Genomic DNA, 72,089 nt, shown 5'->3' with positions numbered 1-72,089 from the left:
TAAGCCCGGCTTTAGAAAAAAGATTACTCAGAATGCAACCCGAGGAGTTTCTTGTTAGGAACAAAATTTACGGTTTCAACGATTTCAGCAAAAATAATCTGAGGTAGGTTTATTTTAATACTGTTTTGGAAACAATGTAACCACCAAAGATCTAAAGCACGAAGAGTAGAGTAACGACCTTCGGATGGTCGAAACCACCAAGAAATCATTAGATGAAGAAAACGATCATGAAGGTCTAAGACACTCGCACTATCCCTTTTTTTATAACGAGAACCTAAAACCTGTTTTTCATTTGATATACCAACATTATCTAATCCTAATGCTTTGGCTATGTAAGCCGAGTCAATATGTAAGAATTTTCCTAGGAGGTAGGAACGAACTCCTATGGTTTCAGTTTGAGCACGGTTTTTGACACAAACAGTATTAGAGTAAAAGATTCGAACAAGTTGATGGTAAACTATATGTTCAAGGTCACAAAGTTTATCAAATTTCCACTCTTGTAAAAGAGGAAGATATCTAAAATTGATATCTACAATAGCTTGACGAGAAGGGATACGTTCTTCTCTAATTTTGTAAGAGTCAAAATATTGATAATACCAAAAACGATGATTTCTAGGACCAGGATAATTGAAGCACGAGTTTTGGATAGTCATATTAGGATCAATAGGATTAGGATTAGGAATTGGAATTTCAGGAATAGGAGGAGGATTTGGAGGTGGATTTGGTTGACGGTGTGAGCGACTAGATGATGACCTAGCACGTTTAGGATTGGACATGGTTTAGGAAGTCGGAATAGAATGGATAACCTGCAATTTAGAAAACACATGTATGCAATTCAATCAATCCCAAAACTCAATTGAGTCCTCAATATTTCAAGGTTCTCTAAACCAATACTAATGGGTAAAGTTTTCAAAAAAACTTATTGAAAAATAAGGTTTTGAAAATCAATATATGTATAGTTTTTATAATAACAACGTAATTCAATCAAAACACAATATTTTTTTATTTCAAAAATTTCAAAAATTTTGGAAAAATCTTGTGTTTTTGATGAAATTAGTTGTAAAAATTTAGTTTCTAAACACTAATAAGCAATGCCCGATCACTATTTCTATTTTGAAATAGTCCTATGTTTAAAATTAATGAAATAGAGAGTTTAGAAAAATTTACCTTGAAAGATGAGATTGAGTGGATTTTGATGTTGTTTGCACGATTTTAATGATGCTAGCAGGTTTAGAAGATGATATTTGAAGTGAATTCCGATTAAAAACATTGATTTGAGGCAAGAATGGAGATAGGGAGAGTAGAGAGGGGAAATGGTGGCAAGGAAGAAGAAGAGGGTTTAGGATTTTTGGGTGTTCTGCCCGTGTTAAAATCCAGAACCCCAGGGGGAATCGGTTCCCCTTCAAAGGGGGAATCGGTTCCCTCATGGGGATATCGATTCCCTCTGTACCAAAATGCTAAAATTCGATTTTAAACACACAAAATGCTAAATTAATTTTCTCTAGTGGTATTGGCAACTCATATATTGAAAATTAATCACGTTCAAACAACCAAATTAATCTTTAAACTATATTTGAACATAAAGTTAATTTTCATCAAGAATCATAAACTCCCCCTAACTAATAGCAATGAATGCAATCAAAAATTACTATTCTAAGCATTTTTCATTTAGTCTTAAAAGTGCTAAAATTATTTTAAACACTAAGTGAAGATAGGTTGGTTAAACCTAATTCTCTCCTAAGTGTCCAAAATCTTTCCTTGTCTAAAGGTTTTGTAAAGATATCCGCTAATTGGTGCAAAATATCAACAAATTCTAGAACTACATATTCCTTAGTGGCATGGTCTCTAATGAAGTGATGTATTATTTCAATGTTCTTAGTTCTAGAGTGTTGGATGGGATTTTTAGTGAGACAAATAGCACTAGTATTGTCACACTTGATAGGAATGGTACCTACTTCAATTCCATAATCAAAAAGTTGTTGTTTCATCCATAAAACTTGTGCACAACAACTACCAGCTGAAATGTATTCGGCTTCAGTGGTAGATAATGCAACACAATTTTGTTTCTTTGAAAACCAAGAAATCAGCATATTTCCAAGGAATTGGCAAGTACCGGAGGTGATTCTCCTATCTAATTTGCATCATCCATAATCCGCATCAGAAAAGGCATGCAAGCTAAAGCTAGAGTCTCTAGGATACCAAAGTCCTAAGCTAGGAGTGTCCTTAAGGTATCTAAAGATTCTCTTAACAGCTAGTAAATGTGATTCCTTAGGACATGATTGAAATATAGCACATAAGCAAACACTAAACATAATGTCCGGTCTACTTGCAATTAGATAAAGCAAAGAGCCAATCATTGACCTATATAATTTAACATCTACACATTTACCTTCTTCATCTAAGTCAAGCTTTGTTGAAGAGCTCATTGGAGTGTCATGAGGTTTGCCATTTAACAGTCCAAACTTCTTGAGCATATCTTTGATGCACTTAGCTTGATTGATGAAGATGCCATCTTTTCTTTGCTTGATTTGGAGTACTAAGAAAAATGAGAGCTCCCCCATCATGCTCATCTCAAACTCACTTTGCATTAGCTTAGAAAATTCTTGGCAAAGAACATCATTAGTAGAACCAAATATTATATCATCAACATAAATTTGAACAACTAATAAATCTTTACCTTTATGCTTTAAAAATAATGTAGTGTCAACCTTCCCTTTTGAAAAACCTTTTTCAATTAAAAAATTTGACAATCTTTCATACCAAGCTCTAGGAGCTTGTTTTAAACCATAAAGCGCTTTTGTCAACTTAAGAACATGATCCGGAAATTTTGAATCTTCAAAACATGGAGGTTGTTCCACATACATTTCTTCCTTTATAAAACCATTTAAAAATGCACTTTTAACACCCATTTGATATAATTTAAATTCATGAAAACATGCAAATGCTAATAACATTCTAATTGCTTTCATCCTAGCTACGGGAGCGTATGTTTCATCAAAGTCTATGCCCTCTTCTTGAGTATACCCTTGAGCAACAAGTCTAGCCTTGTTTCTCACTATATTACCACTTTCATCAAGCTTATTCCTAAATACCCATCTAGTACCTATAGTAGATTTATTACTAGGCCTTTCAACTAATGTCCATACTTTACTTCTCTCAAATTGATTTAATTCTTCTTGCATAGCCATAATCAAATGTTCATCTTTTAATGCTTCTTTAATATTATTAGGCTCTATGCATGAAATAAATGCAACATAATTACAAATATTTCTAAGAGAAGATCGAGTTATTACCCCTTTGGATGGATCACCTATAATCTCACCATCCTTGACATAGTTATACTCTCTTGGATAAGATACTTCCCTTTCTTCAATGGTTGGATTCTCAAGAGGATCATGAGTTACCTCATCTTTTGTTTCTTCCTTCGATGATGGTTCTTCAACGTCATGTCTAACTTCATTTGTATTTATAATACCTACATCATCATTCACACAAGAATCCTTCCTCGGAAGGGGATTATCATCGAAAACAACATGTATAGACTCTTCTACAACTAAAGTTCTTTTATTAAATATTCGATAAGCTTTAGAATTTAAGGAATAACCCAGAAAAATTCCTTCATCACTTTTAGTATCAAATTTGCCAAGGTTTTCTTTACCGTTATTTAAAACAAAACATTTACATCCAAAATGATGAAAATAGCTAATGTTAGGCTTTTTATTTTTGAAAATTTCATATGGAGTTTTCTTTAAAATTGGCCTAATCATTACTCGATTTACAACATAACAAGCGGTATTTGTGGCTTCCGCCCAAAAATATTTTGGCAAATTATTTTCACAAAGCATGATTCTAGCCATTTCTTCTAAAGTTTGATTTTTCCTCTCAAAAACTCCATTTTGTTGAGGGGTTCTAGGTGTTGAAAAATTATGGCTAATACCATTAGAATTACAAAACTCATTAAATCCAAGATTTTTAAATTCAGTGTCATGATCACTTCTAACACTAGTGATAGAGTAACCTTTTTCGTTTTTGATTACTTTTGAAAATGTGATGAAATTTTCTAATGCTTCATCTTTAGTACTTAAGAATAGAACCCAAGTATATCTAGAATAGTCATCTACCAAGACAAATGCATATTGTTTTCCACCCAAGCTAGTAGTTCTACTTGGCCTAAAAAGATCTATATGGATATGGATCAATTGTAATACTCTACTAGTTGATACGTCATTAATGGATTTAAAAGAAACACGCTTTTGTTTTCCTTTAGCACAAGCATCACAGATTTTATCATTATCAAATTTAAGCTTAGGCAACCCTCGAACTAAATCACCTTGAATTAGCCGTTGCAAAACACTCATACTAGCATGTCCTAGTCTCCTATGCCATAACCAACTATCATGTTCATCCTTAGCAACTAGGCGCAAATTAGTCATAAAAGAATCTAAATGCACCATGTATATGTTTCCTATTCTATGACCAACAAGCATAATCTGATTAGATGCAATGTCAATGACTTTACAACCATTAATATCAAACATGACATTGAATCTCTAATCACAAAATTGACTAATACTCAATAGATTATGTTTTAATCCATTCACATATAAAACATTCTTAATTTGTATGGAAGAGGTCTAACTAATAGTACCAATACCTTCAATGTGACCTTTTAAATCATCACCAAAAGTCACTTCTCCTCTATTTTTGGCGTTAAGCTCAATGAACCGGTTTTTGTCTCTGGTCATGTGTCTTGAGCATCCACTATCAAGGTACCATGAATTTGGATTTGTTTCCCGTGCCTTGTAGCAATGCTCCTTTTCCTACAAACATAGATTAATTTCTAATTTTTGGTACCCAAATTCTTTTGGGTTCATATTCATTACTTTCCAAAATCCTAATCCCCTTAGGTATCCATTTGTGTAGGATATCCTTATCTTTAGTATTAATGAGCTCTTTAGGAACCCATATACTTTTAACGATTTTTCCATTAGAGGTTATTTGGGGACCTCTATAATTGTAGTTTTTAAAACTTTTTCTAACAAAGTTGGATTTTGAATTTTCTCCATTTTCAAAACCTTTTCCAACTTTATCAAAAGAGGCTTTAAGATCATCAATTTTCTTTTGATGATCATCATTGACCTTTGAAAGTAAATTTTGCAAATCCAAATTTTTCTTTTCAAACTCTTCTAGTTTGATTTGCAAATCTTTGATTTTACTTTCAAGATCATTGTTGGTTTTGGATATGAGTTTATTTTCAATTTTCAATTTTGAAACATCATTTTTATATTTTAAAAACAATTTCTCATAATCTGAAGCCAACCCATTATATTCCACTAATAACTCATCATAGGATAAATCATCAAAATCAGATGAGTTAGAGGTTACCTTAGAATCTTCCCCGAATGCCATCAAGAACAAGTTTGCTACTTCTTGTTCCTCTTCATCGGAACCTTCTTCATCGCTCCAATGTAGCCACATGAGCCTTGTGCTTATTCTTTGATTGATCATTTATCTTCAATTGTGGGCAATCATATTTGACATGCCCCGACTTTTTACATTCATAGCAAATGATTGGGTCATTCTCTTTTAGTTCATTTTTTAGGCCTTCATTTCGTTTGAATTTTCTTCCTCGGTAAGGTCTCATCATTTTTCTGAACCGTTTGGCGAACAATGCCATTTCCTCGTCATCGTCATCTTCATTCGAATCACTCTAATCTTTTGTTGATTTGAGAACAACTCCAATGTTTTTCTTCTTCTCCTTTGGTGTCTCTTCAATCTTATCGAGGTCCACCTCATCTTCAAGCACCATTTCATGAGTGAGGAGTGAACCGATTAACTCTTCAAGAGTTAAGGACGTTAGATCCTTAGACTTGATGATTAACGTCTTCTTTGATTGCCACGATTTTGGAAGGGAGTAAACTAGCTTCCTCACAAGCTTTTCATTTGAAATGATCTCTCCATATGATTTGAGACCATTGACAATCGTTGAGAATCTATCCGTCATAGCTTTGATATCTTCATTTGGTTTCATCCTGAAATTTTCATAGCTATGCGTTAGAATACTAATTTTAGATTTCTTTACCTCATCGGTACCTTCATGAGTGACTTGAAGTTTGTCTCATATTTCTTTGGTTGTTGTACAAGATGAAACTCTTTCGTATTCATCTGGTCCAAGAGCACAAAATATAATATGGATGGCTTTGGAGTTGAGCTGGAACATTTTTGTCTCTCCTTCACTCCATAATCTTGGATGAGTGAGAGGCTTGAAGTATCCTTCTTCTACGACATTCCATGCTCCCATGTCACTTGCTTGAATGAAGTACATCATTCTATTTTTCCAATAGGCATAGTTAGCCCCATTGAAGAAAGGAGGCTTGTTGACAGGCATCGAATCGAGACCGGAGTCGAAGTTTGAAGTAGAGGTCATTGATGACTTTGATTATTGATGTAACTCTTCCCGAATCGACTCAAGAGGCGATTAAACATTCAAATGAATTAGACTCTGATTCTAATTGTTAGGATTTTCGGAAGCTCGAATCGACAACCAGAACGATTTGCAAAGAGGGGTCGGAACGGTTTTGTGTTTAGGGAGTAAGGAGATTGAAAGATAGAGAATTGCACAGCGATTTATAGTGGTTCGACTTTCTCAACCAAAGTCTACGTCCTCTACCTTAGCTATCCACACTAAGGATTTTCCACAAATTCACTAATTTGTCTTTCTTTTGAGGACAACGAGTAACCTTACAAACCCTCAAGAATTATACCCCAAATTCTTGAGAACACTCTCTCCCAAAGAGAACAATACAAATTTGCAAACTTACAAGGAAATCCTCACAAGGTAGATTGTTTGCACAATTCTAGAACAAAGAAAAGAACACTCAAGAATGAATACAATTGAGCACAATAAGTGTTCTTGAAAGCAAAATGAATATTGAATGAAAAATATGCTTGAAATGCTTAAACTTGAGGTTTGATGCTTTCTCTTTGATTCTCTCTTGATTCTAGTTGTTTGATGTTTCTTGTTTTTGATCAATGGCTTCTAAGCTTGCTTAAATACACCTTGAATCACTTCTGAACGTTGGGGATCATTAATGAAGTTTTTGGAGCCGTTTAAGTGTGAAAATAATTAATATTTCTGCTTGGAGTGTGGGGGGAATCGGTTCCCTAAGTGTAAAATTCAAATATTTTGACCGTTGAACAGTGGGGGGAATCGGTACCCCCTGGGGGGAATCGGTTCCCTCCGAGCATACTAGAATTCTCAGAGCCAAACCATTCAGGGGGAATTGGTACCCCCTTGGGGGGGAAATCGGTTCCCTCTGAGCAATCTGGAATTTTTGGCTTTGAAATGGTTCGAAATATTTTGTAAAATCGTTTTGAAATTATTTTAAGATTAAAACTTAATTTTACACTTGAATAAGGATTTAAAATGAACTTTGAAATACTTTGAGTAATATTTTGATATTCGATTTAATATATCGAATATGCTTAGAAAAAATCTTTTTCAAAATTAAAATTCTTTTAATTTAATTTGTTATATCGAAACATCAAAATGTTTTCAACATTATTGTTGATGCTCGATAAATCTCACAACCAAGTTCATTGTATGTGGTTGTGTCACCTCACCGATTTTGGAGTTGTTGGGACTCTACAGTTTTGGCATCTCTGTATAGAGAAATGTGCCGAGAAACTGATTATCGAAAATATGTTATCAGCAGATGTCTCCTACTTCTGCAGTCATGGGCGTGGTATCACATGCCCTTTTTATATCCAGTGATGAAGAACATGTTAGTCTTCCCGTTATTGTTGAGGTAATTTCAATGCTGAGTTCGTATATAAATAATTTTTTGAGTATATAATGAATATTTTTTACACTGAATAGGTGGTCATGTGTAAGGAAAGATCATTGTGATATACTAGACGAATTATAAGAAATTTGACTACTCATTGATCAAAAAGTTAATACATGGGTATGTATTTAAATTTTATTATATATATTTAATTATCGTTATATAATTAAAATATTATTTTGAAAAGAATTATATATATTTGTTGTAGCTTCAATGGACTCCTTATGCTACTGACACAATGAGACATTGTATCTCACCTAATATGAGTAGCCCACTATATGTATGTATGGCAGTGGTCCCTTTGATATTCTATGCTATTGTCGAGAGGCATTCGACTGTCGTGTGCTCCGACAATTTGGTTTTGTACAATCTATTGCAGAAGTACATATGAATCTCGACAATTGCATAACATCGATATACGAAAAAAAGAGAAGTCAACTAGCTGATGAAACACATCGAGTGTATGATGATGTGGAAGGATCGACGTGGACGCATTCCCCGTAGGGAGCCGATTTATGTGGATCAGTAGTCAGTTCCAGATGACTACTACCAGTGGTTTAACAAGAACGGTAAGTCGTTCTTGCTTTCCGAGGAAGCACGAGCCCGGAGTATTCATCATCATCGAGAAAGGCGTCCACTGTCACATTCGCATCGTTTCCCGACTCATGGAATGAGAGCAGGCACTTTCGGTTCGCCTTCAGCTGTAGCATTGGAACCATCACAACAACCACCGTCTACATGAGTTACATTATGTAGCCATTTCAGATGGGGATGCAATTATTTCAGATGGCTCCACAGCTGTTTCAGACGCCATCGCCTCTATTTTAAATGTTACCACAACAGGTTTCGATACCATCGCCGCAAGGTTTTATGACCCCTCTAGGCGGATATTACAATTTCATGCTTGTAGATCCAACGTAGGCATCATATGCTGCTTATTTGGTGGGTGATGCGCCACCACAGACTCAGGTACCTCTGACTCAGTTTTCGCATTCATCGATATCTTATTTTCACAGTTTTCTATGAGCGGTGAGATAGTTAGTCATACACCTCTAGGGTCTTACTCTATAGAGGTGGTACATCATCATCGTCATTTGTCCATGATCAACAAAATGTACCTGCCACCGCTGTTGTTGATGATGATGAGAGTGAGGAGGAATAATAACTTATACGAAGAAACCCTCATCGAAATAGACAGTCATCACCCTGTGGAACACATTCGAGACACATACATCAATATACTTGTTTAGTTTTTAATGTTTTTATTTAGTTTTCTTTATTTAACAACAAATGTAATATTTTTATATAATAACAACTTTTTTTATTTATTTTTTGTCTATTAATTAATTTGTTGAATTGTTTTTATTATTTAGTTTGTCCAATTTTTGTATTTAGTCTTCACTTGAGTAGCCCATTACTTGAACGTAAACGAAAATGAAATAACACAAACTGATGTTTAAAAAAAAACAATTTCATCGACACAACATCAATTGTCACGTGATAATAAAAGAGATGAAATTTTTTTTCTATTATGGCCTAGGTTTCTACAATGCCCACTTCTTTTGTTTTCTTTAGACGTCTCTCGAATATCCACATAACAGTGAATTCGAGTGGATTTTGGACGAATTGGTTCCCTTAATAAGGACAGATATGGTACAATCGAAGCCAATTTTGAACCTCATCTGGGTCTTTCTCATTACCTATGGGGGGAACTCAAATTCATATACCTTAAATACTTCTGAAAATTGGTATACGGGATCCACAAAATGGTTAAAGTCTTTATGCGTATAAGAGCAAGCTGCTATGATACGAGAGCATGAAAAAACCCACATTCACACCACCTGTCTTGTAGATTAACTCTGAAGAGTTAGCTTCAATCCCTTGAAGAGTTTGTGGCATTTCTATGACACAAAATAATCCATAGGTTCTAAAGAAACTAGTTACAGACATTCCATTTGAGGCATTAATTCTTTTTTGTAGATTTACAGCTAATCTTAGGTGATAAACATGATTGTTTTGCATCCAAGTTTGAGCTTGTCCACTGAGCTTGGAAAAAGGTGATCATAAATGAAACTAAGTCTTTTTAACCAAAGTTGTAACTGGTAAATGGCGCGCGCCCTTTAAGGTCGAATTGATAGCTTCAGCCAAGTTGGTCGTCATGTGTCCATATCAATATCCACCATCATATGCATTTGTCCACATTTCTTTGTTGATGAGGCTGATATAATTGTATCATTGATCGTTTTTCCCTCGTAATTCTTGAAGCGTGGACTTAAACGTCTGAGGTAATAGTTCGTAACTTGAGCGATTTATGTAGTACTTACTGTTAAGTTCCCATAAAAAATTCTACATAAATAAAATTATGAAATCTGACATACTCATTCGCACAAGTAATTGGCGTTAATCATTCTTCTTGAATCTAAACAACTATATAATACACTAATTGAGTATGTATACTTTAATTCTGCCAACGATCAACCCATAATATTTGAATCTAAACAACTATATAATACACTAAGAAACTAAAACTCAACACAAATACAATGATCCAATGCAATAAATGAAAGAAAAACTAATAGTGTAATATGGTATATTAATATTACATATATTTGTATATTCACCCATAAAAAAAAATCAACACCCAGGCTTTACAAACCTTTATTTTACCTACATATATCAAGTCAAAAAATATTTTTATTTTATTTCTCTAAAAAAATTAATAGTCTTTTAAGAAATATTGGAAAAGATATATATGTAATCATATCAAACCTATATGTAGATTTTGATAAATTAGATATTATAATTTTATCAAAATTATAATATAAATTTATATAAATTAAAATATAAAAATTATAATATATAATTTACTAAATTTTATATAAATTAAATTATTATATTTATAATATAAATATATTATGATATAGATTTTTATGTCTTTTTAAGAAATATAATCATAAACTTATTATTATGGTTTATTTATAAAGGAATTTGAAGTGTTTTAATTTTTTTTATTAATCTGGGTAAGTATAATGAATTATTTGTTTAAAGATAACTCTCAATTATTTAATATTGAATGTTCATACTGTTGACATTTCTGGTGCTCGAATTCAGGACCTCAAGAAATAACAATAATTCACTAATTTGTAGTAAACTTTGAGGATAAAGTGTAACCTTACAAATCCCTTAAAAAATATACCCCAAATTCTTGAGATACTCTCTCAAAGAGAAGAATACAAATTGTAAACTTATATAAACCTTACTAGGAATGTGTTTGTACAATTATAGAACAATAAGAATGCTTAAAACAATAAATACAAAGATCGTACACAGGTGTCCATGAAAGCAAAAAAGAATATTTGAGAATGTTAACTTTGATTTTGGCTCTATGTGATTACTTTAGCTTTCTTAGTGATCTCTTATCTTCACATATGACTTATTTTTATACATTCTTTAGTCAATTCTAGTTGTTTGAGTTGTTGTGGGAGTTAATAGATCTATTGGGAGAAGTTTTCTCACAATAAATGTTACTCATTCGCTTGGAGTATTGGTACTTAGTCTTGGAGTATCGATACTAGTATCTGTACTACCTACACTAATTACAAAAATATAGTCGTTGGGGAAAGAAGTGTATCGGTACTAATGTTATAAGTAGTATCAATACCAAAATGATATATTGGAATTTACAAAATATAAGGAGCACAGGTACTGCCATGATCAATTTCAGTATTATTGTTGTAACACCCATTTCCCGTATACTACGTACACGAGGTACATATGTCACATGACTTTTAAAACATTTCCGTATTTAAAAACCAGTAAATTTTTTGTTTCTATAAATAAAATATTTTAATATAATAATAATAAAAATGTTCATTAACTATTAATATGTAAAATAATCTTAAAGTTCTAACATAGTAAATACTACAACATCATAAGTCAAATGCATTCCAGAGCATTATCATAAATCTATTACATGTCATCTAGTAATATCAAAAGTAGACATAGATGTCATACAGTTACTGATGAGGCAACATTTGATTTACGATGTCGGTTGCACTCCTTACTCCGCTCGTATGCTATTACCTACTCGTGAAACCATCACACGCTAAGTATTCACTTAGTAAGGCATAATAAAGTAAGGCATTAGAAAAACATGAGTAAACCATTATAATATCAAATACAATTTATCGTATAAAATGCATAAAAGCATAAAAATTGACTTGATAAGCCAAAATTCCGTCAAGTAACCGACTAAACAATATTTCGTATGCCTAGCATACTTATAAATCAGTATATTCCAAAACATCTATTCATATCCCAACGTATGACAAATGAAAAAGCAAGGTACACAATAGCATGAAACTAACCAATTTTGGAATAGTAATCTCGTAAGACTACCATCCTTGTACACAAAGTGTCATAGTACACAAAGTGTCATAGTACACAAAGTGCTACTCCAAGTACACAAAGTACTCTTATGAAAATGCAATAAACATTTTCTAAATCGATAGATATCCATCTCACACCAAGTATGCCAATTACATACATAGTGCTAAAGTACACAAAGTACTATTACAATACCATATTCTAAAGAATTTCATGCTAATTTAATCTTATTTAAGCTTAAAATGAATAAAATATTCATTTAATGACAAATGTCTATTTTGCCATTAATGAAACTTGATAATTACCTTAATACCAAACCACATAACCTTATCATCTTTCCAAAGTCAAAGATGAACAAATTATTTTACCCTTTTTCCAATTTTACCAATAAATTTTCCAAAAACTATAATCTTTCTACTTTAATCCAATAGTCCAAATTTAACATGGAAATAAATCTTTAAATCCAATTATACATATTACTTTTCATCATTTTAACATGTGGAAATAATATTTTTAAGCCTAATTTATTATCCTTCAATTTTCCCCGAAATTTTTATTCGATCTGATTTACCGATTTCTTAACAGACTTTAACCTTTTCTAGTTTTCAACATAAATTCCGGATCAAAGAATCTAATTTCAATAAAAACCTCACTCTCAAGAATAAACTATATATTTATGGAAAAAAAATTATTTTTTGGAAAATTACCACTTAGGTCCCTAGATTCTTTCCACTTTTATACTTTGGTCACTAAACTTTCAAAACGTATATTTTAGTCACTAGCCAAAATTTGAGGTATTACAGTTTTGTATTTTTAAGCTTTTAGCATCGATGTTGTATTGATATCACATGAACAATAACGATATTGTTCTTGCAATATGACTATTGGGCTTAAAAATAATTTTTAACTCGATTAAAGTTTCAAACTCTTAGAAAAATTATTTCAAAAATTATATACAGTATAAAGCTCAATTTTTCAAAAAGTTAAGGAGAAAAATAGATTTTTTGACTTTAAAAAGAATTTATATATTCGAATGACTAAATCGAATATAATTTAAAAATCTATTATAAATATTAATTATTTTTGGTATATCAAAATATGTACAACAATTTCCACTTTTTGATATGATAAAATATTTGAAACTTTTAAGATTCTTTTTTAAAAAATATTGAAAAATTACTCGCCTTTAACATTTCTTCCCTTTTTGTTAAATCAAAAAGTTAAAGACCAAACAAAATAAACATATAGGCTGTGAAGATCAAATTTTCCAAATAAGATCAGTCTACATTAAAAATATCCTTAAACAATAAACATGGTCATAATAAAAAAATAAACATGTCTCAAATATCCATAAAATCCATAACAAGCATCCAAATAACATAAATATCTAAATAGCAACCATCTAAAATCCACAATCATCCAGAACATAAATAATCTAATTAAAGTATGTGAAACAAACATCTGGAAATAAAAATATGCAAAACATCCAAATGCAAGACCAAAACACGAGCAATCAACAGAGTGTAAATACGATCAGACATCCGATGTAGGAGGATGACAAAGATCCGAAGACGAAGCACAAAAAGAGGTAAATTTATGAGAAATAGCGTCTATCTTATCCGTCATCGAGTTGAATCGAGCGAAGATATCATGTTGGGAGTCCACATGCATCGCCTATAGTGTTAATTGCTGTGAAACCTAAGTCTCCAGTACAGTGAAATGAGACTCCATGGTCGCAAACCATCCTCACCACCGACAAAAAATATTTTATTATTTTAATAAAATTTTAACTTAATTGTGGTTGTTTAGAGATGAAAATTACCTATAATGCATATTGCATCTTATACAACATCAGTGATTGTGAAAACATCATGTAACATAGAAAATATCTATGGCATCTGATTGTCATAGCATTTTCAACAAGCATACTTAATTGAGATCTAGAAATATAGATATGTTTTGTATGTAGTGATGAGCACTTTGAGAAAGGAACGATCTGCTTAAATAATGTTTGACACACTAATTTGATTGCTATATTATAGTTGAAGTTGCATGCGATCGTTTAATAGCATTATCCTGTGTTCCATCAATCCAATGCTCCAATTCTTACCTTCTTTATCTTGTTTTTAGTATCTTTGCCACAACTTTGTTACCACAAGAGTTACACATTTCTAAATACTTTGTTATAAACTATTCTATCAATTGTTCTATGTGGGTTCGACATCCGACACATTCATTTGTGTCTACTTTACTACTTAATAACAATACATGCACTTGCTTTCATTGCTATAAGAATATTCGTAGCATTGGCACTTAATCGTGTTGTGTCATTTTGTAGTAAAATCTAAAGTTTAGTATTTAAAAATGTCATTTTAATATAATTTAGTGACTATTTACGAATTTTACTCTATAAAATTAACGGTGAATATCAAATGTATGACATTTATTTTATAATTTTCCTATGGACATGTCTCTTTCCGTAAAACCAACAGGGAATTTTTTATTAAAGTTGATCAAGCAATTTCTTAAGGAGTAAAGTGACTCATTTGTGACCCTGAAGTGCTTCAAAAATCTTTGTGAAAGGATATTAGTGCTGTGTTAGCGATATGAACGTATTTCTTTCCGTAAAATTAACAAGGAAATTGCATGAACCGACTTATTATTGCCTACTCAAATTTTCATTAAGGGGTTAACAGAAATTAACGATCAAGAGACAAAATTTGAACAAGCCGCTAACGTATGGGATCAAAATCACTTTTTTTTAACTGGTGACCAAAATATAACAAACCACCCGTGTAGTTTACCCTAAAAAAATTGTAACTTAGTAACACATCTCAATCTAAAGCTCCGAAGGGGATTTCAACGATTAACTGGGACCTTAGAAACCCTTTTTCTATGATCATGAATATAAACTTTTTTGGAACAACAGAATAGAGGCCAAATATGGCTTCCCAACCTGTTCTACTCAAACATATCATCAATGTAGCAATACAGATCCATTCAACCATGAAAGTATGCAGAACCAAGCAAAGCAAAAAAAATGACTAATCCCTTTATTAATCACAAAAGTTTTATGGCAAAATTACCAATAGAACATGGATTATTTGATACTAATCTAGAGTCGTTGAACGAGGAAAAATATGAGTGAGATTAACTTATTATTATTTTTATTGTGAATATATTCTCATTTTCTATTTCCACTCGACCTACTGTCCTAAATCTGTGTAAAATTTGTAATTATAATTGGATGTTATCCCTATATATAATCATACAAAATGCAAAATTCAAAGCTATAGATAAAAGAATAAAAGTTGCAAGGAATCTCATAAACGCCAATTTCAATAACAAAGACAGAGATATTGTACTAAATAATTCTGTGATAGAAACAAGGATTAGGACCTACAATCTTTAATTTATCCAACACCACCGAAATTTAGCTTGCTTTATTTCCTAAAATCTCCACAAACCAACTTGGCAACTACAACATCAGAGGTGCATGGCAACTCAGTTAATAATCAAAATAAAACCAGTTAGACATTTCAGCAAACACATGGTACTCCCCCCACAAAGTTCAACAATGCAAAAGCAATCAAAGTAACCCGTACATCCAGACCCAATTCAGACCCCATACCACAAAATCAATACTTCATATTTCAACTATAACCCGAAATTCCAAACGCCTAAATGAAAACGAGAAATGGAAATGAAAACCAAACCCATCATTTAACTTCTCTAACAATTCCGTCATCAGACTCTGGTGGGACGTCAAGTATAAGTGAATCGGGACTAACAACTTGTTGCTGCTGTTGTTGAGCGTTCATTGCTTTCTCCATGTCTCCAAGTCTAGTCCTCATTACATTTGTAACCAAAACTGCAACACAAAAAAGGGTTTATAAACCTTTGAAGAGAGAAAGATAATATGTTTTCGAGAGAGAGGGAGAGTTAACTGGCAGCGGTGCCGATGGTCCAGACCCAGAGGATCTTTAAACCAGGGCTCATTTTCTCTCTGCCCATCTTTCTCTTTGTGTTTCTGATTTCTCGAATGCCCTTTTAGTTTTCACCGTCTCCCACAAAATCAAGCAAATAAAATAGGCTTTATTATTAAAAAAAGCCCCTCAAGTATGACATTTATTTAATTTAAGTACCTAAACTATATTTGACATATTTCATAGTGCAAGGGAACGGCATAGTGACAATACCACATCGTAACACCAAAAAGTGTCGAGCAATGAAAAATATATAGACGTGCAGAAAATATAAAATGTTATAAGAGTAATATTTATTTATGTGAATGTTTATTGTGATTAAAACATTATGCGTTAATTATGATTTTTAATGTATTTTATTATTATAATTTTAATATTATTAAAAAAGATGAGTATGTATGAGAATACCTATTTCTTTCTTTACGCAATTGAAATGAGTACAAATATAAAAGATAACAAAAAGCTCATAATATTTTAGTAACATCGAAAATCTAAATCGAGAAAAACCGTAGGACCTTAGTCCAATGCAAATTTGCTTTCCACTATTATATGAACATAGATAGAAAATGTCTCGACCAATTAAGATTGTTTACATTAAATACTCACTCAAAAGTAGCTCACTCTAATTTTTTCTCTTTTTTTTTTTTTTTGGAGAAACTCTATCTTGTAAAAGTGTTTTCTACAATTCACTCTCTTGTTTTTACTTGTTTGTTTCGTCTATGTTAGCTTTCCCAAAACCTTATATTTATAGTAGAGTAATAAAGTAACTAAAAGATTCATTCATAGTTTCTAGATGAATCATAAATTGATGAACCTTTGAAATGCTAACTTACATGAATGTAGATTATTTATCTCCTTAAGTCATGTGATACATCTCCCTTGATGAAGATGGTATATCTCCCTTGAAAATAGATGACCCATCTCTCAGACCAATCAAGGAGGGATGCACCCAATATATCTCTCTCTTCTTGACTTAATTGGAGATAACAAGAAAACTTGATCATTGACAATAATCTTCGAACTTTTTGGTTGAAATCACCTTTGTTATCACATCATACCAATTGTAATTTGTGTGAATTATATGTAGTTTAAGTAGTTTTTCTTCCAACGCATCTCATATCCAATGGTACAGACATCAATGTGTTTAGTCCGATAGTGATATGCTAATTTTTTAGCTAAATGAATATTGCTTTGATTATTATATTTAAGGGCATATTTCTCTTGCTTGTGACTTAATTCTTATAGAAAATTTTCAAGCATAACATTTCTTTGCATGCTTCAATCTCTGCGATGCACTCTGCTTCTATTGTTGATAATGCCACGTATTTTTGGAGTTTTGATTGTCAAGAAATAACTCTACCTAAAAAAGTAGTCACATAACCAAACGTAGACTTTCTTGAATCAAAATCTCCAGTCATATCTACATTTGTATACCCTATCAATTCTGGTTTGGTTTTTCCAAAACACAAACACAACTTTGATTTGACACGAATATATCGAAAAATCCATTTTACAGCCTTCAAACATACTTTACCTAGATTGAATAGGAATCAACTAATCATTCCTACAACATAGGCTATGTTGGATCTTGTACCAATCATGGCATACATGGGGCTTTAAATTACAGATGAATATGAAACATCTTTAATTTTTTTTCTCTTTTCCATTTGTGGAAATTACCTTTTGCTTAGCTTGAAATGCTGGGACTTTGCCTTTTGTTTATCTTGAAATGCCCAACAAGTGATACACTAACCGGTTTTGACTTGTATATGTTGAATCTCCGAAGAACTCACTAAATATGTTGTGCTTGGCATATCCATAGCAACTTCTTGGAATGATATCATTGACATAAAATAATAGTATGATGAAATCTCTACTATCATACTTTCTTATAAACACACAATAATTAGTTTGGGTCTTCTTAAATTGATGTTGGGTCATAAGGGAATCAAATTTCTTGTACAATCATTGTGGTGCCTGTTTAAGACCATAAAGGCTCTTTTCGAGTCGGCACACTAAGTTTTTTTTTCTTGGCACGATGGACCCTCTATTTGTTCCATGTATATCTCATCTTCTGAACCATCATAGAGAAAATGTTGTTTTCACATTATGTTGCTCAACTTCCAAATCTAGACTGGCAGACAGACTAGGTACAGCTCGGATCAATAACATCTTGACCACAGGTGAAAAGATTTCTCGAAATTAATTCCCTCATTCTGATTGCATCATTTGACAATAATTCTAGTCTTATGACCTTGGCTTCCTATTGTTCTCAACAGTTTTGAGTTTGTATGCACATTTGTTTTTCAAAGCACGTCTTTCTTTGGATAACCCCACAAGATTACAAGTCTTATTCTCATGTAAAGATTGCATTTTTTTTACATGAGTTTTAACTATATTCTTTTTTTTTACTCATTTTTCACTGCTTCATCAAAACTCTGAGGCTCTCCCTCATTGACGAATGTCACATTCTCACTTGGAAAATACTTATTTGAGGGTATCCTTTCACGCACTAATTTTAATACTAAAAAATTTAGTTAGTGACTAAAATGTAAGTTTTGAAAGTTTAATGGCTATAATATAAACTTTATAAAAGTATGGGGACTAAAAATGTAATTTTTAAAATGTACATATTTTAGCCTGTAGATAAATAGTTTGACCTAAGATAAGAATTTTTGTGGTAATCTGATTTTCGGTACGAGATTTGTGCTAAAAGCTATAAAGCGATATAGTTCGGTATAGAAATCAGATAGTCGGATAGAACCGAAATTTCACGAAAAAATTGAAGGATGCTAGATAAAGGTTAGAAATATTATTTCCATAATTTAGAATAGTGAAATTTAACATGGATCCGTGGAATTAAGGTCGATTTTTCATGTTATTTCAAAATTGTGAATTTTAGTGACTAAATTGTAATTTTTTTTTAAAAAAAAATGCAAGGGCAAAGGTGGAAAGTAAATTTTTATTAGTTCATCTTTGACTTTGGAATATTAAAATGGAAGATATTCTAATGGCAAGTTGAAATTATCTTGTTTCATTAAGGGCAAAATGATAATTTTACATTAATTGAATTTAAAATTCATTTATATTAAATAAAGCGAAGTGTAATATGATATTAATTGAAGAAAAAAATCAGAAATTTACGGCATCTTTCAGCCCAAAACGTGAACCACCGTAGCTTCGGTTTGGACAATGTCTATTACTAATTATATCGTCTCTTCTGTCAATTAGATTCTCGCCCCGCAGCCTGCATTGCAATTGTATTCTGTAGAAGACCAATTTACTTGTTTTTACTATTTGGAAAAGTAAGACTCTTACTGCAATTGTACTCTCTGGTATATATGTCAGGAATGCACATCATTTGTCTGTGACATGGATAATAGATCTATCTGGTGCAATATTTGCAGTTTCTGATATTCCAAATGTTATATTCGCCCCTAGATTTACTTTATTTTGAATATTTCATGTTCATATATTATTGCTACCACATATAAATATTTTTCTTCAATGATGCTTATGTTTTATAAGGATTTATTCTGATTTTATCCAGTCTTATATCTCATGTTATATACAATTCCAAGTAGAGGTGTTATTCCTTAAATATTAACAATACAGAATGTGCATTTGACCAAGGATACAGCTATAATAAATAAATAAATAAATAAATTGTGAATGGTGTCTTGTGTAAGACTGCATTTTCTAAGAGAAAGTTGTCAGATGAGAACACTTGTTTATTGCATATTTTTCTTTATTTTGAACCAGAATGACTAGAAAGTTTTATTCTAACTTGGAATCTCTATGGACTTCGAGAAGTATTGCAAAATGTAATCATGGATGATTATAGTTTTCATCCTACTCTAGTCAAAAAAATATACATGTTTTGGACTTGTCAAGAACATGTTTTTAGTTCACAGTTGTTTCTTTTTTTCTGTCTAAACTGTTGCTGTCTCTTGCTTCGGAGAAATCTTATGAGGAATTTGTAATATATTGCTTCTTCTGGTGCTTAAACATCAGCTTCGTTATTGATAATCTAGTAAAAATGGGACATGGAGAAGTCTTGATTTAAATTTCATTTGTCAATTAGGGGTAATTTTGGCCCCTAACGTTTCATTTTGAGCCAAAAAGTCCCCTCCATGGATGGAAACCATTAGTTAACGCACGGATAACGTTCCAAACCCTTGCCTTGTATTTTTAAAAATGTACTATTTAGCCTAATGTTCCATGATGCTCTTATTGCAGCTGATAAGTTTTGATGCATAGAGTTTTATTTTCGATAAATACTGTTGGTCGCCATTTTCATTTCTTCTAGATTCAAACAAATCAACAAGCTAACAACATGTGTGTTCCTTCTGTAATTGTGATTACCATCACCATCATCATCATCATCATATAATTACTAGCTGAGCAGTCAAATTTCACTTTTGTTTAGATAATTTATTTCATCATCTGTTTAGTGTCAATTGAAAAAAAAAATCTTTTTTATAATTGTGGGTTTTGCATTAAGATATCAATTAATGGCTTTTGCAGGAAGATATTTGGTGTTTTGGTTGGAAGAACAGTGGGATGCAATCTAAAGATGGCCAAAGATATAATTCTTTCGAGAGGTATACCCTTAAATTCCTTGTTTTGAACTCGTTTGTGGTTTTGCTTGCAAAATATAGAGCGGAATGACTTTGTGCACTTTAAAAGGGGTTTTAGCATGTACTCTGTAACAGTCTTAACATGAGCTCACCTTGGGATTGGCATTTGTTAGACTGGAAAAATAATCTGAACATAAAAAGCCTGCCTGAAAAAGCCCTAATTTGACACTTAACCAATTCAAGTTGAACACAAAAGCAAAACTCTGAGCACTAAGAAACTTGAACCTGAAACATTATGAATATAACCAGATTCCAAATGGCTCAAAACCCAAAATCATAAGGACCTTCATTTGAACACTGAATGACCTTAATTTTTTTTGAATAGTTTAAGGTGATTATAATATAATATCTAGTATCTGTTCAGAATCTTTTTTAGTCATTGACAACGCACATACTCAAAGGCGTAGCTGCTTGAACTCAAGATCTTTAAGGAAAACAACACCCCTTTAACCATTGACACCACTTGGTGGGTTCACCGAATGACCTTAATCTGACCCATATTCAGGATGAATTGCACCTGTGGACAACAGACCCAAACCCACACAATTTCCACTTCCAGCAATCTTCTATTATCCCTTTTTTTCAGTTGGTCATATTCCTGCTATAGAAACATTATTTGACTTTCACTACCAAAGACTACAAGAAAATGAGTTTTACATTGCATAATTCTCTTTTCTTCTCAAGTGTGTTTTATAATTTTGGTTTTGTGCATATTTGGCTCCTATAATATCTTCACATCTCAACCTATAATATTATTAACGTTTCTGCTTCAACCAAAAGCCTGTGATGTGAATTTTAGTTGTCCCTCATACTGATTCCAAGTCACTGGTGATAGATGTTTCTGAAGAAAAAAAACTGACAAAAAGTACAAGTTCAATTCAACAATCATTGCAGTTTATTTTATCTAATCTATTTTTCTACTACATCATGAAGAAGGGGACGATCTAATAACCTCGACATTGCAGATTTGGTGCTTTCGAATAAGTTGGTTGTATGTGATATAGAAAACCATACCATTGGATGGACTGAATACAACTGAGTACCCTCTTGAAGAACTTCACCTGTTTTTAGGTTGAAACTATTATTATTATTTCTGTTGTGGTAGTTTGCTTATCATTGTTCATTTTCTATGTTCAGACGTGTTGACTTCATAATTCTGCGCTCAGTATTTTGTGGTAGGATTGTATGAAGTACTAGAGATGGGCCTGGGTCGGGTTTCCGGTCAATCTGACCCAACCCGATAAAAATACACCCGAAACTTGACCCGACGTAGGTTTAGGGTGACTTTACCTGACCCGAAACTCAACTCACCTTTTGAGATAAAATCCACATCCGACTTGACCTGACTCGACACACACATATATATAATTCTTAATTTTATTTGATAAATAGGGATTGAATTGAAAAAAATAATATAAAGGGGTATTATTGCAATAATCTCTAAATATATAAGGTAAAATTATATTATTTTTTTGGACAGATTCTGTTTGATATTTTCACCCCGACCCGACCCGAACTCGTTTTTTATAAAAAAAAAACCGACCCAATAAGATCAGTTGAAACTAGTCGGGTTTAAGTCATGTGTCCATCCCTTATTGTATCTCCTCTAGGTCTTTTGGATAGGTCTACTTTTGCTCTCTTTTTTTGGTTTAATAATTATTAATTAGAAACAATACCAAAAGTTCTTATATTTCTATATTTCTTACCATTTTAATGTGAATTTTCAAAAGGAAAAAAGTTGGCATTAAGACTTAAGGAACACCTATATTATTAAAGAAATATATGAAATTGTGTTTGGTAACTTGAATTTCAAAACAAAGCTTTTGGATCTTAAATTAAATTGTGTTATCGTGCACTTATATATACATACACACACAACTTAATGATTTTTCCTTAAATATATGAATTTGTTTTATCATTATTTAGCTATTGGTGTATTTAAAATTAATGTTCTTACATTCTCATTGTTTATGCTAAACTGTGTCAAATTGAAAATGGACATTCAATTGTCGGTCCTCATAAGCGTGTATCAGCTTCCTTATAAATTCTTGGGTAAACTACATGTTTAGTATCTAAACTATCACCTTTGTTCCGTTTTGGTCACCCAACTATTACTCATACCTAACGTTATGTTTTTGTTTTATTTTGGCACTAATTTGAGCTTGCAAATTAGTCTTGTAACAACCCGAAATTTAATATATATATATATAATTGGAATTTGAGAATTTAATTAAGTAATTAGGCGAAATTAGAGACTAAATTAAAAGTTCTCAAAACTTGTAACATGTTTTAGACATGAAGGAAATTTAGGAATCAAACCCTGAATTTTCCCAAAAAGTATCTGAAAACCATGTTATATACGTGATTTTCTGTTTAAAAACAAAAAGTCATTCCTAAATTTTGCTCTCCAAACCCTCTCCTTTGAAACCAGATTCCGACGTCGTCCGACTTCCGATCGTCGATTTGAAAACACCACCGTATTCATCATCGAGCGAGGAACAAATCCCTTAAATTAATTGAAGTGAAACGCTGCCAAACGTCGTGAATTTCAAGTCAAAGTCTTGATGTTTTTTTAGCTCCATCGCCGAAAAAATCTTAAATTTATCGCCGATTGTTACTCCGTTTACGACACCTCCCGCACCATCGTGTTCCTTGTGCCGTTACGAGTCCGCCGGTGTCATCCTTGGTCTCCGTCGACGGTGGCGCGTGGGGAGGTAAAGCGCTCAAAATTTCTGATTTATTGAAATCGAGCTCTCCGCCGTTCAAAAATTTGAACAGAGCTTTGCAAGTATCTCGAAATCGCTCAAAATAATTTTTAGAAATTTTTCTGTGAATTTTACGCTGCCAGAAGTGGTCTCACGCGCCGCCACTGCGCGTGGGGAAGACTAAAATAACCGGTTTGACCGGTTTCCAACCCGACCTGTTAACCCGACCCGTTGACCGTTCACTGAGTGCTATTTCGGTAATTATTTGGAAAATGGTGCTATTCTGGTAAATATTTTGAAAAAGGTGCTATTTTTGTAATTTTTTTTTTAAAAAAAAGTGCCAAGTTAAATTTTAAAAAAAGTGATATTTTAGTAATTATGTTAAAAATGATGCTATTTTGGTAATTAATTTTAAATTGGTGCTATTTTCCTAAGAAAATGTTAATTTCTTAAAATGGTTGACCACCTTTGACTATAACTTTGACCGGCTTTGACCGGTCATTTAACGACCTTTAATCTTTTTTGAATATATCTATCCTGACATTTTTCGACGTTCTGAATCCGTTTTTTGGGTCCGTTTCACCATATTCGAACTCAAAAGTCTTCAAATTGATAGTCAAACCCGTTGACTTTGATTTTGACCAAGAATTAAAACTTTTGGAAAGTCATATTTTATGTGTTTCGACGTCCTGAATCTGATTCCGAAGTCCGTTTTGCCAAATTCTGACCTGAAATTCCCGAATCGAGCATATAAACCCAAAAAGACATAGTATTTTAGTATTTTGATAATTTATTTGAGATTGGTTAAGGAATTGATCCAGTACAAATATTTTATGAATGTACTCATGTTTCACCTGAGCAAGGATCAGTTAGGTCCAGTGTTGTCCGTTCGTTAAATCAGCCCGAACCGCGTACTACGAGAATTACCCTTAGGTTTCCGTATATTATTTAAATAAAGATTAAGATTATTTATATTAGGATTCCAATATGGATTTTTTCGATTCGTAGGATCTAGTGCTGCAGCAGAGCGTGATCGACAGACCCAGTAGTAGTCTTCCTTATCTGATTTCTCATACTGTTACAGGTGTGTTTCCTGACGGTGTTATCTTACTGTTTTTAAACTATCATATGAATTGTTTCAAATTTATGATGATGTTGAATATTATTACAACATGATACCTATTTCTGAATAATGGTTACCCGACAACTGATTTACCGGATTTTACTGATCTGATGTATGGTTTCTGTAATTTCTGCATATGATTTTCAAGCCTAAACCATTTTCATGTTTTAATGGATTAACATTTATTTTCACCTGAATACATACATGTTCATTACTGTCACTGGGTATTATTGAGGGAAGTATTTCAGGCTCCTTTGTTGTGTGCTCAGGGTAAGTCCTTACTGGTGTGCAGGTGGGTGTATGGTTCTGGGGAACCTACACATTTTGGTGATCGGAGTGATGGGATGGGAAAGTTATTACCGCAGGCTCCTCGGCTTTGTGCTTAGGGTAAGTCCTTACTGGTGTGCATGTGTGTGTATGGTTCTGGGGAACCTACACATTTTGGTGATCGGAGTGATTGGATGGGAAAGTTATTACCGCAGGCTCCTCGGCTTTGTGCTCAGGGTAAGTCCTTACTAGTGTGCAGGTGGGTGTATGGTTCTGGAAAATATACAAAGGATAGAAATCAGAGTGAGTGGATGGAAATAGTGTTTATATTTTAAATAAAACAAACTTGTTGATAAACTGATTTTACTGGAATATTTTATTAGTATGTGTTTATATAATGTTGGAAGCACACTGGGCTTTTTAGCTCATTCTGTAGTTTTTACTTTTTTTCAGATAACAGCATACCGTAAGCTAGCAGATTTGGCATCAGGGGAGATCAACTACTTATTTTGTACGAGCGTATATCTCTATATGTTTTTCGGTTATGGTTTGGTGACATGTATTTACTATCGTTTTGGATATATTTGTATTATTAATATTTTGTTCTATATTATATCTAATGTATTATAAGTTGTTTAAAAAAAATCTCTGAATGAGATATGTGACCACTTAGGTTTGGGTCTAACTTACAGACCGGATCTGGGGTTACAAGTCTTGTGTCAGCTGGAAATTAGATTCTCTGAAATGTGATTATGGTTGACTTTTAGGCTCTTCGAGTATCAAGGTGAGGGATGAAATTCGGGGGTGGAGTATTCGGTCGGTGCCCATGATATTGCTTCAGGTTCCAGTTCGAGAATTGGAGGAATTCTAACATTATTGTCTATAACAATTGCTTTACTGCACAGTTCTATAGCTTAGGTTCCAACCAAGCATTCATTGATTCAGTTGTACCATAATTCATTATTTTTTCAGTGAAAATGTGGGTCTTTTTTTTGCCCAACTTGGATACAACAGTTTCATTAATGTATACATACTGCAAATATACTTCTTTGGAGTCTTTCGCGGCTTTGCAATGTACAAATTCCCTAAGATAAATTGTATATAGTTTGCTAGAATATGAAAGCCTTTGGGGCATGCAAATGCAGTCTACATGTTTTAAGCTTTTTCAGTTGTTTAGGTCATTGGTATTGAATCAAAGTCATATTTACTTTAAGATTTGATGCAACAAAATAGGGTTTGCAAAACTTGACTCGAAAAATCGAGTTTTTTTATTCGACTAAAAAAATCAAATCGAATTGATTCAATTTGTAATTTTATAAACTCGATTTGATTTGAAAAAAAAAATTAAATTTGAGTCGAGTTATAAATTAAAACTTGAATAACTCAATATTTTTTGTAATTAGTGGATTAGTTTTCAAGTTTGAGTCGAATCACTTAATTTTGTATAATATATGTATATCACATAAGAAATACATATGTATTATATATGGTTATAGAAAATTATTTAAATTGAAATTAAATAATACTATAATATTATAATTATTTATAATTAAATTTAAACAAAAATTTGAACAACTAGATTCGATTTAACTTGAAAAATTTTCAAATAAAATTAAATTGTAGAATAAAATTTGTCAACTCGAATAATTCAATATTTTTTGTTTGATTCAATCAAATGTTTATCCCTACAACATACTTTTTGGATAAATTTGTATTTAAAATAAACAGTAAGAGCAGGATAATATAGCAAAACATCTTTTTATATAATGGATAAATCCGAAGATTGTATATGAAATTTTATTTGGTGCAATTGTGCGTGTGAAACTCCTGTCTCGTCCTTTTATACTTGCATGTAAGAGCATTATCTGTACTAACATGAAAATTGCTAGATTTGTTGTGTAAATTTTTTACAATTAATTCAAACTTATGATGAATAAAAGTTTCTAATTAAAAAAAAAGATAGTTTCTATACGTACATTACACCAACTCAGTTTTTCATATACATTAGAGAATCAATCAAAATTTGTGTAAATTTAGTACATTTTTTCAGACTTAGAAAATGTTTTCTTAGCTTTATCCATGAGGTGAGACTAGGCTCTTCGCTTGAACTTTTTCTATCACATTTTAGCATAAACACGCAAAACTCAAATTAGTCACCTCAGAAATTTTCTTGTAGGTTAGTCTTTGCTACACTTTTATTAATCAATACTAACACATTAACTTATCAATCAACGGTGGACGAACGATATCAGAGTCTCAGTCTGCGAATACACTTTGCAACTTTTGAGGGTATGTAGGACTTGACCATATTAACATAGAACCAACTAAACTCTAGTTCTGATACCACTAAATGTACACTCAAATCTCATGTGTTCGAGCATTACACGAAATCACCGAAGTGACTAACAATTTTTTTCTTTTGAAACCGTACTCATTTTTAAAACATTTATTCAAGTATGAAATCATAACAATTTATCAAAAGAGAGACCCTAATTTAAAATATCGATAAATAAAATAAATAATTAAAATATTACAAGTTGACTCATTTCAAATCATGATTTTTATATGTCCGCTAAGATGTAATCACTATACTCTGGTATTCCGTTGAAACTCTTCTGATGATATCATTATCCCATCGCACTCTACGCAACTTGTAACCTGCGAACGGAAACTTATTATGAACGATGAACTTGCAAGTCACGCTCCACACAATAGCTCTACTATAGCTCATGCATTCATAGCATAAGCATGCTAGTATAGGCAGAGAATCAATACAACTATGTCATCAATACTACCAAATCATTTATCTAAGGTACATCCACTATCATAATGGTATGTGTATGCAACATCCTCGATATGAGTATATATATATTGGGTCTCTAACTACTATTATAATGGTATTTTAGTAATTTCTCACATTCACAAGCTATATGATTGGTCATAACCATTATTAAACTCCTCACTCTTGAGTATATTCGATATCACAATGTCTACTCAACCACTTTGGGTATTGATACCAAGCCCTCGGTATGGATATCCAAGCCTTTGGTATGGATATTAGTTAATCTGGTATGGATACCAACCTTCCTATATCAATACCAAGCATTTAATATTAATACCAAACCTCTAGTATCAATAGAAAAACCCTTGGTATCGATACTAAATGACTAATATCGATACCAGTTTATCTAATATCGATTTTGTGACCCAAAGAACTTAGTTTTCACCTAGAATATGAATAGTATCGATATTGTATGAACAATATCGATACTATAACCTAGAAATATATTGTTTCACACGGAAAACACCATCAAATTCAACTTAAACACTAGTTTTAAAGTCTAAGTTGATTATTAAAGCTTATAAAAGTCATTAGGGGTCATTATACATTATTTTTATGCCAATCTAACATAAAAACATCCCTAACAACAAATTAAACACCCAAGCTCCCACATACTTTACCACCCATACAAGCAAGCCATACTAAATTTCAAGCACTACAAGTAGTAGGGAAGAGATATAATGTGCTACCTTAGCTACAAGTAACCCAAAAATATATATAGCTTACCCAAGGATCGATCTTTCCTTGACCTAGCTCAAAGAGGGGTGTTTGCACCACTTTCTCACCACCTAAAAGCCAACCAATGATTTCAGCATGAAAAAGAAGAATAGTAGTTGTTAAACACCACAAAATCACATGAAAAATGAATAGAATCAAGAGAGGAAATCTTTGGAGCTCAAACTCTACCAAAACTTCATGAAAGCTCAAGAAAACCATTTAAAAATATGATGAGCTTTTCATGAAGTTCAATAACTTTTGATTATGAATCTTATCTCTATATTTTTGTATTGAAGAATGAGATATAAAAAAAGGTTGAAACTTTTCTCTTGTTCTAGCTTGAATGAAGAGAAAAAGAAAAAGAAAGAATGAGAAAGAAGAAAATAAATGAAGAATGAAAGAAATCCTTTTTGGCTCTCTCAAACCCTAAATTTAATATAGAAAATAATCCCCACAAATTAACCATAATTTTCATAAATGGAGAAATTGAACTCTAGATAAATCACAACCAATTGTCGTATAAATTCGAAATACGAAGCATAGTGATAATGTCATCGAATAACTAAAGTGTCTTAGCATTGGTATGGAAGTGCCTCAGCACTAATACAGAAGTGCATTTGTACTAATACTAAAGTGCCTTTAGCAATAATGGGAATATGTCGGAACATCTCACATATATAACATTAAATGATCTTCATTCATTTAAGTAGCTCGAGTGTTCTCATTGTTTCCGAGTATCAAAACAAAAGCATAAGTCTTATGTATTATTTCTTCATAACGTTTTATGCTTATCACACAATATTAAGGGTTTTCACTTTCAAGTTTATTAGAGTAAGCATAGTGGTACTAAACCCTTTCCCAAGCTCTTACAAAAATTAGGCTTTTTACCTAACACAATGATACTGACCGCTTCAATATCAGAACTGATATGTTAGTATCATCACCCTCTCTTTTGGTACTGATACCAAAATTAGCCACTAGAATCTGAGAAGGTTTTAGAGTATCGATACTCCTAGTGAGGGTATCAATACTAATCGGTTTGTGTTCAATGTTTAGGAAATTTTATTCAGTATCGATACTCTTACCTAGAGTACCGATGCTTCTTCACTGAGGGGTATCAGTTTATCCAAGTATTGATACCTAAATTTACCATTAGAACTTGTAATATAATGATGGTATTGATACCATATCCTTGGTATCGATACCCTAAGAACAATATTGATACACTAAGAACATGGTATCGATAGTACTGACCAAAATCACTTGACTTTGGCATTTCAGACCTACGATATAGATATTGTCATCTAGTACGAATACCTCAAACCCGAAAAACTCTATTTTCTCTCAAGTAAAACACATCTCTTATACCCAAAGTCTTCTTAAGTCCCTCAAATGTTATTTAAAGCTTATGAGAGTTTAATGGGATCATAATATGTCATTTTAGACTATAATAAACATTAAAATACTCCATTTTCTTGATGAATCACAAATAACCCAAAATGCACTCATGCACTCATACAAGCAAACGAACCACATCTAATGATCTACAAGTGGTATACATGAGTTAGGAGTGTATTACCTTGATCTTAGCTGCTATAAAAATCTCAAAGTCAACCAAATACAAGTTTCTCCTTATTTTTACCTTTGGAACTTTCTCCTACTTCTCTTACAAATCAAAAGCAATGAAGTGAATTACTAGTTCGTTTACAAACATAAAAGGAGTGGAAATAAGATTTATAACCCTTAAAATAGATTAGGAACATCCTAAAGCTCTAAAACCCCAAAACCTCTCTAAACCCTCATCATGGCCACCATGGTCTAACCTTAAGATTAAGGGTTCAAAACAAAGTTCTAAGGGAGGAGATTAATGTTCTTACCTTCACCAATCCAGACTAGGAGTGTTGAAAAATAAAGCTATCACATTTGATAACATACAAGAGGAAGAAGAAGAGAAAAAATAGAAGAGGAAGAAGACAAGGAAGCATTCATTCCTAATGTGTGTCCTTGTAAAACCCCCAACCCGTACCCGACCCGGATCCGAGTCTGAGGTGTCACATTAACTTTTCAAACATTTGCTTTTACAAAATATTAAAGATTCAGTGTGACATTTCTAATAAAACCAAATAAATTCTATGATATAAAACATATAGTTTTACAAAACTTATCAGAGCGTATACAATACAAATCTTTTATCTTACATGCCAACTATATTTCATATAACAAAATACATATAATTCCAAAACTCTTCTGACCTGATCTTTAGGAATGAGAAGCTGACCTGACTTGCTAATCTTTTATCCCTTTTCCTCTTCTCAGAACCTACATGTGAAACAATCACACGCTAAGTCATTGACTTAGTGAGACATGTAAATATATAATGTAAACTATAATTAATTATTAAAAGCATGCACATATCATGTAACATAACATCATACGTATATACATACTTAATCCCATCAAAATATAAAACAAACATCATATATCAAATCATACAACCAAATATATATACATGCACATATAGCATCATATTCTAATCACATTATCTCTAACATTAATCCCTTTAGAACATATAATTTAATCTTAACCTTTGTAATTATTCCCTTATATATCTTTCACATATAACGCATATAATATCATACAAGATTTCCTTATGTTATCACTTTGTTTAGCCCATGTATACTTTTGAGAACTTAAGGTATGCGAGTACATAGAGGTTGTGCACTATGATGTCACCACAGCTCGTATAAGGTCACACTAGGGGCATATGAATTTATCCCGAATGACCACGTAGAAATGTCCCGAAGGACCACGTAGAACCCTCGACTCTTGGCATGACAATTATATCTATAGCTCTCATAACACATGACATGGGCATTATCTTTTATAGCATTTCACTTCTTCACATAGGCTCATAGTTTAATTTCATGTAACATATTTCCTTGTAATTCACATTCATGTATCACATAACTTTTCATATTTAATTGTATTATTTTTCACATAGCTCATATTCATAAGTCTTATCTCCTAACATATACATGTTCTCATATATAATTCATATCATTTCTTATACCATCATATGATTCAATTATAACTTATAACATAGCTCATTACACTGACATATATTCACATAACACATTTAACATATATATCATATCATGTAACATTTTAATAGAAACACACATAAGTCGTATCACTTTCACATATCTTTTATCATTTAGTTTATCTCTTATAATCACCTAACATATTATCACACATACATGCATTCACATGGTTCACCTATAAAGATGCACTCAACGATTAGACATATGCTTTTACTCACATATATCTAGTACCATATCACTACATGATTAGGCTCTGGTACTCATAAACATCATATCATACCATGCTTGTATTCTTGTACTCATGTAATCTATTATCGGAATTAGACTCATCACAAGTCTTAATTCCCTAAACATCGCGTATACTTAATATCATGTACTCACCTGGGCCCAATGAGCACTATCAAGCTTTTGTTCTTTCTTGCGAATCTTACTCTGTCGTCCTATCCGAACTTTACTTTCGATCGATGTCTACACAATCATGTATTGATACATATCAATATTCCAATTGGCATACTCTAATATTTTATTTCTTAAACTAAAGGAAAGATCTATTTCTATTTTCCCTTTGAAGTGTATCGGTACACACTATAGGGTATCGATACATCCCTTCACTGGTGTATCAATACACTGCCTATGTATCGGTACACAAATTATATTCGAAATTTTTGTTTCAAGGGGGTATCGATACACTTCCTATGTATCGGTACACTTTGAATATCTTCCTGAATTTTACTCTTGAGGTATCGGTACCTGTTGAATGGGTATCGATACACCCTTGCCCAGAAATCAATTTTAAGCACGAAAATTCACTCTTTTCAGCTTAATTGCTTTATATATCACCCCCTTTCTTATTCTTAACTTACATACTGATGCTTAAAATCATTTATTCTCATTTATCACTTCTTTAACCTCAAAATCCTATCTTCCATATGGAATTCAAGAATCATACCAACTTTTCTATATGTTCTAAATCCAATTATATCACTCCAAATCTCTTAATTCAACTATTGAAAAGTCAAATTTAAATTCAAATTCAAATTCTACTTATCAACTCTTTTCCAAAATTTCATTTAAAAACTCATAATCTTTAATCTCTCTTAACTCATTCATTCTTTGATTTTACCATAACTTAAGTTTTCCTTAAGCTTATGCATCATCTAAGGATCATACCCCAACTTTAAATTTAACAAATAATTAACCATCTGAAAAACTCACCTTTGCTTGGAGCTTGAGCACACGGGAAGAAGAAGAAGAAGAAAGCAAGAGGAAATAAGTTTCTGGATATATCTCAATCCCCATGTGTTATCTCCCTAAATAAGGAGATAAGATATCCTTTAAGTTAAATTTACCATAATACCATTTTTAATCCCTCTATAATTACCATTTAGGGATGGCAACGGGTTGGATTCAGGCCGGGTATTGGTCCCCCGTCCCCGTTTAAAAAACCCGTACCTGTTCTCGCTTAAAAAACCGTAGGGATTTAAACGGGGATCCCCATTGGGTAATCGGGGAAAACAGCGGGGAAACGGGTATCCCGTTTAGCATAAATGGTTATTTAAACGGGTATCGGGCTGGGTATATATATTTAAATTAAATATATAAATATTATATATATTTTTTAATTTAATTTAAATTTAATAATTATATATATATAAAATAATTATTTTTAATATTTATCAGGCCGGGTAATCGGGGTGGGGATTACTAAACCCGTCTCCGTTCCCGTTCTTGTTTAACATAAGCGGTTTTCCCCCGTCCCCGTTTAGCATAAACGATTTTTCCTCATCCCCGTTTAATTCGATTTTCAGTTTTCCCCCCCGTCGGGTTCGGGTTTTTTTGCCATCCCTATTACCATTTAATCAAATACTAAAATATTCCTATTTAAGTCCTTAAACTTTTAACTTGTTTCGAAATCAAGCACAAAATTTTCAAAATTTGCAATTTAGTCACTGACTCTGATTTGGAAGGTTACAGTCCTCATCCATTTTAATGAGAAATCAACCATATTTCAAACAAGAGCTTAATTACCAGTTTAGTCCTCTTTTCTTTAATATCAATTCAAAAATGTCATTTTTATCATATTTGAGGGTCAACTTATTCACATCCCATGCAACACTTAACCCAACTCCTCGTCTAAAACTCTATTTTCTCTCAAGTAAAACACCTCTCTCAACACTTAACTCAAAAGATTTACTCAAAACTACTAACTCGATTTTCAGGGTGTTATAGAAATTATCTTCGAAAACATCATCTATAATAAGACTATTATTTCAGAACCTAATGTTTTAGATGTTGGAGCTTTTTCTCTTTCAAATAAAATCAAATAGATGATCCAATTAGTCTGAATTGAATAGAATAGACATAAACTTGAATTCAAAACATTATCAAATTTAGCTCGATTTAGGGTCGAACTCGAGTTCAACTTAAATTTGAACTCGAGTTCAACTTAAATTTGAACTCGAGTTCGAATATGAACTTTAAATACATGACAACCATTTGATTTGATTGTTGACTAAACTTTGACCAAATCAAACTTGAATAACTCACAATATGTTTCGTTTCATTTACGAACTTATTCATTAGAGATCATAATGACCTATATATCGTTAGCTCATATAATTTTCTTTTCCATTCCGCTAATATAGTTGCCTATTAATATGATTTTCTCTTGCTTTGCTTAAAAATATTTTCTGAGTTGGATATTGCTTCTATCATTAGCATGATTGTTGGTTCATCTTAATTCTCTTGCTAATGACTAGAAGATGTTCTTGAAGACTTTTGATATCCATCATGAGAAGAACTTATATGTTGATGCTAGTTTTATCGGTGACTTCAATGTTATGACTAACATATTTTATGACCTTCTTCAGGGGCGTGGTTGAGGGTGTGTAAAGTGCGCGACGACGTAAGGCCTCAAAAAATAGGGGCTCCGAAATCGAGTATATCTATCAGTTGTTGCCATTAAGAAGTAGAAAAATAGGTATAGAGCAGTAGTTAGATCATTGGGCCCATGACTTTGTTGATCCTAAGTTCGAATCTTGTTAACAAGCAAAATTATTTTTGGGAAAACAATGTAAGTGGGTTTGCTCAATGTAATACATCTGTAAGTTTTTATTATTTCAGAAAAATAAGTTCGAGATCTAAGGGCCCCTTTACAAGAATTTGCACAGGATCTCCAACAACCTAGCCACGGCCCTGATATTCTTTCCTTTGTCTTTACTTAGTATTTATGTATATTTAAGGTTGAAATCTTAAGAAAAATATTTAAAATTAAATTCAAAATCTAATATCAATTAATATATTGTCATCGTACCAAAAATTTGATTAATTCAAATCGTAATTATTTAAATATGTATTATGTGTGACTTTTATAATTATATTTGTAGACTTTGAAACTACCTTTAATTCAATAGTTTAGAGACACTTTCATGGCGGAATGTTACGTTTGATATTAACCAATTCCATTTTATTTACTCTTCCTCTTCGAATACCAAAGTAAATATATTAAAACAAAATTGATGGATTTTAGAGAATAATAACAATATATAAATTCTGCAAGCAACATTTGGATAAGTTACTCCTTAAATCGAACCGCTTAAATTAAAATAGGGTAAATTATGTATTTAATCTTCTAACTATCATTTTGGTTCGTTTTGGTCTTCTAATAATAATTATTTTAAATCATACCTAAAGTTATGTATTTATTCTGTTTTGATCACCCGTCATTAAGAAGTTAACGATAGTGCTAACATGTTACCATAACGTAATGCTATGTCATTATTAAAAATAAATAAAAAATTAATTTTATTTAATTTTCAATAATGAGTAATCAAAACAGACCAGAACGTAATACTAGCTATAAAACAAAAGTAATAATTGAATAACTAAATACACAGTTTACCCGTTAAAATATTATTTTATACCTTAGACAAACAGGATAAGTCTATACATTATTTTTTTTTATATTGAATTTTTAAAACAATTTTGAACAATAATCTAAAAACTCTCTTCACCTACTTCTCCAGAGAAATGAGGTTAATGTCTTTTACTGGCGCGTGTACAACACGTACAAGATTTTCCTTATAATTTTGTTTCAGGCTACAAACGCAGATATAAGTCCCAGATCCATATTTGAACTTGTGGCATCCAAACAACCACTATTTTTTCCCAAAAAAAAAAAATCCCCAATTTCCTTTTCTCTTTCTTTTTATTTTTCAACTCTGAAAATTCTGATAAAAATTATTATGAGGTATGTAAATAATAAAGTTCTGGTTAGCTATATCGTTGCATTTGCAGATGGAAGGCAATGATAACTCCACTTCAAAGGTATTTTTTACTTTTATTCTCAAGATTTTTAGTTTACGATTGAAATCACTTGACTTGAAAAGATACGTAATTTGAGCTAATTGTGTAGTTTTTTTAGTTATAAAGAAACGGAAGAAAATCTCTTTGACTTCATTTTCTTTACTGCTTGATTTGAGTTCTCTATATTTTAATTTTTTTGTGTAACTGAATTCTATTACTGGGTCTGGTTTTTTATTGTGAATTTGTTAGAAATGATTGATGTTTTACATTATAGAAGTTTAAATGGAACTGATATTGTGACTTTTTGTGGAGTTGAAGAACAAAGTTAAATGTTCAAATGAGTTGTGAAAGGGAATAACGGGAAATTTAAAGATACAAGGAACATAATTATGATGGGGGTTTTCTGCTTTCTTGAAAGAAAAAAATTATAAAAGGATTGATCAGATTCATTAGAATATTATTTTTTTCATCTTGTTTCTTTTAGAAATTGTCTAGTTTGTCTTAGATTCAGTCGAAATAAGCAATTTGCTTTGTTGTTTGATTATCATGAATGAGATTCGCCTTGGTAGCAACTAAAAGCTCTACCTTCTTTTGGTATTCTGTCATTGTGTCGATTTGGAACACCTAATTCTTTGGTCCATATATTGCCTAAAATATTTAAGTTTGTGAAAGTTGTTTTAACAATGCATTTTTAGATTACTTTTGTGAGGGGAACTACTGAGTTGTCGAATGACTTAAATCTAGAATGGTGCTATCTTAGTTTTAAAAAGCACGTCTAGGCATGCCTAAAGCGCAAGGCGCTTGTAGGCACAGAACTAAATGCATCTAAAGGCATAAGTGCAGAAGCGAGTGCTTTTTGAAGATTCGCTAGGCGCACCGTTTCCACTGCTTTAGGGGGAACTAAAGGGCAGATTGAATGCTGCAAGAGGTTAGGTGGAGAGACATGGTTGGTCCAAGCTTGCTATGTCGGTCAGCTTCTTTCTTTTTAACACCTTTGCTGTGCCTGTGACATTGAGTGGATCTCAGTGTCTTATGGGCTGAGTAGACCCGTGTGAGATGGATGAGTTTAGTGATATTAAACTTATGGGCTGAATAGACACGTGTGAGGTGGATGAGTTTAGTGATATTGAACTTATGGGCTGAGTAGACATGTGTGAGGTGGATGATTTTAAAGTGTTTATGTGATGATTTTGTGAATTTTGAAAATGGCGCTTGTTTATTACCGTGTAATCCTAACTCTATGGTGAAATGCTTTGGAAATTGGAGTTTTGTGAATAGTAGAAATGGGTCTTGAGGAGGGGACAAGTAATAGTGAAGTAGGGGAGGAGATTAAGTGATTCAAGAGGGAACCACTGGATATGTTCCAGAACTAATTTATAAGCTTTTCAGCACAAAAAGTGTGCTTCGCCTATGAAAGGCATGCTGTGTGCCTTCACCTTGCGCCTACGCTCCAGGAACCCTTTGCGCTTCGGTACACCTTGCGCCTTTTAAAACCAAGGGTACTATAAAGTTTTCTGCAATTCTTGACTCAATCCATGATGAATCGACACTGCTGTCATATTTCAACAGCATTTGCTGGTAAACGTGTTTGCATTTGCCTAACTTCATGCATTACATTTGTGTGCCTTCTTTCTTGCTTTGTTGGTTTAGGAGAATATATGGGGGCAGTAGCCATTAAATGTTGCAGGTGTATATTCATTTGGGTATAATGGTTATATAAAATTTCCATTGTCTTCTTCTTCTTCGCCTATGAAGGCATGCTGTGCCTTCACCTTGCGCCTACGCTCCAGGAACCCTTTTTGCGCTTCGGTACACCTTGCGCTTTTAAAACCAAGGGTACTATAAAGTTTTCTGCAATTCTTACCAATCCATGATGAATCGACACTGCTGTCATATTTCAACAGCATTTGCTGGTAACGTGTTGCATTTGCCTAACTTCATGCATTACCATTTGTGTGCCTTCTTTCTTGCTTTGTTGGTTAGGAGAATAATGGGGGCAGTAGCCATTAAATGTTGCAGGTGTATATTCATTTGGGTATAATGGTTATATAAAATTTCCATTGTCTTCTTCTTCTTTCATTGATTATTGCCTGTTATGTAACACTGCAGTAAGATACTCCTTTCATCTGTCCAAACACTTCAATGATTTCCTAGACCTGGGAATTTTGGATAAACAATACTAACACCACACAAATGCTTAAACAAGTCGATCTATTTAACACAAATTATTAACGTGTCAAATTTTATATAAATATATAACACCTTAAGCATGATTATGGTAGGGAAAATAAATATGAACATGACACGAACAAAAAATTCTTATAACCTTCTCCATTTACATTAAAAATGTATGTATTAATGACCTGCAGTTACCTCCATTCATCCATCCCTTCCTCTGCTTCCCTTTTGTTTTTGGAAATGGGGGAAGCTATTAATGTGTTAGTTCTTTTAGTTTTGTGTTAATGCTGTATATTTTGGTAATTTCTTTAATAGTAACGGGTACCATTTTCCATCCCCTTGTCTAGTTAATTCAACCAAGAGCTTTTTGTGTGACATCTGTGACACTCTAACCAGCATGTTTGCTTTATACTCATTATCTCTGTCCCCAGATGAAGTGATTATTTGTTTCATTTCAAGCTATAGTTATGCCAGCGTGTATCTGATACATAGTTCTAATTTCTATTCAAGGATTACTACAAAATTTTGGAAGTTGATTATGATGCAACTGATGAGAATATAAGGTTAAATTACCGGAAGCTTGCACTGGTCAGTGCCCCCCTTTTTTTAACCTCTGTCTTCGTCATGTTTTCCTGTTGCCATTGCTTCATGGATAGCCTTTCGCAGTTTTGTTGCATTTAAAACTTCATTTATTTTTAAGACAACTGAGCTGAAAAGACTATGTTTTTCTTATGTTGTTACAGAAGTGGCATCCAGATAAGCACAAGAGTGATAGTGCCGTTACCGCTAAGTTCCAAGAGATAAATGAAGCTTACAATGGTAGTTCTTCTGTTAGGCTGGAATAAAAACTGAAATTATCTTTGCCTTATGATTCCTTGATATTTGACTGCAACTTGATCATCAGCCAACTATATACAGAATGTAATGCTGATATATTGTGATATTTTCTTATCGTTAAACCTTTTGCAGTGTTAATCGATCCTGAGAAACGCTTTGAGTATGATTTAACCGGAATATATGAGATTGATAAGTATACCTTAGGGGTAAGAATTTACATGAACCTATCTGGTATATACTAGAAGCAGTGACATAATTTTCTTTAGGTTAACTGATTGATGCCACCTTATAATGCTCTGGGAAACTGTAATTGTGATGCAGGAATATCTTGCCAGATTTAAAGGAATGATTCTTACCTGCAACGGGCTTGGTATTAGTCATACATCAACATGGTAATTCTTTTGACTGTCTTAAACTTGTGATAATTCTCACATCTTCATTTTACTAAAGCTCCCCCTAAACTTAGTCATACATCAACTGATAAACATGGTATTAGTTATTCCTTACAGAAAAGGATCAGTCTCATATCTTCTTTTTACTAGAATTCCCCTAAAGTTAGTGATAGTTTGTTTTTCTCTTTGTTTGGGAGTTGGGGGTGCGGGGAGGAGATTGTGTTCTGTAGAATGGCTGTTTTATGTAAAACCTCACAGAAAAGGGTCATTCTTGTATCTTCTTTTTACTAGAAGGCATAATGTCAAATTTAGCCTCCAACCTTTACTAAAACTGTCATTTCGACTCATATTCTTTTTTTGGAGCATTTTAGCTCCCAAAGTTTTATTTTAGGGCAAAAAAGCTCCTAACGTTTAACCAAATAGTCACTTTGGTCCTTATTATTTTTTTTAGAGCATTTCGCCCTTAATGTTTCATTTTAGGGTAAAAAAGGCCTCTATTTTAGAGCGTTAACCATTTGTTAATTAACGGTTTCCCCCAAAATGAAACGTTGTAGGTCAAAATGCTCCCAAAAAAGAACAGGGGCCAAAGTGATTATTTAATCAAATGTTAGGAGCCTTTTTTGACATTATGCCTTATTAGAATTACCCTTAACTTTGTGATAATTTGGTTCTCTTTGTTTGGGGATTGGGGGGAATGTATTTTGTAGAATGGCTGTTTTATGTGAAACTTCGCAGAAAAGGATCGTTATCATAACTTCTTTTTACTACAACTCCCCCCCTAACTTAGTGATGACTGATGAGCCCTTTTATGCCTGGTTCATAATTTGAGGGCAATGCCTTTGAGACTTAGGAATGCTTCCAACACTTTCCTATCAACGCTTATAAATATTATAAACCCCTAATCTAAGTGTATGATTGAAAATAATTGTGGCTGGTGACATTTATATGGATGCTATGTGGAGAAGCACAAATGCCTATGTGACTCTAAAGCTTAGATTTAAAGACTTTTATATCTGATGGCTGAAATATGCTCTACATATTGAACTAACTCTAAAGAACTTTTTAGTTCCTCTTTTACCATACAGTTCATGATTAGCGGTGTTATTTTCTCATCTATTGAGTTTCCTAATTGTATATATGTGGATTGTTCCGCTTATGAATTGACTTTAGATCGATCGGATGCTTAATAGATGCATGTTATCACCCTTGCCGTGATACTAATTACTTGCATGTTAATACAGGACACAACTAACAGGAACAAATGAATTTGCTGAAGAAGGTTAGCTCTTATTTACAATTTACTAAGATTGTCACGCTTGTTTCTCAGAACTATTGGTGAATTTAAGATGCCAATACCCTATGAATGCCGGGGCCACTGTCTGAGTATCTTCCGGTCTTTTAATCTACTTGTCAAACCCGAAAACATATGTCGTCTTCTTCGTATCACTACAATCTTTAATCGAAGCTAGGCTTCTGTAAAAGAGAATTGTGACGGTGATGTGAGATGTGTTGGAATGAGGCATGATTTTGATAGCACAACTGAATGTATAATTGAGATATATAATTTAGACGTGCCATTGTTGGTAGCTGTAATTATATAAAATATCATTTAATAATTCATTAAGAATTGATGGCTTGCAAGCAAAGGAAACAATCTATGTTATATGCTGCCGTTGATGGTAAGAATTGTGTACATTGAAAGCTTTTCAATACCCAGAATTCCTTATTTTGTTTGTTCAAAATCGAACAAGAGTAATGGTTGTGATTTCTTGCCTTTTTGTCATTAAAAATGAAAAAGATTTTTAGGTGAGATAATCAGCATTTTTTAAATAAAAAAATAAATTAATGAAAATGAAGTCGATTTTAGAACGAGTTGAGTTTTGAATATTACGTCTTGCTAATGTCTGGTTTTGAATATTATTGTTGAGGACAAATTCAAAATAATTATTTCAAGTATTGTTAGCAAATAAAAAAGTCAACTAACAATCATCTAGTTCCCAAAAAATCAAACTCTCCAATTTTATTTTTGTAAGAAACGGTTTTGTTAAAAATCCCCTCATAATTAATATGAACCCAAAGATTTATGTCGAACAACGGAAGGGGGAAAAGAGTATCCTAAATAGTTCTTTAAGAGGTCGATTTTCGATCCATACATTCGACCGGAATCAAATGGTCTTTCCGTCACCGGTTAGAAGAGACGTATTATTTGTCAAACAGACCCAACAGTATCTTGATCAAAAAAGGATTTGGTAATACCTTTTCATTGCCACGAGGAGCCTCTCAACCCCTCTTTAGGAGGGAGAATGTCCGAGGAAGAGTACATATTACATGCCAACACTTGTTTCCATAGACTATCACTTTCGTTTCCGAAACGCCATAACCATTTGCCAAGTAATGGTCGGTTTTTGAAAGCCATATCCAAAACCACCAACACTAGGAGGACAGACCATTTTAACCAATAAATTTTCTTATTATTTTGAGTACCACCCCAAAAGAATTAAGACATTAAAGACGTTATAACACAACAACTGGAAGTCACAAAATTGAGAGAGTATATCGGTAGACAACTTTTATTAAGGCTAGCCACCCGACAAAGGACAGAGCATTAGCTTTCCAACCGGGTAGCCTTGGGGGTGAAATTTTTCAACAATCGGATCCCATAAAACAACCGAGTTTCTCCTAGCACCGAGTGGTAAGCCTAAATAATATAAAGGCAAGGATCCAATTTGACACCCAACTACGGCTGTCCAACAGTTCAAGCCTGTCTCCACCACATGAATACCAAACATCCTACCTTTTTTCAATTTGATTTTCAAACCAGAGCAGAGGTCATCTAAAATATTCTTAAATCCTTTTTTACGTTTACGACTTGATTTTCGGATGCCCCGCAGAAAACAATCAAATGTTTAATGAGTTGTCCTCACGACCTATCCTGACCCTCGAAACAGACCGACGTTCGGAACCTTATTCAATACCAAATAAATGATGTTGAAACAGAGTGGTAAGCTTGCCTTAAACCCTTTTGAGGTTTTAAATTTAGCAGTTGGAGACATCTGAGGCAGAGGAGATACATTGGTATATCCAACGCGCTCCAAATCCCATCACTTTCGTAAAATATAACAGAAAATTCCAATCCACTGTGCCTTTTGAAGGCGATACTCTATTTTCCGGACTTGACGACCAAATAATTTATCGTTTCATTTGCTATAAGAGAACAATCCAGAATCTGTCTCTTCGGAATGAACTCAAACTGGGATCGACTAATCAAGCAATCATGAATTTCTGCAGCCTCGTAGCCAGAGCCTGCGCCAAGATTTTATAAATTCCACCCATTAAACTATGCCGGTAGTCTTCCAAAGAGGCTGGGTTTGCTTTTATGGGAAGTGATGAACGAAAAGTTGACACAATTGTCCGGAAACTCTAAAATATCATCCTTTAGAAGATGCCAGAATTTCTTACAAAACCCAACGTTGAACCCATACGGACCAGGGACACCATTGCTATCAAATGAGTTGGTCACCTGCCATATTTCCTCTCCTGAAAATTTTGCTTCAAGAGAGTTTGTTTTATTCACACTTCATCAGCAACTTGTAAGGTAGGATTATATGCATTTCGAAACTGCTGAAAAATAAAGGATTTAACTTTACATGGATCAGAAATAACAACTCCAGCACTGTTTTTGAACGAAATAATGGAAATCACCCTTCTTCTAATAGAGGCAGATCAATTAAAAAAAATCTAGAGTTACGATCTCCTTCATTTATCCACTTGACCCTAGAATAATCAAACCCTTTATTTTTAATCTCCTCCCACAATTTGGCTTGAAGATTAATATTCTCAGCAGTGTTATTACTATCGTGAACCCCATTCTATAAGCTTGCTTTAAGAACACTAATATTTACTTTCAGGGCATTAATGTTCTTTTGAAAGTCGTGATTATTTTCTTTAAACCATGATTGAATAGAGACTTCAACACATTTGAGAAGGCTTCCGGTTCTGATTCTGCAATTATTTTGCTCCCTCTCATAAAACCCTTTTGAACTATTGTATTATGATGTTTGGAGCACTAAACATATCTCATATTGTCATATGATGGATATTTACATTATGTGACGTTTGTTGATCATTTCATCAAGTATAGTTGATTATACTCGATGAAGAAGAAATCTGACGTTACGATAATTTTTCTTCAATTTAAAAGACTTGTTGAAAAACTTTTTCAATCGGACTTTTGTATCCCTATTCTCTGATAATAGAGACGAGTTTATTAAGCTCTTGCCCATTTTGAGTTTTTGAAGGCATTTCACTTAATTCACTTCACTATCTCACACTGCTAAACACAACGGGACTGTTGAACGCAGACATCGTCACATAGTAGAGACTGTTCTTTTTCTACTTCACTTTGCATCTCGTCCAACAGAATATTGACCTCATGCTTTTAGGAGACTGTTTATCTCATCAACCAAACGCCAACATCGATATTGGATAATATGTCTTCATACTCCCTAATTTATCAACAATCACTGAACTATCATAAGCTTCAACCATTCGGATGTTTATTCTTTCCTTGGCTATGATCTTGCACGAATCATAAACTTGAACAAAAGTTTGTTGAATGTGTTTTCTTAGATACTCCATGACGTAGTCTACTTATAAATGTTTGGACCAAACACCAACATAATTTATATCTCTCGCTATGATCGATTTTTTCCACACATCTTTCTATTTGTTGCACGAAATGTAATCAATGTACCACAACATTCCTCTTCGGTATTATTCTTTGATGCCTCAGCATCCTCTCCTACAACTCTATTTTGATATACCATGACAAAATGATGAATCAGTTGCAGTACCAACACTCTTGTCTAACATACCACAACAATCTGATGATCCACCTAATGCACCAGTATCCTTGGTTGATATGCTAGAGCATAATGATGTATCTGTTGCTACAATAGGTCTCTTTTCATAACATTAGTCAGTCACGAACTTGGTTGATATCCTAGAGCATAATGATGTATCTGTTGCTGCATATCATCCTTTGCCTTCCACATTACAGCTGAAAATTGTTGCTCGAGCTCTTAAGATCCATTATGAAGGCAAGCTATGGAAGATGAATTTACTAACTTGATGCGCAATCATACATGGGATTTTGAGACTGATCGATCATAGCGTAAAGGAATATTCTCAAGAGACTGATCGAGACTATTTTGAGACTTTTAGTCTTGTAATAAAACATGTTGTGGTACATATTATATTTACTCTTGCACTTCATCATGTGTGGCTCATCATGCAATTTGATATCAATAATTCCTTCTTAAATGACACTTTTCATGAGAAAGTATATCTAGAACAACCTCTAGGATATGTTGATCCTACAAAATCTTCTCATGTTTGTCGATTACGTAAGACCTTGTATGGACTAAAACAAACATCAAGGTATGGAACATTGAACTTTCTCAATTTTTTCTTTGATTTGATTTTCAGAAATCAAAGGCTGATGCATCACTCTTCATTTACAATACAAAGGTAATCATTTTGTATCTTCTAGTATATGTGGATGGTATTATGCTTATTGGTAATAGTGATGACTTCATTGCACACTTCACTAGTTTATTATCTACTAAGTTTGCTTTGAAGGATATGAGGCTACTCAATCACTTTTTTTATATTAAGGTCATTTTCACTCTAGTTGGTTTGTTTCTATCTCAGACGTAATATATTACAGACAAACATCTTGACATAATTTCATATGGAAAATGTCAAGGCAATTGCAACACCTATGCTTTTTCCTACAAACTACCTCTATCTCAGTCATCTATGTCTTTAGATAACTCGAGTTATCAGCAGTTACTTAGTATTTTTTATTATCTCACAATTACTCATCCAGATATTGCTTTTGTTAATAATCAACTGTCATAATACATTTATGGTCCTATACTTGCACATTGGACATCAACTAAATGTATCATGTGTTATCTAAAAGGTACATTATGTCAATATTCTTTTTTCACTCATCATCTTCACTCCATCTCACTGCTTTTGCCAATGCGGATTGGGGTGGATCCTCTACGGACGAAAAATCCACTATTGGATATGCTATGTATCTTGATTCTAATCTCATCTCATGGACGTCGGCTCATCAGAAAACGATCTCTTGCTCTTTCACAAAACCTGAATACCATGATGTGAAAAATGCAACTGTAAAAGTATTTGGGTTCAACATCTACTTTATGAAATTGATGTGACATTAAACAAATCACCATCTCTCATTTTTGTCAATCTTAGTGTCGCGTAAGTTTGTAAAAATCCAATCTTTCATTCTCCTATGAAGCATCTTGCACTTGATTGTTTCTTTGTTTGTGACTTAGTTGTTGCAGGTTCACTATTGGTTCAACACATTCCATCAAAGCTCAAATTGTGGACATTCTCACCAAATTGCATGGACGGAATCTCTTCATTCATTTTCGGTCCTCGATTGGTGTCTTCGATGGATCCTCTATCTTGCGGGAGCGTATCAAAGATAAAGATTGTTAGGATTTATGAAGCTCAAATTCGATCAATCGAATAATTTACCAAGAGGGGGTGAATTGGATTTTTGATAATTTAGGGAGTAATGAGTAAAAGAGAGATAGAAAAATTGTTGCACAAGGATTTATAGTGATTCGACTTTCTCAACCAAAGTCTACATCCACTACCTAAGCTCCTCACTTAGGATTTTCCAACAAATCCACTAATTTGTTCTTTCTTTTTCAAGAACAAAGAGATAACATTTACAAACTCCCTAACTTTTCAAAGGTTTAGCTAGAACCAAAATCCTTTTACAAAGGATAAAAGAAAGTAAACAAAGAAACCTCTAAAAAGGAGAGTGTTTACAAGAATTAAGGCACAAAAACACAAATATTTACAAGAGAATGGAAATAAATAGTGAATAGTTCTTCTCTTGTGTTTGATTGCTTGGATAGGTGTTCTAACCCTTCTTCAAATGTCTTGAACTTGTATTTATAGGTTTGAATGTGTTTGTGGCCGTTGGGGATGCTTTCTCTGCAAAATAAAACTGCTCAAGACAGATGGTATCGATACTCCTATAGGGAGTATCGGTATTATCTTTGTTATTTTTAAATAAAACTAGCTGTCACTAGTCGTTGGGCCTGATCAATACTGTAAGCACAATATCAGTACTATTTGTACATAAAAACGTTTTTGCTCAAATTCTAAGTTAATTGAACTTTGAATTATTTTTGAAAACTTTGAATAAATTCAATCAAGTCCAAAAACATTTTGTCTTAATTTGTTATATCAAAATATTATAAAATATAGTTCAACAATCTCCCCTTTTTGATATAACAAAACATTTGAAAAATCGTTTTTGGCAAAACTACCCCTTAATAAAACATTTAATGAAAAGGATATATATTTGGAAAATATTAAAACTCCCCCTTTTTCATTCTTGAAATTTAATTTTTCAAATCATACTTCTCCTCATTTTTTATATATAAAAAATAATTCAACTTTAAAGATTAAAAAGATTTATTAGGTGAATTTGCATGAGTTATGTCGTCCGAGAATATAGGGAGGATTGGGAGTTGTGGATATATATATATAGAGAGAGAGATATATATATATATAAGGGTTAAGATTCCCTTACACTATATAAAATTAATAAATTTTATATTAATCTACCATTAGATTCAAATAAATAATTCGCTTACATTAATCTTTAACTATTAGTAAAATAATATTTTGTCCCTTTTAGAATTAGTGTTTATGATTTATAATTTAGAGTTTATATTTTAGGATTTGAAGTTTAATGTTTGAAATTGAGGATTTGGGTATATGATTTTAAGGTTTCGGGTTTTAACATTTATAATTTAAGATTGAGGTAAAAAAATTATTGTTTTACTGTGGTTAAAAAAGTTTTATTTATGAATTATAAATTTTAATTAAATTTAAATCATTTATTTATTTAAATTTAATGATTATGAATTAATGTAAAATTCATTAACTTTACGTCGTAGGAAGTTATAGAGTTATAAAAGATTTAAATTTAAAATTTTAAGATAAACTTAAATTCCAAATTTTGAAATTATGAAACATGTGATTGTCTACTAAATCTAAATATCATATAACATTGAATTATTACTTTTATCATTTTATGTGTGTGCTACGAGCGTAGGGTTTTGGCTCAACCCGAGCACAACTGAAATTCCGGAGTATCGCCGGTAAATTGATTTGGGGTTTCAAATTGAACTAAAAGCTTGTCAGAGACATGGACAACCTATCGAATGTGTTTTCGGTGCTGGAGATTGACGTCGAAGACCATCACCCCCCTTCCGCTGCCAAAGTTCCAGGTCTTCCTATCTTCTTTCGGTCTTCATTCACTGCCTTTGAGTTTAGGGTATTTTTAAGGTCCTCGGAAGGAATTTGTTTCTTTGAATCATTTGGATTTAGGGGGTGTACTTCTATTTAATCTAAATTGATTGATTCTGTGGAAAGATTTTTAATATCTAATTTAGGGCATTAAGAAAATGGTGATGAACTGAAAGGTATTTTGCTGTAGACTGTAATCCGATGTTATTTCTCATTGAGTGATGTTTGCCTTCCCTTTACAGGTAAGAGCAAAGGAAATGGCAAGGGCTCAACTGAACTGAAATCGGCATCGCTTTCCGAGAACTACAAGTTACCCCTTGTGTGGATTGACTTGGAAATGACTGGTAAGAATACCAAATGCTGTTTATCACTAATTTTTCTTACTCCAGTGGTGGATTAAGAATGCCATTCATATCATCTATGTAGGTTTGGATATTGAGGTTGATAGAATATTGGAGATAGCTTGTATAATTACAGATGGAAATCCTTGCCAAATCATTGGAGGTATCTCTCTCTCTCGCTTATGTTCTTGATTTAGGATAAGCATTTAAGCACTTTTTCCCAAATTCCCCCAGACATCAGCATGGGATATGATGATTGATCTCCGAGAATCTTCCAAATACATGCTAAAACTTTGAAATACTTTAAGATATCTGATTGAGAAATTGCTCATATTCGAGGCTCACATATGAGTCTAACATACTTTCGAAGAAAACACATCATTACAAATGTGGTATGTGTAAGTTATAATTCAGAATATTTTCTTGTTCCAGGGTCCTGATCTGGTTATTCATCAATCTAAAGAGTGTTTAGATAGAATGGGGGAATGGTGTCAAAATCATCATGCAGCTAGTGGTATGAGTTTCAAGATCAATTGTGTTCTGATATGTAACTTTTAATTATTTAGCTGTCTTTCTGCATTATGCAATACTAAATTGGGAACCATTACTAATAACCTTCCATTATTTTAGGATTGACAAAGAAAGTGCTTCAAAGTACAATTAGTGAAAGAGAAGCTGAAAAGCAGGTGAGTAAGAAGATCATCAAGTGGCATGATTTTATTATCTTAGTTTAGTAAGAACGCACCAATTGTTATGCTTTAAACATAGGAATTCTAGTAGGATGTACCCTTTTTTGCGTGCAAAGGTTTGCAGTTATGTTCTTTGTTGGTGCAGGTCATAGAATTTGTGAAGCGAAATGTCGGTACATACACACCTCATTTAGCTGGAAATTCTGTTTATATGGATTTTCTCTTTCTAAAGGTAATTAGGCAATTCATATCACTTTCACTTCTGATTCAAAGTTGAAACAAACCCTAATATTTGCTCCTTTAAAACGTCCAAATGATGGCCATGAGTTTGGTTTGATGGGCCATTACATGATAATGTTCAAAATAGCAAAAAGGTCTGATCTTATTAATCTTTTTTCTGCTCCGCTCTACTTAGAATGGCTAAGTTGTCTTTGATTTTCATAAACTTCCCCTTATTCTTGCTTTAATAATTTTCTGCTGGGTTCTAAAATGAGCAATTGCATGCATTCTGTAGAAGATGAAGGTGGAGTTTATTTTCTTTTGTGAGAGTTGCTTATCAAGTTCTATATTTGATATTCTTTTGATATGTTGATTCTTTTTCTTGAAGTTGGTGTCATAAATTATGAAAGGTGCTTGACAGACTAAGAAATCTTTCTTTGGCCTTTATTTCGTTTCTATTCTTGGTTTCTTGATAACTTTTGCCCTTGGTTATTATTGGCACGATTTGAGGTGTCAACTATTTTGCAGAAATATATGCCAGATTTGGCTAGTCTCTTCTCTCATGTAGTTGTTGATGTGAGTAGTGTAAGGGCTCTTTGCATTCGCTGGTATCCAAGAGGTAAATCACGCTCTTTGCTGTAAAATTTGCATCATTTTTTTGTTGTTAAAAAAAATATTGTAATCTTATCATATATGGCAGATCAAAAGAAAGCCCCTGGCAAAGAAAAGAAACACAGAGCCATGGATGATATCAGAGAGAGCATATTAGAACTCAAATACTTCAAGGAGACCATATTTAAAGGAAAGTCTAAGAAGTGAATGTCAATTGCTTTTGGGGACAATTTGATACAATAGCTTTGCTACACTGTGTTGACAACACATTAGGTGATAAGTTTTAGTATAATAACTGTGATATGTAAAATTCTATTTGGTAAACAATTGTAGTATGGTTGGTTACATGTTCATCATTTATTGTCTCTTAACTTTGTTTTACAAATTAAGAAATATAATATAGCATTTATCATAAGGCAGACTGATAAAAAATATCATCGAGTGAATTTGCATTTTGTTTCTAGAGAACCAACCAATAAGACCAAAACAAGCTTGACCATTGATAATGATGTCAAAGTGACCACAACATACGACGAGCATACGCAGACCACCAAGAACAGCTTATACCTTGTAGTATTTAAACTGATTACATCCTCCAACCAAGACACATTTCCGGGATGTTGTGTCGTCCTCAATGACTGAAGATTTTCCACGCAAACCTTTATCCTCCGATTCCTACCAACCATAGCACTGAACCCACCCAATGAAACTTGAGCTGGCTAGCACCATAGATAAGTATAATGCAAATATCAAGTCACCTGAGCTGGATGCTGGTTAAAAGAACATAAACATCATGCATATTGTTTTCCAGGGACAAAGTAATTGGCTTAGGTTAAGGTTGAATCGGGTATTTTAGAGTATATGTTCGGGTTGGATTAGATACGAGTTTAGGTTGAAAAATATCTGACCCGAAAAATAATATAATTATACTTTATATATTCGGGGATAATTGTAAATATATATCTCTTTTTTTTCCAACTAGATTCCTATTTTTATCAAATAAAAGTATTTTTTTATAAATATATATTTTTTGGGTCGGGTTCAGGTCAAGTGAAGTGAAGTCGCCCTAAACTTGAGTCGAGTCGAGTTTTGGGTAGAAGGTGTATATTTTTTTTAGTCAGATTCGAATTTTATCTCAAAAAACCTAGTCAAGTTTTAGTCAAATAAAGTCACCCTAAACCTAAGCCGAGTTGAATTTTGAATAGAGAGTATATTTTTCGAGTCGGGTCGAGCTGGCCAAAAATTCAACCCAACCGGCCCATGCCCATCCCCTAGAATAAGGTGATGGGGGCAGTCAACGGCTGTGTTAGGATGGGAGAGGGTTTCTCTCGATAATAGAGTTTATTGACGACAAATGGTTAGAGACAAGCGTCGAACAGGGTTTAGTTTGGGATCAAATTTTAGGGTTTGAGATTTAATTTTGGATTGTCCTTTGAAGTTGAGCTTGGATTAACCCAATTTAAATTTAATATTGATTCAAATCCGTGTGAGATAGAGCAAAGAAAAGCGAGTGCTTACAAGCCTATACGATAACTAATCAACATGATTTTTTTTCTTTGGATCATTACATTGCTCATTGATTGTCTCAACTTTCCTACTTCAATGAAGCAGTTGAAGCTAACGATGTCTATAACTGAGCTAAATTCCAACCATATTGCACATGCATTGTAAATGAATGATTGGAAGCTTTTGACCATTATAATACAACACTGGGGGAACTTCTACATGACGACGCCCTTAATATACAACTAATAAAATATATTATCGGTTTTGTTATTATTTAAATAATAAAATCGGTAAAAAAAATTACCTAAACCATTATTATTTCTACCTAAAACATCAATGTTTATTAACATTTTCGGTAAATTGCCCAACAATAACAAAACCGATAGAAAAAATAACAAAACCGGTAGCGCTTTACCAAAACCGATAAAGCTCCCAATAATAATAAAACCGATAGCTCATTTTTTTAGCCGTATATTAAGACGGCCGCACGTGATCATTTGAGTTTGGGGTGTTGTATATGCTTATATAATTTCTTTTGTTGTAATTATATATATATATTTATATTTATATTACTTTTATTCTGTATCATAATTTATATTAACTATTTTATTCGAGCTAGGTAAATCTTCATTGAATAAAACTGGATATAACAGTAGGCCTAAGAGGGAAATTGACCCAAAATGAAAAAGGCCGAAATGGGAAAACCTTTGTACAATAAATATTGTCTTTATTTCTAATTTAAATAATTAATAAAAAATTAGAAACCGTGCTTTAATAATATTATATGTTTTTATAATTAAATAATTATAATTATATTTATATACAGATTATGAAATTATTTTTCGCTGATATCAGTAATCTATATTTATAATGAGTTTAATATTTTAAAGTAATTAACTTTCTTTTGTGGTAAATACACCAAAAAGAAATCAAGTTTCTAATTTCAATATTATGCCCAGCAAAAATATTTTTAATTTTGTAAATAAGGTTTCCATTTTCTTCTTTCACTTTTCAACTGTCGTTGTGTGACGCTAAATTCACTGAAAACTTCAAAAAGGGGGAGGGGGGACACGATGATTTATCTTCAAGTGTTAAGAAAATCTTCGCATAGTCGATCGAGAAAGCAACTGTCGCAGCTTTTTTCAACAATCTCTCAAATATCTACGCAACAATCCAAGCCGTGCGTTCCTATCCTTATTTTTCTTAATTTTTATGACTGTTTCTTTTTCTATGCATTTGATTTGCATTTTTCCCCAACGAAATTAGCAGGCCATCTTTTGGAATTGCTTTCGATTTAGACGGCGTCGTTTTGCGCGGCACCACTCCTATTGGTGGCGCTCCGCGAGCACTTAGGAGATTATACGACGGTTCGGGTATGTACACATACTCGTATATGCCTATTCGCATGGTTAATTTTTTGAATTTAAAATGTAAACTTTATTTGTTAAGGTTGTGATCGGTATCTGACTGCTTCATGTTTCTGTTTTGTTTTAGTTTTCCCTTTTATCCTTTTTTTTGGCTCTAAAATTATAATTTTTTACCTTTTCTTTCTTAAATTAATGAAAAGCGGGAATCTAAAAGGGATTACAAACTGCTAATTTTTACTATTTATCAATTTAAAAATTAGTAATTTTCTTAAACTATAATCTTCTTTTGTTTTGCAAATGCACAAGTAGTTAAAGTACAATCAAAGAAAACCTTGTTTAGAATTAATTATCTGTATTTGGTTATTAATTAATGTTTGTGGAACAACATTAGATTAACTTTGATTAGCTCATTGTGTTGGACAGGTGCTCTGAAGGTTCCTTTTGTGTTTTTGACTAATGGTGAGTTAGTTCTGTGTGTTAGTTTGTCCTCAAAGCTCATTTATCGATCATAGTTTCTTCTTGTTTCTTGTATCTAAACTTAGATATGCTACTTACTCATCAAGCACTTAAGTGAAAAATCCTTTCCATGTATCACTTTGGTTGTTAAATGGCTGGGTCTGGCTATATTTCACTACTTTTTAGTCAATTACTTCCGTTACTCATTCAATCATCATTTGCAAGTGAGCTTTGTAATTAATAAGTTTTGCATGCAATTGGTGGTGAATATTGTATTAATAAGTAATGGATTGGATCCTAAATAGCTAGCCTTTATGGAAAATCTTGTTATCCAGATAGTTCATTTTCTCTAAACTGTTGTGTCTGGCACATATTTGGAGGATATGATCCTCAAATGTATAGAAAACTTATAAATATGCACACTCCCAAATTAGAGCATCATAGGGGTTTAAAATCACTTTTGGTTTTGGCAGCAAAAAAACAAAATCATCATAGGTTTTATTTATGATTTCATGTTTTCAAAGTCATGAATAAGGCAGCATATTCAATTGAATATTGTTGTTTCCAACAATTTTTACAGGGGGCGGTGTTCATGAATCAAAAAGAGCTGCGGAGTTGTCAGAACTCCTGGGTGTAAAGATTTCTTCATCACAGGTTATATCCTTTGAAGTTGGTCATATTCCTCCATTCCTTTTATTGAGAAAGCTTTGTCGATGGCGGGAGTGTTGGCTGACAAAAAATAATGTTAATTCATTCCAGGTCTTGCAGGGTCATTCACCTTTTAAACAGCTGGTGACCAGGTATGATTTATTGTTTACTAGGGGTCTTAGTTTCCTCCAAAATGTTGTAGCAAATATGACGCTGCATGTATTTGTTGGAAAATTTCAAGGATAATGGTGTACTTTTTCTTGGTGATAATTGTTAACTTGTAGGGAACTCATTAAAGGAAAGGAAAGGTCCAAGTTAGAGTCAAGCATCTTGTTTTTAAGTTATGGAGCCTGATTGTCTCACTAGTCACTATTTCTCATTGGCATTGCCATTGTCATTCAGGTTTGAGAATGAACTAATTGTTGCTGTTGGGAAAGGTGAACCTGCTGCTGTGATGACTGAATATGGATTTAAGTAAGTTTTAGAGTGTGCTTTTTGATTTCTTATAGGAGATGTGGATCGCATTGCTAAAAAATGCTGATAAGTTTTGGATAGAAATTCTGAATGGCTTGTGTCCTTTGATTTTACATACAGAAATGTAATTTCAATAGATGAGTATGCACTGTGCTTTGACAACATTGACCCACTGGCACCGCACAAGAAATGGGGCACCATGGAAGTTGCTGCCAACAGAACTAGAAAATGCAGCATTAGTTCTGAGAGAGTTCAGGCAGCATTTGTCGTTAGTGATTCTGTTGATTGGAGCGGGGACATTCAGGTCGCCTTAAACAATTTAAACTTATAAATGCACATTCTGTGGGAATACTTTTTGATTGATGTTTAATCTGGATTGACTAATTGTAGCATTAGATCTTTTTAATATTAGGTTCTTTGTGATATTTTAAGAACTGGAGGTCTTCCTGCAAGTGATGAAGGCCCTCAACCACCGATGTATTTTGCCCATGATGACCTTAAATACCAGGTCAGTTATGATTTATGCTCTAGAAATCAGTTGCTTTTTACTCATGATAGAGCCTTCCTTTCAAGTAGTAATACACTGATAAGATGCTTATAAAGGCAGGGTGCTTTTCCTTCTGAACGTTTTGGCATGGGAGCATTCAGAATTGCAATGGAATCCGTCTTCAATAGGTAAGGGTTGAGTGCATATAAACGGATGACTATACTCAAAGTTCACAGTTAGATATTACTATGCTTTCCTTTTGAATGTTTGGGAAATGATTCTTTCACGGGGCCTATCTTTTAGGGGCCCATGGAATGCCTATTAGTTTGAGTATCACCATGGAATTCTCAAGAGGCAGATTTCGTTAATTCCCCTAAATTAAACATGCAGCATTCATACTGAAGCTCTGAAGTATACTTACTTTGGAAAGCCAAATCCAGTTGCATTTAAGAATGCTGAAGTTGTGCTAACGCAACTAGCCTCATTCCTGTATCGTGAGAACCATGTGAATTCTGGAAGTCATGACTTCCAGACTCTATATATGATAGGAGATAATCCTGTAGTCGACATCAAAGGTGCTAGGCAGGTTTGTCTCTCTTGGACCGCTAATTATCAGTTTCCTGTTTTTATGTGTACGATGTAAAGCTATTAAGACTGAGAGATAAGTGTGTCACATTCCAGGCCGGAAATCCTTGGTTTCCCATTTTGACAAGGACTGGTGTTTTCAAGGGGGATCATGATTCTAATCATCCCGAGTTCCCAGCCAATCTGGTGGGCATCCAATTTTATTTTCCTTTCTTACCAAACAACTCGATAAGAAGCTTAATCATTTGGTTTCAACTGGCAACATATCCAGAACATTAGTGCCAACCTAATTGTTACTGTTGCAGGTTGTTGACACTGTGGAAGACGCTGTGGATTTTATCATGAGAAATGAGCATCAAATCATAGATTAGCAGTTGAATCAAACGGTATTCATCTACTCAACTTCAATTCCATCCATTTCTTATGTTGACTCGCGTTAAAGAAAGCCCGGGTCACATTTTACAGTGATCCACCTGAAACTCAAACCATGCCCATCGTTTTGCATTGATGCTTCCCTTATTTCTTTATTAGAAGTCAACCAGTCATGTAGTTGAATGACTTATTAACAACATTATAATAATAATTTTTTTTTCTGTCAATATATTTGTTTGCATCACTCTTTTTATACATTATCACATATGACGACTTGAAAGAATCTTCTGGATACATTCATCATCACCTTTAGGTTTTAATATAAATAATGGCATAATATAAATAATCAGCGCCTGTGTTTATTTCTTTTTCCTTTGGCAATTCAGCAATGTTTTGAAATGTTTTTTCTAACCAATTGATGTTGTATTTCACATATCTTGTAATAGAACCGGTTGTGCCTGCTGATTAGTCTACTTTTTAGTATATATTACAAGCGTAATTATTTAAATTCGAAATCTATGAAAAAAATAATATTTTATTCAATCACTGAAATATTTGATTGAAATAATATTTTATTCAATCACTGAAATATTTGATTGATTCTGCTAACTAGTCTAATTAAAAATAACATAGTAAAAAAAGCGCGATTTATTTTCCTCCATTCACAATTCTTAATTTTTTAAATAACGTGAAGGTGGGTCACCGCATAAATATTAAATAGATGACATCCTGGTTTTCCGATCCAAAACGGGCAAAGATCATTTGCGACGACCAGCTTGCCGCTAAATCAACCAAATACTGCCACGTAAGCGTATAGATGTGTTTGTACAGAAGAAATGAATGGATTTCTTTTTTGAAGTTGAATAGGCGTAATGACAGGCTGATGTCGATCCATTTGTTGTCCGATTCGCAAGATTTGAGTTTTGACCAGGAAGAAACATTTTAAATTGGCGTGTTGTTAGAGGCTTAGGCTTCGACGAGTTTCTCTGAATCGGTTTTTGACTGAAAATTACCTAAAATTACAATTTTATAAAAATAGAAACAAAAATAAATCCCTGAAAATCAAGTCTTTATTTCTGTTTGGACGGTAATTGTTGTTGGGGGTGCAAATTTTCGCTGTCCCGTCGCGAGGAAAGAGAAACAAAGGAGGGAAAGATTTAATAGTCTCTCGTTTGAAAACAAAGTATCGAGCATGGGTTGTTTCGGGTGCTCTGGGATTTCAGGCGAAGAATCAGAGCACCCAAGAAACAAGAAGAGCAAAAGGAATGATAACAGCAGCAATAAAAGCAAACCCCAAAGACACGCCAGTCCCGGTATTCTATGTTTGTTTGACCTATGATATGTATTGTGTTTGATTTTCCAGGACGTGTTTATTTGCCCTTTTTCTTCCTAAACTAAAGCAATGGATTCAATTGGCATTACTCTGTTTTGATGATGAGACGATATCTGGTTCCGATTGTCAAGCTAATGACTTTGAAGTCTAAATTTGGATTCCTTAATCCATTTAAACATTTCGTGCCTGAACGAATTTCTATTAAATTTTTAGATATATCTGGTGAAACTGTAATATGCTTATGTGTATAATCACGCTGCTGGTGTTTTTGTTTGTTTGCATGCTAGGAAAGAAACCCCTACCGGTGTCGGATATTGTCTAGTTTAGATATTTAGGATTCTGGTCATTACGAAACAACCTCTTTGGCTTGTCTGATTGTCTTTTTCTTGTGGTTTAAAAGATTCCTCGAAAGAGACAGTAAAGAAGGAAGAAGCACCCAAGAGTGAACAGTTATTGTTGTGTGTAAAGAATTTGGCTTTGAATGCTGAGGTTTCTTTGGATGGAAAAGCTACCAAGGCACACTCATTTACATTCGATCAGGTCATAGCAGCCACGGGCAACTTCAGGTTGGATTATTTCTTGGGTGAAGGAGGTTTCGGAAAAGTTTACAAGGGTTTCTTGGAGGAAACGAACCAGGTTGCGTTGATTTTCTTGTCTTCAACTGAACAAAAGATTATGCATTGTTCATTATATTCTTAGGAGCTGGTTGTTACTATGCTCTTCTTTTTCATGCCTGATGTAGGTTGTTGCTGTTAAGCAACTTGATCAAGATAGTCTTCAGGGGACGAGGGAATTTGTTGCTGAAGTATCGACATTAAGTACAGCTGAGCACCCAAATCTGGTGAAATTGATAGGGTTTTGTGCTGAGGACAAACAAAGACTTCTGGTTTACGAGTACATACCATTAGGGTCTTTGGAAAACCATCTACATGGTAAGCAAAATTTCCTGCTGATTACCGACTTAATCTTTCTTAACAGATAGTTTGTCCCCTTTGTGCATGCAGATCTCGAACCTAACCAAAAACCTCTTGATTGGAACACAAGGATGGCAATAGCAGCTGGTGCAGCGAGGGGCTTAGAGTATTTGCATGTTAAAATGAAGCCCCCTGTCATATACCGTGACTTGAAATGCTCCAATATTTTGCTTGGTGAGGGATATCATTCGAAGCTCTCTGATTTTGGCCTAGCCAGAGTTGGCCCCAGTGGGGACAAGACTCATGTTTCTACAAGGGTTATGGGCACCTATGGTTATTGTGCACCGGATTATGCAATGACTGGACAGCTGACATTTAAATCCGATATTTACAGCTTTGGGGTTGTCCTCTTGGAACTAATTACTGGTAGGAAAGCATTCGACCATTCGAGAGAGCGTGGGGAACAAAATCTTGTTAGTTGGGTATGATGGAACTTACTCCACTTTCATGTCTTCATTTGGTTACATTTCCATTTAAATTTCTGTTAAGAACCATTCATCTTTCATCCGATTATCATATTGAATTGGCTGCTTTGATCTGTTCTACAACTTGTTATTGAATTGTAGGCACGGCCTCGGTTCAAAGACCGTAGGAATTTTTCGGATATGGCCGACCCTCAGCTACAGGGTCAATATCCTATGAAAGGTCTCTACCAAGCATTCGCCGTTGCTGCAATGTGTGTTCAGGAGCAACCTAGTCTGCGTCCGGCCATATCCGACTTGGTTAATGCTCTGAATTACCTAGCCTCCCAGAAATATGACCCCGACAATCATGTTGAGAGCTCACGAAGGAGCAAGGCATCGTCACTGCTGAATTACAATCACTCTAACAGAGCAGTTGCAGATCGTGATTTCAAGAGCTTCTGAGCAAGAGAAAATAAAAGCGGCGTATATACTTCTCGTGTTGCCGGATTATCGGTTTTTGCACCACACAAGGTAACCGGCACACTTTCCCTCCTTAATCTCTGTCATACAGAGACTCTCTCTTTGTTTCTTTTCCGCTCTGCTGGTGTACATCTGAGTTAGGGTTCTTGTAGGAACCATTGTCTCCCCCTCAAAGCAACAAAACTTGCTTCCTACTTAAACAAGTAAACCATAAATGTTTACTGTGAAAATGAATTTCTCACATATTTTTCTTTATTGTTCTGTCTGCAACCACATTGTCCAAATTTACTGTTTTCATATCTATTTATATGTTTTAAATAATCCAATTTAAAAATTTATAGTATTTTTACATCCTTTTCCATTTTTTTAAAAAAAAATTGTTTTCATTATGTTTTATATTATACCAAAAAAACCTTGTTTTGATTTGAATAAAAATTAGAAATATGCCACCAAAAAGAAGATGCAAATTCCCTGCCCTTTTTAATTTGATATTAAATTATAGCTCCTTTTTAATTCTACAGGTGCTACATTTTAATTTTAATGTGTACAGAATTAAAAATAATGAACAAAAACCAAAATCAAGTGAGGGTTACATTTTACAATTTATGTTTTTTTTTTTATTATTCTTCACAAGATTAAACAAAAGGAATCCCTTATGATTGTAATAATGAAGAGCAAAGATCCAGCGTTGATGTTCCTGTAAACTTCTCTTAATTTGCTTGGGAAAACGACAGTTTTGAAGCTGTGGCTCCAATGTTTTTTTAAGTCAAATAACCAAAAGGTTACAAAGCTATATGTCACGATGGCTAAGAGCAATTGTTTTATGGTCCCATAGTCATTCTTCCCATGCCCACCTTATAACTTGATGCATGGTCATCGTTTTAACCATCCCTACTATGTATGTCTACCAACTCTTCTACGATATCGGGTGTCACTACGATTTATTGAGCATTTTTAAGAACCCTATATGAACATGCAACTGATGGGGATGAACAGTGGCGGGTGTATATGTTAGTGAGGGCTCTACCCTGAAATAGCCCCTTATAGGATCATGATCGAAGAGATCAATGTCCATTTTTGATTAAATCGGAAGGTGCATAAGAAAGAATTTTGAACATGAATCTCCTGATCGTATAGCTGATGCAGTTGTAAACGATGCCTGTTATGGTTAGCAATGTCTTCCGTTCCAGAAAGGAAAAGTTTCGACCCTTCAACGGTCACACAACCTAAATGGAATCCGCCATTAATTCATTTGTATCTTTGACTTTAAAACAGCCTATTTGTTTGGCATAAGAAGTTCATCTTCTATTTTCCCTTTTAAGAGAAAAGAAAATCCGAAACGACAATGCCTACTAAATCTGGTATTAATACTTGTCTACCTCCACAGAACAATCAAATGATTTGGTTTATCCCAGAATAAAAAAATCGTTTCTTCATGCATACACTCACTGAAATACTGTTTCAAAAGCAGCCCATATTTATCAGTTGAAATCTGAGCCCAGACTCCCTGAGCTCTCACAACTGCATTGAAATGGCTTCAACATGCATGTCCAACTGCATCAATGACACTAGGGTCCCGGTCAGGCCAACATACGTCAACCTCTACAAATGGCCGGAATCGGATGCGGAGTTCGTCAGTCCACTGAGCTCTCACGGGTGCAGCAGTGCAGTTGATAGCATCCGGTGCAGGCAAATGTACCTGAGGAGCCATACGTTTCACAGGAATGAAGCCCAGCCTGCGAAGAAAACGAAATGCTTTGGCAGAGTTGATAACAAGGAAACAAACCAAAACAAGCCCAAGAAGAAGTGCACGGCGCTGAGAAAGGCTAAACAAGTGTCTTGTGCTGCCCTGTTGGCCGTGTTTCGCAGGCTGTTGTCTTGCACCACCAAGGTTGATGTGGCTGATCATGGAGATTGAAACCATTTTCACCCATCGAAACTTCCTCTTCCTCTTTCTTTGTTTCTAATTAAGTTTTCATTTATTTGATCCATTTTTCCCTTCCCTCTTTGTTATTTTTCTTTATTAATGGAAATGGAGTGATGATACATTTGGTTGGGTTAATCGACTTCAATTTTAATATGTATTGACTACTTAAATGGAAGGAAATATTCATTAATAAGAAAATCGCCTCAGTGACCAAAAAAAAGTTATAATATACGATTTTAACCAACTTTTTTTGGATTTGCCAAAATGACCAACAAAATCGCAACGCGAAATAAAAATCGCAACGCGATCCCCAGAATCGCAAATCAGTTTCCAAAATCGCAACGCGATTCTTGAAAATCGCAATGCGATAGTACAAATTCGCATTGCGATTTTCCAAAATCGCAACGCGAATATGAAAATCGCAACGCGAACACATAAATCGCAACGTGTATCCGTATATCGCAACGCGTATCCGTAAATCGCAATGCGTATCCGTATATCGCAACGCGTATCCGTAAATCGCAACGATAATCCGTAAATCGCAACGAGAATCTGTAAATCGCAACGATAATCCGTAAATCGCAACGAGAATCTGTAAATCGCAACGATAATCCGTAAATCGCAACGAGAATCTGTAAATCACAACACTGAAATTTTGGGTATATAACACTGAAATCATAAACTAAATCCCTAAATCGCAACTCATTCCATCTCCATCTATCACTCTCTCCGGCGACATCCGTTCCTATATCCAACGACATCCTTCCCAATCCGGCAACAGGTTTTAGTTTCGCAGCTCGTCTGTTTAGTAAATTAATTTACAACCATGAAATCATCTAATGTTGATCATGTTTGGATAGATTTGTGTTTTGGAGGGTCATGGGATAATGTTCATGGTGTTTTACAATATATGCCTTTACCCATGAATCTTCAACTAAAATTGTCTTTACAAAAGTTAACTTATGAAACTCTAATGCTACGTGTTTCAAATAAATTGAATTTAGAGCCCCTAAGTGGATTTAGGCTATCTTATCAGAGAAATGGTAAAGTTTATTTGTTAACCGACAATGAAGATGTTGAACGATTCATTGCTTACATTAGTGTTTCACAAGATGATGTTACATTGTATGTTGTTGAACCTAGAAGTAGTATTGTTGGGTCAGTAGCGGGTAGTAATCAACTAAGTTTTTCTCAAAACCCACAACCTTTCTCTAATCCAAATCCCAATCAACTTTCAGCACCAAATTCCGGTTTTCGTATTGACCAGTTAGACGATGATGAGCCAACAGAAAAAATTGTGAGTACTAGTCAGTATTCGAAATTTGGTCTTGGTCAATATCCGGACTTTGATATTGGTCAATACACGGATTTTGATGATGTTTCAGAAGAAGAAACAGACCATGTGTGTAATGATTTTAATATTGGTCAATACCCGAATTTGATGATGAAACACCCGTTGCCGAGGAAGATGTTGTTGATGATAATGAGGAGGAAGTTACGACTGTGAATGAACATGTTGAACATCCATTCTGTAATTCATATAATCCTGAAGAAGAAAAAGAAGAAGAAAAAGTCCCCGAAGAAAAGAAAATGCCACGGGAGTATAACTGGAATATGCCAGAATTACTTCAGTTACCGGAAGAAGAGTTGGCAAAGAAAGCAGTTGATTGTTACACAAAAGTTATTCGTGTCAAGAAAGATGATTGTTTTGATACAAAGGAAGACTTGAAGATAGCTTTGTATACGAAATGTGTGGAAGATGGCTATCAACTAAAAGTTAACAAATCAAGCAAAGATCGTTTCGAAACAAGGTGTATGATTGACAAAAACTGTACGTGGCGTATGATTGCAAAGAGAATAAAAGATTGCAAAATGTTTCAAGTTAGGACTTTTATTGATAAACATACATGTTCAAGAACCCAAGTTTTTCCTCACCATAGACAGGCAAACAAAAAGGTGTTGGGTGGTTTTCTGGCTGAGTTAATGTTTTTGAATGGCAGGGTATATCGGGGACATGAAATTATGACTGACATGAATGCTCGGTTCAAGATTAGTATATCATATTCTCAAGCTTGGAGAGCCAAATGTTATGCCTTGGAATTGTTGAGGGGGTCGCCAGAAGCATCGTTTGCCCAACTGTCGGCTTATTGTCACAATTTAAAGCTGAAAAATCCTGGGTCGGTAACTCATATCAAAACAGATAGAGATGGACGCTTTGAGTTGCTGTTTATCGCCATTGGTGCTACGGTTAGTAAATCAATATAATTTTGTTGACTCATTTTTGTTAGTTACATGCATTTCACATTTAAATGATTATATTTCTTGTGTATATTATTTGTAGATTCGTTCGTTTATTACTTGCATGCGCCCAGTTATTATAGTTGACGGAGCACATTTGAAAGGTCGATACCTTGGAGTAAACTTATTAGCAGTAGCCATGGATGCTAACAATGGGATATTGCCAATAGCTTACGGGGTTGGCAAATCTGAAACCTCTGATTCATGGACATGGTTTATGGGGCATCTTAGGGATTGCATAGGTCCTATTAGCAATCTGACAATCATATCCGATAGGGCAAACTCAATTGACAACGCTGTTAGAAGGTGTTTCCCAGATGTTTTTCATGGACTTTGTGGTGTTCATTTGTATAGAAATCTAAAATCAAGGTCTGCTGGTATAAAAAAGCACAAATGGACATACTGGAAGGCTGTAAAAGCTTATCGGGAAGTGGATTTCAATAAGCATATAAATTGTTTAAGACGTGTTTTGCCTCAGTGTGCTCAAACACTAGAAGATGTCGGGTTTGAAAGATGGTCAAGAGTACATCAACTTGGAGCAAGATATGGTTTCATGACGTCTAATAGTGCAGAATCAATCAACGCTCTAAGTCGTCATTCCCGGAAATTACCTATTACTATGTTAATGGAGTTTTTTCGAGCCTCTATTCAACAGTGGTACTACAAGAAAAGAAACCATGCAGGTATTATTTCTTTGAATTCGTAACTTATCATATTTATATATTTTACTAAGTATTGTTTATTTAAATTTACAGGAACATTGGAACATCGTGTTACACCATGGACTGAAAAAAAGATAACGAAACGTGTTGTGAAGTCAACGTCATGGAGAGTTGAACCATGTTCAAACACTTTGTTTCAAGTACTGGATAATAACTTAAATGGGCTAGTCGATCTAAATGCAAAGACGTGTAGTTGTATGAAATGGCAAACATCTGGTTATCCGTGTGGCCATGTTATAAAAGTTGCTCTTCATTTAAACCAAGATGATTCAAGCGCATACGCTATGGATTGCTACACTACAGAAGTTTATCGACAGACTTATGCCGAGATTGTCTACCCTATTCCACATCCTTCTGAGTGGGACATACCAGATGACTTACAAACAGTTTTGCCACCAGCCATGGACAGAAGGCTACCTGGCCGACCAAAAAGTCACGATCGTATACCGTCTAAGGGTGAAGAGAATAAGAGATCGACATGTAGTCGGTGAAAGGAAAGTGGTCATACAAGGTTGACATGTGGATCACCAGTGCCATCAAAATCATCTTTTCCTCTACCAAAATATGGATCCTCATCAAAATCCAAAGCTCATATGGTGTCAAGCAAAAGGCAACCATCTTCAAAATCCCAATCACAATTGGCTTCACCTTTTGGGACTGTTAACTTAGGTGATTTTTAAATGCAAACGTTGTATTATGTGGATTTTATGTGTGAACTTTTAACATTTTCAGTTGAATTAATGACTCAGGCCAACCATTTTGACTTAACCAACTCTTGTTATTCAGTTGTTATCACTATTAGGCATGCATTTGACTATCGCAACACGGAAATTACAATCGCAACGAGAGAATCGCAATGCGAAATGAAAATCGCATTGCGATTCTCTCGTTGCGATTTTCATTTCCGCATTGCGATTTTCATTTCGCATTGCGATTCTCTCGTTGCGATTTTCATTTCGCATTGCGATTTTCATTTCGCATTGCGATAGTCAATTTTGCCTTCAACATAATGCAGATTGAAATCAACAAAATCAACCATTACATTTCAATCAATTAAACAAGCACAAATAAGAATTATATTCGCATCAATTACACAAATCAACTTTTACAAATCATCTTTTACAAATCAATTAAACAATCAAAAAATAAGCAATAATTCTTATTTCCGATCATCTACTATTGAATCAACTTTTACAAATCAATTAAACAATCAAAAAATAATCAATTAAACTATTGAATCAACTTTTGCAGCCATACATCATTTTCACGCAGTTCACTTCTGAGATTAACCTGCAGAAACCAAACATTTGCTCAAACAACACTTTCTACACATCTAAAACCTACAAACATCAAATTATTGAATTCTAGGTACTTAACCAAACATTTTCAAACCAAAAGTATATAAACTTACCAATTGTTTATGGACATTTTTATAACGCGGATGCAGGTAGGCAGCGTCTCGTATATATCGATTTAGCCATATAATGCCGAAACCACAAGCCTACTGCAGCTCTATCTCTATCGGTGGGAGGTAGATACTTGATGCTTCCCGTCGTCAAACGCTCCAACGCCAAGCATACGAGAGGACCACAATCTCCTCTGGCTCCGCTCGTTTGTTGTGGCGCGGTCTCGTCTCTAATAACTGTAATATTGAGCTTCTTTGGCTTCTTGTTTCCAGAACGAGTCCAATAATTGATCGCATCCAAGAATTTAGCCAAATGAGAGCTCCATCCCTTAATAACATCTCTTAAATCAGCCAATGATATGTAATTTATCATGCTGTCATACACTATTGTCTTAAGGGATGGGAGCTGAAGCTCGACGAGAATCCAATGTTTACGTTCCAAAACAGGGATAAACACCTGCAATCATAAGTAATAATTCATTCATTTGCGCACTTATTTCATAAAACCTTTAAACTCAATCTAAAATAAATACTAACCTTATCGACCTCCCACCATGCAGGATAAAGTTTAGCTTGTCCATTGCCCAAATCAAATGATTCATTTCGTGCATTCTTCAAGTGAACGGCGTGAAAAGACGTCGGCATAATTGTATATCGTATATTTTTATTTTTCTTAAGTTTTCTTATTATTAGAAGACGTGTCACCCACGCATCGATATGCTGTTTTACAAAAAAAGACATATATTAGTGACTTACATAAATTTGAAAAAAAAATTAATCAAATTGAAATATAAGAAAATATAAGACTTACCCCCCCATCGAAATAGCCATTGTCTTCGACCCCTAATAATACGCCCCACCAAGACCGATCAAGCAACAAATAGATATCATCGGTGAGCTTGCATATGTCAGTGAAACACCCCTGGCTCCGCTCATGTAGATAAAAATCAATAGCGGTCTTAGCCCAAAGGGTGTTATCCAGAATTGTGTCCGGTAGTTGTTCCCTCTCCTCTTCAGATACCGGTATGGTACTGGCCGGTAACTCATACAAGAGCCAACTTGAATCCATCATGTCCGGCACGTCAGAGGGTTTCTCAAGAAGCCTACATATGACGCCATGTGAATCGGGCTCTTGAATGGTGGGAGGGACCTCTTCAATGATGACAGTGGCCTCTTGAACGGTGGGAGGGGACTCTCGAGGAATGATAGGGGGGGCCTCTTCAACGATAGGAGTGGACTCTTGAGGGATGACAGGCGAGTCGGGCTTCTTCTTGCGGTGTCTTCGCACTATTGGGGTGTACGGAGACTTAATAGCACGTGCACGCTGTCTGATGCGTGAACTCCGTCGTGCAAGCATAACCCGACGTAAAGCATCCACTCTATCGGGCCGCTAAATAATTAAATACAAAAATCAGTAAATAAACAGACATGATATTTAAACAGTGAAAACAAAGACAAATATGTTTCAAACTTGCATTGTATTCACCCAAGTCATTATTCTATCATAGTTCACAAAATGCATCAGATAACAAAGAAAAATATGTTTCAAACTAATACCCTGAAGTTAGTATTTGTCTTTGTTTTGTCTTTTGGTTGAAAGTAAATTTATCCATTCAAGTTTCAATTTGCAGAATAAGAAATAGTTTACTTTCGCAACACGAAACTTAAAATCGCAACGCGAAACCAAAATCGCAATGCGAAATGAAAATCGCAACGAAAGAATCGCAATGCGAAATGAAAATCGCAACGAAAGAATCGCAACGCGAAATGAAAATCGCAATGCGATTTTGGTTTCGCGTTGCGATCTTATCGTTGCGATTTTGGTTTCGCGTTGCGATTCTGTCGTTGCGATTTTCATTTCGCGTTGCGATTTTGGTTTCGCGTTGCGATTTTAAGTTTCGTGTTGCGAAAGTAAACTATTTCTTCTTCTGCAAATTGAAACTTGAATGGATAAATTTACTTTCAACCAAAAGACAAAACAAAGACAAATACTATTTCACAGTGTTAAAGAATACACAGTTTAGCAGAATTGGCAGCAACCGAACAAATTTACTTTCAACCAAAAGACAAAACAAAGACAAATACTATTTCACAGTGTTATAGAATACACAGTTTAGCAGAATTGGCAGCAACCGAACAAATTTACTTTCAACCAAAAGACAAAACAAAGACAAATACTATTTCACAGTGTTAAAGAATACACAGTTTAGCAGAATTGGCAGCAACCGAACAAATTTACTTTCAACCAAAAGACAAAACAAAAACAAATACTATTTCACAGTGTTAAAGAATACACAGTTTAGCAGAATTGGCAGTAACCGAATAAATTTACTAAGCAATCTAAGTGAAATGGCTAATCTAAGTGAAATTACGAGTAAATTTATCATTAAGTTAAAAATGGAAAATCTTAAACTTACCTCGTTGCGTAGAGTATGAACCTCATTCTGCAACGATACTATCATCTCACGTAGAGCGGCAACCTCACCACGTAAAGTTGACACCTCCACACGCCATGCACCATCGTTATCGCGTAGAGTACCGATCTCCTCACGCAAGGCATTGACCTCATCACGTAACTCCCTTGACTCATCCCGTTGAGGTGGAGGTGGAGAACAGGGAGATAGGAGTCGTGGCATCTTTGCCGGTCGCCTATCATGAGGTGATGGTGGAGAAGAGGCTCGATGATGTGACGGGATAGGTGATGGCTCTCGTTCTAGAGGTGTATAGTCGGGTCGATCGGGTGATGGCTCTAGGTGAGGTGATGGCTCTCGAATTGGAGGAAGTGGATGCTGCTCATCATCCGTGCCATCAAAAAAATTCTGACTAGCTTGCCACCAATCAGTGGCAAGCTCTTCCTCCGTGGGTGTCAGTCTTTGTAATGGAATGTTAGCCTCCTAAAATATAAAACTCAAACAAAGTTAAACGTCTACTATTAATAACTTGTTTATATTATATGAAAGTATTTGTGTTAACTTACATTATTTATTGTGGCATATGGTATTAAGTCTTCCCAATCCAACAGAGTTTTCCTCTTCCAGGAAATAGCCCTGGGAATATCATTTGACGTTTTATTGCATATGTACGCATGCTGGGGAAAGCCTCGAATATCCAAATCTACAAACAATATAATAACAAAATTAGTAATTGTTAAATAATTAATTATAATTTTAGAAACATTATATAGAAATTCTTACCTTAAAGGCCCAAACAAAGCCTGACAAAGTGTATTTGGACCCATCGCCCCGCAAACTTTTGCGGTCATCAAAGGCAGACGACAACTTAGTCCAGGTAGCTTTCCATATATACGAACCCCACGGAAACAGATTCCATGCATTCAGGTCCTCTACCAATATTATTAGCTCCCGATGAATAGGTTGTCTGGCCTCTCTGCCTAAAAAGCTGGCATACAAGTAGTAGAAGGCATACTCGGACAACATCGACGTCATCCATCCGAGTGAAACCAGCTTTCTTATTAAACAATTTCTTCAGGTCGTCGACATGTAGGTTCGGCTTCTCCATTGACTCATCCGGAAAAACCCGGGATAACCATGATGGGCGGGCGATATGACGAGTGTACCGGCCTACATCATCGTGTCCGAATCGTAGACCAGTGATTAAGCAGAACTCCTTCCGCCCAAAACAAGTATACGCTGGTGGAAAATGAAACCATATCTCTTCCTCACCACGTTGTATACTGTCGGGTAGATTTGATGTCATGGTCTGAAGCCACAAATGGGTCAAATTAGCATCTCCACCCGGATGCTGTACTCTCAGCCATGGCCCGAAGCAGGTTTCCTCAAACAATTGTCTTTGAGCAGGTGAAAGCTTCTTTGCAATTGTAGTGGCCAGGCTGACTTTATTTCTCAAGGTCAATTGAGCCGAAAAAATTTCTACAAAAACAATAAACATACCAAGTTAGATATACCAAAAACTACACTGTGAAGATATACCAAAAACAATAAACATAAAAAGTATTAGTTTATTCTTGAAACTAAAATTTGCAACACTGTTTTGTCTTTTGGTTGAAATGAAAATCGCAACGAGAGAATCGCAACGCGAGATGACAATCGCAACGAGAGAATCGCAACGCGAAATGAAAATCGCAACGAGAGAATCGCAACGCGAAATGAAAATCGCAATGCGATTTTGGTTTCGCGTTGCGATTCTGTCGTTGCGATTTTCATTTCGCGTTGCGATTCTCTCGTTGCGCTTTTCATTTCTCTCGTTGCGACAGTCATTCTCTCGTTGCGATTTTCATTTATCTCGTTGCGACTCTTCTGCAAATTGAAACTTGAATGGATTGCATTACTTCAACCAAAAGACAGAACAAAGACAAAGACAAATACTAACTTGAAAATCGGAACGAGAGAATAGCAACGCGAAATGAAAATCGCAACGAGAGAATCGTAACGCGAAATGAAATCTAAGTGAAATGGTTAATCTATTATTGAAATGACCAGTAAACTTATCATCAGTTTCAATATGAAAAACCTACAATAATGCAAACATTTCAAAATAAAAATAATTAAAAAAACTAACCCTCGGAGGTTGATTTTCCATTTCTGAATATTGTGAGGGATTTCTGACCGTGAATGGTTGTGAGGGATTTCGCCAGAGATGGGGACGGAAATCTTCGGAGATGGGGACGGATTTCTTCGCCGTAGAGAGTGAGAGATGGAGATGGGACTGAGTTGTGATTTTAGGTTTTAGGTTATGAGTTGCGATTACGGGATTTTGTCTTAATATTCTTTTTGTAATTTGAAAATAAAATACGCGTAGCGATTATAATGGCGCTTTAAATATCGCGTTGCGATTTACGGATACGCGTTGCGATTTTATGTATTATCGTTGCGATTTACGGATACGCGTTGCGATATACGGATACGCATTGCGATTTACCCATATGCGTTGCGATTTACGGATACACGTTGCGATTTACGGATACGCGTTGCGATTTATGTGTTCGCGTTGCGATTTTCATATTCGCGTTGCGATTTTGGAAAATCGCAATGCGAATTTGTACTATCGCATTGCGATTTTCAAGAATCGCGTTGCGATTTTGGAAACTGATTTGCGATTCTGGGGATCGCGTTGCGATTTTTATTTCGCGTTGCGATTTTGTTGGTCATTTTGGCAAATCCAAAAAAAGTTGGTTAAAATCGTATATTATAACTTTTTTTTGGTCACTGAGACGATTTTCTCTTCATTAATTAGTGATTTAGTGTTGATTTATTCGGCTTGAAGTAACGTGGATAATGACTTCAACAGTGTATAGGGGAGTTAATTATTCTAGAGAGATCATTTACAGTGAATGTGACAGCAGGCCCCATTTTCCTTTTCATTCGGTTCTAACAATGTCTTTTGGGATGATACATTTTTTGTTTCAATGTGAGAAATCCCATCTCATTTACACGAGTGGGCCCGAGTAACTGAGTTTCTTCGAACATAAGTATGATATTTTATCACCAAATATCATGATAAATGTGTGTCGTACGTATATTTATTGGCCAACTCAATTACAGTTCTGTACCAGTTGGAAGCTCAATAATTATCATCCTTCAAATCCGACTTAATGTTTTAATAACTAACTACCGTAAAACAAATAAATTAACACAGACAAGTACGATATAACGAAATGGATGAGAATTAATTGTTATCGCGCTGTGATAATTCAGTGCCTTAGAAGTGAATTCGTCTCGACCAATGTAATCGTAAAAATTAGACGATTGCCCCCAACGTTAATACATTACTCCCTATTTTGTATACCCGAAATAAAAAGTTGGAACTCAATTGATTGTTCTTTTCTTGAAGATAGGATAATATATGAAAAAAAAGGTTGAAAGATAATCGATTTCAAATGCCAAAGCTTAAAAAAATAGTAAAAGAAAAATGCTTATAGATTGAGTGAGTTAAAATGAGAAACAAACCTTCTTTACATAAGCTTCATATAGGAGTAAATATGAAAAATTGGGATAAAAATTATCCCCAAAATCTCGACAGCATCACGGTTGTTTCTCAACAAAGTATAGCCACTTTGAAAAATTAATTTTTATTATTTTAATATATTTTCATAATTTACAATCCCCATTAATGCAAATCAGCAAAAGTTTATCTAAAAAGTGATTTGAAGAAAATATCAATACGAAATTATTCGCTTAAGTATTAGTGAACGTATCTGGAACTAATACATAGTGAAACAAACAATTATTCTCTTTAACAAGTGAACGAATATGGAACTTGTTAATATCTTGTTAAGATAAGAGTAAACTCGTAGCACACGACTAATTTCTTCTGAGTTCCGTGATAGATCAACAATATAGACAGTATACCTCGGGATGCTGGTAAGTGCTCTAGAAAAATGACCCTAGTATTTTTCATAGAATGTGATCAATCTTTCATAGTTACGTAGATGATTTCATCAAGTCTATCTCACAAGGAACACCCAAGTCATAGGCTATGAACTCATTAAGAGAACAAATTCCTCCTTTCACGTTGGTGGATTCATCAAGTCCTTTTCACTAGGACCGCCCAAAACCTGCACTATAAATCCATTAAGAGTTCAAAGACTCAACCTTAAGTGTACACATCACGCCATAGGGATAGAAAAGAGTATACTATATTCAGTTAATAGGCTTAAGACCCATGCCCTCGATGTATCAAAAACTATTTTTCTACATAACCCTTTAGTTAGTGGATCAACTAGGTTCCTTTCTGATTTCACATATTCCATAGAGAGTACATCATTCCTTATTAAGTGTCTCACACATTCATGTATTATCCAAATATGTCTTTTCTTACCATTGTAGGCTTGATTTTGAGCAACACTTATTGTTGGTTGTGAATCACATAGTAAAGAAATTTGAGGTGTATGCCTTCCCCACAAAGGAATCTCTGCAAGTAGATTCCTTAGTCACTCAATTTTTTTTCTAGCTAAATCAAGAGCTATAAACTCTGATTTCATGGTGGAGCGAGCAATACACATTTGTTTAGCAGACTTACACAAAATTGCTCCTCCTCCCAAGGTGAACACATAACCACTGGTAGAACTAATCTCATCATTATCAGTTACTCAATTAGCATCACAATATCCCTCA

At 34.1% G+C, this 72,089-nt stretch overlaps 4 protein-coding genes and 1 pseudogene across 4 annotated transcripts; all 5 read left to right on the top strand.

Annotated features, from left to right (window-relative positions):
• The first annotated feature begins 35,775 nt into the window (after positions 1 to 35,775).
• LOC120165772 (dnAJ-like protein slr0093) lies at positions 35,776 to 40,972 on the top strand. Its single transcript, XM_039175216.1, has 6 exons — positions 35,776 to 35,940; positions 38,608 to 38,685; positions 38,841 to 38,916; positions 39,067 to 39,140; positions 39,256 to 39,326; positions 40,568 to 40,972. The coding sequence occupies exons 1-6, from the start codon at positions 35,911 to 35,913 to the stop codon at positions 40,608 to 40,610; spliced, it is 372 nt and encodes a 123-aa protein (XP_039031147.1). The 5' UTR covers positions 35,776 to 35,910; the 3' UTR covers positions 40,611 to 40,972.
• A 6,519-nt stretch (positions 40,973 to 47,491) lies between these two features.
• LOC120165764 lies at positions 47,492 to 49,844 on the top strand (annotated as a pseudogene).
• A 2,233-nt stretch (positions 49,845 to 52,077) lies between these two features.
• On the top strand, positions 52,078 to 55,617 carry LOC120165809 (uncharacterized protein YKR070W-like). The gene is made up of 12 exons (XM_039175244.1): positions 52,078 to 52,243; positions 52,333 to 52,436; positions 52,854 to 52,889; positions 53,467 to 53,540; positions 53,646 to 53,686; positions 53,937 to 54,008; positions 54,129 to 54,312; positions 54,421 to 54,516; positions 54,616 to 54,683; positions 54,886 to 55,081; positions 55,177 to 55,266; positions 55,386 to 55,617. The coding sequence occupies exons 1-12, from the start codon at positions 52,137 to 52,139 to the stop codon at positions 55,449 to 55,451; spliced, it is 1,134 nt and encodes a 377-aa protein (XP_039031175.1). The 5' UTR covers positions 52,078 to 52,136; the 3' UTR covers positions 55,452 to 55,617.
• Positions 55,618 to 56,404: 787 nt separating this feature from the next.
• Positions 56,405 to 58,897, top strand: LOC120165784 (probable serine/threonine-protein kinase PBL5). Its single transcript, XM_039175230.1, has 5 exons — positions 56,405 to 56,765; positions 57,186 to 57,421; positions 57,528 to 57,717; positions 57,790 to 58,181; positions 58,326 to 58,897. Exons 1-5 carry the CDS (start codon positions 56,645 to 56,647, stop codon positions 58,623 to 58,625), a joined length of 1,239 nt encoding a protein of 412 aa, XP_039031161.1. The 5' UTR covers positions 56,405 to 56,644; the 3' UTR covers positions 58,626 to 58,897.
• Positions 58,898 to 60,174: 1,277 nt separating this feature from the next.
• Positions 60,175 to 60,561, top strand: LOC120165799. Its single transcript, XM_039175240.1, has one exon. It carries the CDS (start codon positions 60,175 to 60,177, stop codon positions 60,559 to 60,561), a length of 387 nt encoding a protein of 128 aa, XP_039031171.1.
• The last annotated feature ends 11,528 nt before the right edge of the window (positions 60,562 to 72,089 follow it).

The sequence above is a fragment of the Hibiscus syriacus genome, unplaced genomic scaffold (genome assembly GCF_006381635.1).
Source record: "Hibiscus syriacus cultivar Baekdansim isolate YM2019G1 unplaced genomic scaffold, ASM638163v2 tig00111614_pilon, whole genome shotgun sequence".
Lineage (NCBI taxonomy): Eukaryota > Viridiplantae > Streptophyta > Magnoliopsida > Malvales > Malvaceae > Hibiscus > Hibiscus syriacus.
This window is presented reverse-complemented; position numbering and strand designations above follow the sequence as displayed.

Bases quoted from the DNA above. Each gene is read 5' to 3' on its own strand.
- LOC120165772 (XM_039175216.1), top strand. From the start codon at position 35,911: ATGGAAGGCAATGATAACTCCACTTCAAAG. The intron at 35,941-38,607 runs GTATTTTTTACT...TTTCTATTCAAG, and splicing joins ATGATAACTCCACTTCAAAG to GATTACTACAAAATTTTGGA. The intron at 39,327-40,567 runs GTAATTCTTTTG...ATGTTAATACAG, and splicing joins ATTAGTCATACATCAACATG to GACACAACTAACAGGAACAA.
- LOC120165784 (XM_039175230.1), top strand. From the start codon at position 56,645: ATGGGTTGTTTCGGGTGCTCTGGGATTTCAGGCGAAGAATCAGAGCAC. The intron at 56,766-57,185 runs GTATTCTATGTT...GTGGTTTAAAAG, and splicing joins CCAAAGACACGCCAGTCCCG to ATTCCTCGAAAGAGACAGTA. The intron at 57,718-57,789 runs GTAAGCAAAATT...TTGTGCATGCAG, and splicing joins TTTGGAAAACCATCTACATG to ATCTCGAACCTAACCAAAAA.
- LOC120165809 (XM_039175244.1), top strand. From the start codon at position 52,137: ATGATTTATCTTCAAGTGTTAAGAAAATCTTCGCATAGTCGATCGAGA. The intron at 54,684-54,885 runs GTAAGGGTTGAG...TTAAACATGCAG, and splicing joins ATGGAATCCGTCTTCAATAG to CATTCATACTGAAGCTCTGA. The intron at 55,267-55,385 runs GTGGGCATCCAA...TTACTGTTGCAG, and splicing joins CCGAGTTCCCAGCCAATCTG to GTTGTTGACACTGTGGAAGA.
- LOC120165799 (XM_039175240.1), top strand. From the start codon at position 60,175: ATGGCTTCAACATGCATGTCCAACTGCATCAATGACACTAGGGTCCCG.